Source organism: Ornithorhynchus anatinus, chromosome X1 (assembly GCF_004115215.2).
Source record: "Ornithorhynchus anatinus isolate Pmale09 chromosome X1, mOrnAna1.pri.v4, whole genome shotgun sequence".
NCBI classification, from domain to species: Eukaryota; Metazoa; Chordata; class Mammalia; order Monotremata; family Ornithorhynchidae; genus Ornithorhynchus; species Ornithorhynchus anatinus.
Window position 1 is genome coordinate 81,445,490 of NC_041749.1, and position 50,585 is coordinate 81,496,074.

A 50,585-nucleotide genomic window follows, 5' to 3' on the forward strand; every position below is an offset into this window, starting at 1 on the left:
CTCATCTGCAAAATGGGGATGAAGACTGTGAGCCTCATGTGAGACAGCCTGATTACCCTGTATCTACCCCAGCTCTTAGAACAGTGCTCTGCACATAGTAAGCACTTAACAAATACCAACAATAATAATAACAAATAAGTGGCGGAGCCGGAATTAGAACCCACGTCCTCTGAGTCCCAAGCCACTAAGCCACGCTGCTTCTCAAATATTATATTAATTCGTTCATTCATTCATTCAATTGTATTTATTGAGCGCTTACTATGTGCAGAGCACTGTACTAAGCGCTTGGGAAAGACAATTCGGCAACAGAGACAATGCCTACCCAAGAACGGGCTCACAGTCTAAAAGGGGGAGACAGACAACAAAACAAAACAAGTAGTCAGGCATCAATACCATCAAGATAAATAGAATCATAGATATATATACATCATTAATAAAATGAATAGAGCAATAAATATGTACAAATATATACAAGTGCTGGGGGAAGGGAGGGGAATGGGGAGGGAGTAGGGGCAATGGGGAGGGGAGGAGGAATAGAGGGAAAGGGAGGGCTCATTTTAGTAGGGCTTTGAAGAGGGGAAGAGAGTTAGTTGGTGGATGTGAGGAGGGAGGGCGTTCCAGGTCAGTGGTAGGACGCGCAGGCCAGGTGTCGACGGCGGGACAGGAGAGAACGAGGCCCAGCGAGGAGGTTGGGGCAGAGGAGCGGAGTGTGCGGCCTGGGCTGTAGGAGGAGAGAAGGGAGGTGAGGTTGGGGGAGGCAAGGTGATGGAGACCTTTGAAGTCAAGAGTGAGGAGTTTTTGCTTCATGCGAAGGTTGATAGGCAACCACTGGAGATTTTTGAAGAGGGGAGTGACATGCCCAGAGTGTTTCAGCAGAAAGATAATCTGGGCAGCAGAGTGAAGTACAGACTGAAGCAGGGAGAGAGAGAGGAGGATGGGAGATCAGAAAGGAGGCTGATGCAGTAATCCAGTCTGGATATTATGAGAGATTGTACCAGCAAGATAGCAGTTTGGGTAGAGAGGAAAGGGCGGATCTTGGCGATGCTGTGAAGGTGAGACCGGCAGGTTTTGGTGACGGATTGGATGTGTGGGGTGAATGAGAGAGCAGAGTCAACGATGACACCAAGGTTGCAGGCCTGCGAGACGGGAAGGATGGTAGTGCTGTCCACAGTGATGGGGAAGTGAGGGAGAGGACAGGGTTTGGGAGGGAAGATAAAGAGCTCAGGCTTGGACATGTGCTCAGTCTTGGACATGTATGAGATTATACATGAGGTTATTGAGTATAATAATTTAATAATAATAGTGTAATAATAAATTGTATGATATTGGGGAAATTGTAAAATAAGTGACAATTGAAATGTCACTTCTACTGATTAGAGGAGTAAATCAGCAAGAGAAGTAGAGGTAAGGTTTGGAGATAGGATAAAAGTTTTTTCTGGAATAGCTCCTAAAACCCATAAGGAAAGATAATATACTGGATTTAATTCTGCAATATTGGAGTGGTATTTATTGAACACCTACTGAGTATTAAGCCCTTGGAAAAGAACAATAAACACACAAGACACATTCTCTGTCTATGAGGAACTTGCACTCTTATGGGGGAGATAGACAAAAATATTCACAAGCATTGGAATTAGAATAAATACTTTTTAAATGGTGTTTGTTAAATGCTTACTATGTGCCAGGCACTGTACTAAGTGCTGGGGTAGATACACGTTAATCAAGTTGAACACAGTCCCTGCCCCACGTACGGTTCACAGTCTTTATCCCCATTTTACAGATGAGGTAACTGAGGCACAGAGAAGTTAAGTGACTTGCCCAAGGTCACAGAGCAGACAAATGACTGATTCAGTGCCTTGATTACTGTATCAGCCTTCTTGTTCACTTCCTGCCTCCTGTCTCTCCCCACTCCAGTCTATACTTCACTCTGCTGCCTGGATAATTTTTCTACAAAGAACGTTTAGTCCACGTTTCCCCACTCCTCAAGAACCTCCAGTGGTTGCCCATCCACTTCCACATCAAACAGAAACTCCTCACCATTGGCTTATATAGCACTCAATCACCTTGAGGTTAAGAGGGATCCCCTCCTACCTCACCTCACTACTCTACTACTACAACCCAGCCCAGGCACTTCGCTCCTCTAATGCTAACCTTCTCACTGTGCCTCCATCTAGTCTATCTCGCTGCCAACCCCTCGCCCACATCTTCATTCATTCAATAGTATTTATTGAGCGCTTACTATGTGCAGAGCACTGTACTAAGCGCTTGGAATTAACAAGTCGGCAACAGATAGAGACAGTCCCTGCCGTTTGACGGGCTTACAGTCTAATCGGGGGAGATGGACAGACAAGAACAATGGCAATAAATAGAGTCAAGGGGAAGAACATCTCGTAAAAACAATGGGAACTAAATAGAATCAAGGCGATGTACATTTCATTAACAAAATAAATAGGGTAATGGAAATTTATACAGTTGAGCGGACGAGTACAGTGCTGAGGGGATGGGAAGGGAGAGGGGGAGGAGCAGAGGGAAAGGGGGAAAAGAGGGTTTAGCTGCGGAGAGGTGAAGTGGGGGGGTAGAGGGAGTAGAGGGAGAAGAGGAGCTCAGTCTGGGAAGGCCTCTTGGAGGAGGTGAGTTTTAAGTAGGGTTTTGAAGAGGGGAAGAGAATCAGTTTGGCGGAGGTGAGGAGGGAGGGCGTTCCAGGACCGCGGGAGGACGTGGCCCAGGGGTCGACGGCGGGACAGGCGAGACCGAGGGACGGTGAGGAGGTGGGCGGCGGAGGAGCGGAGCGTGCGGGGTAGGCGGTAGAAAGAGAGAAGGGAGGAGAGGTAGGAAGGGGCAAGGTGATGTAGGGCCTTGAAGCCTAGAGTGAGAAGTTTTTGTTTGGAGCGGAGGTTGATAGGCAGCCACTGGAGTTGTTTAAGAAGGGGAGTGACATGCCCAGATCGTTTCTGCAGGAAGATGAGCCGGGCAGCAGAGTGAAGAATAGACTGGAGCGGGACAAGAGAGGAGGAAGGGAGGTCAGAGATAAGGCTGACACAGTAGTCTAGCCGGGATATAACGAGAGCCCGTAGCAGTAAGGTAGCCATTTGGGTGGAGAGGAAAGGGTGGATCTTGGCGATATCGTATTGCCTCTGGCCTGGAGAGCCCTCGCTCCTCAAATTCGAGAGATGATTACTCTTCCCAACTTCAAAGCCTTACTGAAGGCACATCTTCTCCAAGAGGCCTTCCCTGACTAAGCCCTCTTTTCCTTCTCTTCCACTCCCTTCTGCATCACCCTGACTTGCTTCCTTTATTCATTCATTCATTCCTTCCTTCATTCAATAGTATTTATTGAGCACTTACTATGTGCAGAGCACTGTACTAACCGCTTGGAATGTACAATTCGGCAATGGATAGAGACAATCCCTGCCCAATGACAGGCTCACAGACTAAACCGGGGAGACAGACAGCAAAGCAAAACAGAACAAAACAAAAGAAGACAACATCATCAAGATAAATAGGATCAAGGAGATATACACCTCATTAACAAAATAAATAGGGTAGTAAATAATATATACAAATGAGCACAGTGCTGAGGGGAAGGGAATGGGGAAGACCGGGGGGGAGAAGAGGGGGAGCAGAGGGAAAGGGGGGGCTCAGTCTGGGAAGGCCTCCTGGAGGAGGTCTCTCAGTAGGGCTTTGAGGAGGGGAAGAGAGTTAGTTTGGCGGATGGGAGGAGAGAGGGCATTCCAGGACAGTGGTAGGACATGGGCCAGGGGTCGATGGTGGGATAGGCTGAATGGGGGACAGTGAGGAGGTAGGTGAGCGGTAGAGGAGCGGAATGTACGGGGTGGGCAGTAGAAAGAGAGAAGGGAGATGAGGTAGGAGGGGGCAAGGTGATGGAGAGCTTTGAAGCCAAGGGTCCAACCCCCTTCTGCCCCAAATCACTTTATGTACATATCCATAATTCATTTATTTATATTAATATCTATCTCCCCCACTAGACTGTAAGCTGGTTGTGGGCAGGGAATGTGTCTGTTATATTGCTATATGGTACCCTCCCAAGTGCTTAGTACAGTTCTCTGCAACCAGTAAGCACTCAATAAATACGACTTACGGATTGATTGATTGATTGAAGTGGCAGAGGCAGTATAAGAACCCAGGTCCTTCTGACTCACAGGGGCATGCTCTATCCACCAGGCAAATATACATATATACAGAAGTGCTAATGATGAGTGTAACTATGTGGGTGCTAAAAGTGGCTTTTATGATTCAGGGTCATGATAAATTAGCAGGAGAAGGCTTGTCAAAAGAGTTGGGATTTTAGAAGGGCTTAGAAAACTTTTTTAGTATAGTGCTTTTATTTCAAAGTGCTCTTGCAGTACTTATCTCTTTTTTTTTCTTCACAATAACCCTGTTAGGAAGGTAGGTCAGGTATTATTACCCCATTTTACAGATAAGGAAACTGAGGTCCAGAGAGGTTAAGTGATTTGCTCAAGGTCACATAGCCAGCCGGTGGCAAAGCCCAGACTCAATCCCAGGTCCTTGGGCTTCCAGACTGGCACTCTTCCAACTACACCATGCTGCCTCTCCTAGAAGATATAATCCATACTTACTTTGCTGCCCAGATCATTTTTCTAAAAAAATTGTTCTGAGCATGTCTCTCCACCCCTTAAAATCCTCTGATCTAAAATGGGGGCAGGAGGGGCACATGGAGAAAAAAATAGCAGGCTTAAAACTAAACAAAATAAAAAATGAAAAACAACAGTAGTGAAAGATAGTAAACTGCAGGACTTGAACATTCTAGTCCAGGTTGATGTCCAAACTGTCACAGTCTTTTTTTTTTAATGGTACGTATTAAGCGCTTACTATGTGCTGGGCACTGTTCTAAGCACTGGGGAAGACACAAGACAGTCAGGTCAGACACAGTCCCTTTTGTACTTGAGTAAAAGAGAGAGCAGGTATTTAATCCCCCTTTTACGGATGAGGGAACTAAGGCACAGAGAAATGGAATGACTTGTCCAAGGTCACACAGTGTACAGTGCCCGCTCCAGATTGACTTCTCCCTATGGCTAGCAGGAACTCATATTTTAGTAATAGTAGTAGTAGTAATAATAGTGGTAGTAAAGATCATTCATTCATTCCATCGTATTTATTGAGCACTTACCGCGTGCAGAGTACAGAGTACAGTATAACAAAAAAACAGACACATTTCCTGCCCACAACGAGCTTACAGTCTAGTCTAGTTCAGGGAAGCAGCGTGGCTCAATGGAAAGAGCCCGGGCTTGGGAGTCAGAGGTCATGGGTTCGACTCCCGGCTCTGCCGCTTGTCAGCTGTGTGACTGTGGGCAAGTCACTTAACTTCTCTGTGCCTCAGTTACCTCATCTGTCAAATGGGGATTAGGACTGTGAGCCTCATGTAGGACAATCTGATTACCCTATATCTACCCCAGCGCTTAGAACAGTGCTCTGCACATAGTAAGCGCTTAACAAATACCAACATCATTATTATTATTATTATTATTGAGTGTCTACTGAATGCAGCACATTATACCAAACACTTGGGAAAGTAGTAATAATAATAATGATAATCATGGGATTTAAGAGCTTACTAAGTGACAAGCACTGAGGTAGATATAAGATAATCAAATCAGATGCAGTCCTTGTCCCACATGGGGGCTCACAGGCTATGAAAAAGCGAAAACAGATATTGAATCCCCATTCTACACATTGAGGAGAGTGAGACACAAAGAAGTGAAGTGATTTGCCTAAGGTCACACAGCAGGCCAGCTGCAGAACTAGAATTAGAACCCAGGTCCGTGCACTTCCACTAGGCCCCGCTGCTTGTTTTATGTTCTCCCAAGTGCTTAGTACAGTGCTCTGTAAGGGCAAGCACTCAGTAAATACCGTTGATTGATTCTGTGTTCTCTGCCATCTGTAAACACAAAGGTCTAGCACTTCCAGCCAGTGTCCTGGGAGGCAGAGCCTAGGGGGAAGAAAATACCCAGGAGTAAAGGGACAAAAGGTGACTTTGGAATTCACGTATTCATTCATTCAATTGTATTTATTGAGCGCTTGCTGTGTGCAGAGCACTGTACTAAACTCTTGGAATGTACAATTCGGCAACAGATAGAGACAATGCCTACCCAAGAACGGGCTCACAGTCTAAAAGGGGGAGACAGACAACAAAACAAAACAAGTAGTCAGGCATCAATACCATCAAGATAAATAGAATCATAGATATATACACAGCATTAATAAAATAAGTAGAGTAATAAATAATATATACAAACATGCACAAGTGCTGAGGGGAGGAGGAGGGGGTAGAGCAGAGGGAGGGAGGAGGGGGAATGGGGAGGGGAGGAGGGGTAGAGGAAAAGGGAGGGCTCAGTCTGGGAAGGCCTGCTGGAGAAGGTGAGCTCTCAGTAGGGCTTTGGAGAGGGGAAGAGAGTTAGTTTGATGGATGTGAGGAGGGAGGGCATTCTCAATCTCCTTTATGGGCTCCTCCTCCGCCTCCCACCCTCTAACTGTGGGGGAAACCTCAAAGTTCAGTTCTGGGTCCCCTTCTATTCTCCATTTATACCCACTCCCGTGGAGAACTCATTTGTTCTCATGGCTTCAACTACCACCTCTACGCAGATGATACCCAAATCTACATCTGCAGCCCTGATCTCTCTCCCTCTCTCCAGTCTCGCATCCCTTCCTGCCTTCAAGACATTTCTACTTGGATGTCCTCCCATCACCTCAAACCTAGACATGTCCAGAACAGAGCTCCTTATCTTCCCATCCAAACCATGTCCTCCCCCTGACTTTCCCATCACTGTAGACAGCACCTCTATCCTTCCTGTCTCACAAGCCCTTAACCTTGGCGTTATCCTTAATAATAATAATAATAATGTTGGTATTTGTTAAGCGCTTACTATGTGCCGAGCACTGTTCTAAACGCTGGGGTAGACATAGGGGAATCAGGTTGTCCCACGTGGGGCTCACAGTCTTAATCCCCATTTTACAGATGAGGGAACTGAGGCACAGAGAAGTTAAGTGACTTGCCCACAGTCACACAGCCGACAAGTGGCAGAGCTGGGATTCGAACTCATGAGCCCTGACTCCAAAGCCCGTGCTCTTTCCACTGCGCCACGCTGCTTCTCATCCTTGACTCCTACATTTCCTCCCCTGTTCTCTCTCCCTCCCTCCAGGCTTGTATCTCCTCCTGCCTTCAGGACATCTCCACCTGGATGTCTGCCCGCCACCTAAAACTCAACGTGTCCAAGACTGAGCTCCTTACCTTCCCTCCCAAACCCCGTCCTCTCCCTGACTTTCCCGTCACTGTGGACGGCACTGCCATCCTTCCTGTCTCACAGGCCCACAGCCTCGGTGTCATCCTTCACTCTGCTCTCTCATTCACCCCACACATCCAATCCATCACCAAAACCTGCCAGTCTCACCTTCGCAACATCGCCAAGATCCTCCCTTTCCTCTCCATCCAAACTGCTACCTTGCTAGTACAAGTTCTCATAATATCCTGACTGGATTATTGCATCAGCCTCCTCTCTGATCTCCCATCCTCCTGTCTCTCCCTGCTCCAGTTTATACTTCATTCTGCTGCCCAGATTATCTTTCTACAGAAATACTCTGGACATGTCACTCACCTTCTCAAAAACCTCCAGTGGTTATCTATCAACCTTCGCATGAAACAAAAACTCCTCACTCTTGGCTTCGAAGTTCTCTATCACCTGGCCCCCTCCTACCTCACCTAATAATAATAATGTTGGTATTTAAGTGCTTACTATGTGCCCAGCACTGTTCTAAGTGCTGGGGTAGATACAGGGTAATCAGGTTGTCCCACGTGAGGCTCACAGTCTTAATCTCTATTTTACAAAAGAGGTAACTGAGGTACCGAGAAGTTAAGTGACTTGCCCAAAGCACAGCTGACAGGTGGCAGAGCTAGGATTAGAACCCCTGACCTCTGACTCCTAAACCCGGGATCTTTCCATTGAGCCACGCTGCTTCTCTCCTTCTCCAGCCCACCCCATACACTCCGCTCCTCTGCCGCTAACCTCCTCACCGTGCCTCGTTCTCGCCTGTCCCGCCTCGACCTCTGGCCCAAGTCCTACCACTATCCTGGAATGAATGGCTAGAGAGATAAGAAGAGAACCAGGAGAGGACAGAGTCAGTGAAGCCAAGGTTGGATAACATTTCCAGAAGAAGGGGGTGGTCTACAGTGTCAAAGGCTGATGAGAAGACAAGGAGGATTAGGGTGGAGTAGAGGCCGTTGGATCTGGCAAGAGAGAAATCTGAGAATCCGGCAAGAAGGATCTGGCAAGAAGGAAATTTGAAAGGGCAGTTTCTGTGGAGTGAAGGGAATGGAAACCAGATTGGACAGGGTCAAGGAGAGAATTGGAGGAGAGGAATTTGAGACAGTGGGGGTAGACATCTAGCTCAAGGAATTTGAGAGGAACGATAGGAGGGAGATGATGCCATAACTGGAGGGAACGGCGGGGGTAAAGGGAGGGTTTTTTAAGATAGGGGAGAGGTAGGTATGTTTGACAAAAGTGGGGAAGAAGACATAGGAGAACGAATGGTTGATGATGGATGTTAGGGAGGGAAGAGGAAGGGGGTGAGAGTTTTGATAAGATGAGGAGGAATGGGGTCCGAAGCACATGTGGAGGGGGTGGCTTTTGAGAGGAGGCAGGAGATCTCCTCTAGAGATACTGCTGGGAAGGATAGGAGAGTTGAAGAGGGGGCTGGAAGGGGGAGGGACTGAGGAGGGGCAGAGGCGATTTTAGGGAGCTCACACCTGATGGTGTCAGTTTTCTTAATAAATTAGGTGGCTAGGTCAGTGGGGACAAAGGAGGGGGGAAGCGGTGGGGACAGGGGGCCTGAGAAGGGAGTTGAATGTCTGGGACAACTGATGAGGGCAATGGGCATGGATGTCAATATGGGTAGAGAAGTAGTTTTGCCCTGCAGAGGAGGCAGATTTAAAGCATGCAAGGATAAACTTGAAGTGGACAAAGTCAGCCTGATATTTAGATTTCCTCCAGCAGCACTCTGCTGCTCCAGCACAAGAGCGAAGGAGGCAGACTGCAGGTGATCCAGGGCTATGGGTTAGTGGTACGTGATTGATGAAGGGATAGGGGAGCGAGTGAGTTGAGTCGAGTAGAAAGGTTGGTGCTGAGAACATCTATTTGGCCATCTAGGGCGGGTAGTTTGGGTATGGAGGCTAAATGGGACATGATAAGTTGAGAAAATTGGATGGGGTCCAGAGATCGGAGGTCTCTGTGGGGGAATAGTACAGATTTACAGGGAGGAGGTGTGTGGGAGAGGAGGCAAGTGAAGAGGTTGTGGTCAGATAGATTTCAGAGTTGGTGAGGGTAGAGATGTGCAGTGGTTAGAGATGATGAGATCCATCTGACCTGCTCAAACTCCAGAGAGACATAGTTTCTTCCTCTCGTCTCAGTTTCCTGTTGAACAGCATGGCCAGCATTTATTTTTCTATGTATATTCCCAATAACAGCATAGCACACATTGTAGCTGCTCAATAATTGTTAGTGATGATGATGACGATGATGATTATGGTGATAGGGAGAAATAGGGTGTTCCCCTCACTCTGATGTGGGATACAGAGCGTGATCCCCAGTTTCTGGAGGAAAATCAGCAAACTCAGACTGGGGTCTCTTTTGTATTTCTATTTGTAATTGAGACAAGGGGTGTGGAGATGTGTGTGTTTCTGTACGGGAGCAGCATTGCCTAGTGGAAAGAGCACAGACCAGGGAGTCAGGGGACCTGGGTTCTAATCCCATTTCCACCACTTATCCGCTCGTGACCTTGAACAAGTCACTTAACTTCTTTTCAATGCCTCAGTTTCCTCATCTGTAAAATGGGGATCCAGTAGCTGTTCTCCCTCCTACTTAGACTGTGAGCTCTGTGTGGGGCAGGAACTGTGTCTGACCTGATTATCTTGCATTTTTCCCAGCGGTTAGTACAGTGCTTGACAGGTAGTTAGTGCTAAACAAATACCACAATTATTATTGTTTTCTTTTGCAATGGTGGGAGCCCTTGATTGGGTGACTCCTCCCCACCTCTTTCCCCAAGATGCCTTGTGTGGAGGCACAGTGGAAAGATGAAGGAGTCAAGTATATGACAAGAATGGGGCTTACTGACTCCTGCCTGACTCCTGCTGCTGATTCCTGGTGTGACCCTGGGGCTGGGCATTCACCTGTCTGTTGTGGGCACCCCCAACCAACACGGGGTGGGGGGGTGGGAGTAATTTTACCCTAAGAACTTAATTCTCTGCACGATATCAACTTGCAATCTTCCTTTTTTTTTTGGAAATCGTATTAAGCACTTACTATGAGAAGCAGCACAGTCTAGTCGATAGAGCATGGACCTTGGTGTCAGAAGGTCATGGGTTCTAATCCCAGCTCCGCCACTTGTCTGCTGTGCAACCTGCATTTTGCAGATAAGGTAAATGAGGCATAGAGCAGTGAAGTGACTTGCTCAAGGTCACATAGTAGACAAGTGGCAGAACCAGGATTAGAACCCAGGTCCTTCTGACACCAAGGTCCATGCTCTATCGACTAGACTATGCTGCTTCTTCCTGTGGGATCAGTGACATGGGCCCCACAGATTTCCAGAGGGTCTCCACGCTGAGGTAGACCAGAGGGGCTACTGAGGTACTCGGAGGGTGGGCTTGGAAGGTCTGGCCCCTATCTATTTTCCTCCTTCGGAAATCATGGTTCCTCACAGTGGCAATTCCCGGTCCAATATTTCAGTAGTAAAGGTGGACCCAGAGAGACCTCCACAGAGCCAACCCTCCCTTCAGGCAAGCCCAGCACCTCCCTCTTGGCCCCGAAGCCACCAGCAGGGTGACTTCAAGGCCCCTGGCAGAGCCTGGCTCCGTGTAGTCATTTAAAATATCTTCATATCAGAAAAAAATTATTCTGGGTGGTTGGCAGAGGGCCTCTGGGCACATTAATGAGAAAACATGCACCCGCATGATATGACTTGAATTTCCAATTCTCATTTTCATTCTCATTGGTAGCTCACTGCCAAACCTGGGATAATAACACATGCAGCTCACATAATGAGTCATCAACTAGTGCTGGTGAATGCACAGACATGCACACAGCTGGGATTCTATGTTTTCCAAATTAGTCACATCTGCCAAATTTAGTTGCAAAGCCTGCGTGCAGGTGACGTGCGTGTCCAGAACAGTCCTCCTTCCCAGTGTTGTTTGTCGGAAAATATGGAAGATTTGCATTATACACGTGATTCATATCTGGAGTAAAAAGTGTGGCTTGGCTGTGCATTACTAGCAAACCCAGAGAAATGGCCGCTGGGTCCCGGAGATGGGAGGGTGAGGCTGAAATTCTAAGGCCCTTGATTTCTGGGGAGTGGCTCATGCCTGGAACCCCTAGGGCAGATTGTCAGAGCCCAACCCTGGGAGGGGCAGAAAGATGGCCCCAGAGCCCCACCTGGCCCGTTCTCTGAGCAGAAATTTTGGGCTCTCAGCCCCAGAGCAACAGGAACTCAATATGACTCAATGGGCCCAGCAGTCACCTGGGGCTTTGAGTCCCTGAGACCCCGGTGGAGCTCAGCTTTTCACTTGTATGAAAGGAGAGAAGGTTAGCACTCCCCTTGAGAAGGAAGAGGTCCTAGTGGTCTTTACAACCCATACATGGTTAAGGAATTGCCACCTACTTTGTGGCATCTAACCAAGTTTTTAGAGAAGCACCATGGCTTAGTGAAAAGAGCATGAGTTTAGGAGTCAGAGGACATGGGTTCTAATCCTGGCTCCGCCACTTATAATAATAAGAATGTTGGTATTTGTTAAGCGCTTACTATGTGCAGAGCACTGTTCTAAGCGCTGGGGTAGATACAGGGTAATCAGTTTGTCCCACTTTAGGCTCACAGTCTTAATCCCCATTTTACAGATGAGGTAACTGAGGCACAGAGAAGTGACGTGACTTGCCCACAGTCACACAGCTGCCAAGTGGCAGAGCCAGGATTCGAATCCATGACCTCTGACTCCCAAGCCCGGGCTCTTTCCACTGAGCCACGCTGCATGACTTTGGGCAAGTCACTTAACTTCTCTGTGCCTCAGTCACCTTATCTGTAAAATAGGAATTAAGTCTGTGAGCCCACATGGGACAACCTGATTACCTTGCATCTACCCCAGAGCTTAGAACAGTGCTTGGTTCATAGTAAGCGCTTAATTAATACCGTCATAGTGAAGAGGCATGGCCTTGTGGCAAGAGCACGGGTTTGGGAATCAGAGGATGTAAGTTCTAATCCTGGCTCCACCACTTGTCTGTTGTGTGACCTTGGGCAAGTCACTTAACTTCTCTGTGCCTCAGTTACCTCATCTGGAAAATGGGGCTTAAGACTGTGAGCCCCACGTGGGACAACCTGATTACCTTGTATCTACCTCAGCGCTTAGAACAGTGCTTGGCACATAGTAAGCACTAAACAAATATTATAATTATTATGGGAGAAGCACAATGGCAAAGGGATAGAGCAAGAGCCTGGGAGTCAGAAGGTGATGGGTTCTAATCTCGGCTCCACTTGTCTGCTGTGTGACCTTGGGCAAATCATTTAACTTCTCTGTGCCTCAGTTACCTCAACTGTAAAACGGGGATTGATTGTCCCCATATGAGACAGGGACTGTGTCCAACTAGATTTGCCTGTATCTACCTCAGGGCTTAATACAGTGCTTGGCACATAGCATTTAATAATTATTATAGAAGCAGCATGGTGTATGGGATAGAGCACTGGCCTGGGAATCAAAAGGTCATGGGTTCTAGTCCTGGCTCCACCACTTGTCTGCTGTGTGACCTTGGGCAAGCCACTTCACTTCTCTGTGCCTCAGTTGCTTCATCTGTAAAATGGGGATTAAGACTGTGAGCCCCATGCGGAACAGGAACTGTGTCCAACCCGATTTCCTTGTATCCACCCCAGCGCGTAGTATAGTGCCTGGCACATAGTAAGCAATTAACAAATACTGCGATTATTATTATTATTATTATTATTATTATTAATAAAAAATTTTCCTCCTTCAAAGATCAAGGCTCCTCCTAGAGGCAATTCCTGGTCCAAATTTTTGGTAATGCAGGACCGCAAGAAATCTCCACTGAGCCAGACCCACCTCACTGTGGATGAGGGTGATCATTTGTCTGATTTTCCAATGGACAGTCTACTTTCCATTGGATTGTCCCATGGCCAGTTCCACTTTGGCCCTTAGATGCTTTTATCCTTTAATACCCAGTATACCTTCAGCGCACAGCATCCCTCCACTGCAGCCTTTGCCACAGAGTTCCCTGGCCCCTGGAGCTCAGGACGCTTTGGGCAGGGAACTGGATGTCTGTGGAACAAGTCAGGAGAGGGACAGAAATCAGGACCTTCCAGAGGGAAGCTCTAGTTTTGAGTTGTTTCTGGCCAAATCGGGTGGATGTCTACAAAAAACTGTGGCTGTGTGATATAATATTAATGATAGTTATGGTACTTGTTAAGCACTTACTATGTGCCAAGCACTGGTCTAAGCACAGGGTTAAATACAAGTTAATCAGGTTGGACACAGTCCCTGTCCCAAATGAGGCTCACAGTCTAAGTAGGAGGGAGTAGGATTTAATCCCCATTTTACAGATGAGGTAATTAAGGCACAGAAAAGTTAAGTGACCTGCTCAAGGTCCCACAGCAGACAAATGGCAGAGCAGGGATTAGAACCCAAATTCTTTGACTCCCACGTCTGTGCTGTTTCCACGACGACATGCTGCTTTCCATTATGACACATGTACAAAGAGAAGAGGTCTGGGTTCCAGAGGACCTGGGTTTTAATCCCTGCTCTTGCTTGGGCAAATCACTTAACTTCTCTGTGCCTCAGTTCTCCCTCCTAATTAGACTGTGAGCCCCATGCTGTGCGGGAACAGTCTCTAACCTAATTAATTTGTATCTACCCCAGCATTTAGAAAAGTGCTTGACACATTGTAAGTGCTTAACAATTACCATAAAAAAATACATATCCATAATCTATTCTATTGTCTGTCTCCTCCTCTAGACTGTAAGCACCTTGTGAATAGAGAATGTGCCTACCAACTCTGTTCTATTCTACTTTCCCAAGAGTTTAGTAAAGTGCCCTGCTCAAAGTTAGCCCTCAGTAAATAAGATTGACTGATTGCTGGTGTGGTGTGTGACATCATGTTCCTCTTGAGATTGGTTTTTTTTCAGGTACCATCACTGACCATTCATTCATTCATTCAATAGTATTTATTGAGCGCTTACTATGTGCAGAGCACTGTACTAGTCGCTTGGAATGTACAAATCGGCAACAGATAGAGACAGCCCCTGCCCTTTGACGGGCTTACAGTCTAATCGGGGGAGACAGGCAGACAAGAACAATGGCAATAAATAGAGTCAAGGGGAAGAACATCTCATAAAAACAATGGCAAATACATAGAGTCAGGGAGATGTACATCTCATTAAACAAAATAAACAAAATAAATAGGGTGATGAAGATATATACAGTTGAGCGGACGAGTACAGTGCCGAGGGGGTGGGACGGGAGAGGGGGAGGAGAGGGAAAGCGAGGAGAAGAGGGTTTAGCTGCGGAGAGGTGAAGGGGGGGTAGAGGGAGCAGAGGGAAAAAGGAGGGAACTCAGTCTGGGAAGGCCTCTTGGAGGAGGTGAGGACAGTATGAAATTTCTGTTGATCGTCCAGACCATTTGTTCCCTTCCTGTACTTCTCCCGCCCAGAGACAGCTCAACTCCCAGGCCGCTCATACCCAGGACCAGGCAGGATACAGGAGTAGGGTCTGCCCACCACTGAACTCCAGAAAGCCCATCCTCCTGGGAATAATCCTGCCACTAATCCACGCTGCTTCCCTATCATTACAATTATTATTATTATTTGGGCAAGTCCCTCGAGCATCTCTTGGGCCTCCGATAGAGGTAGTGAAGACACATCCTCTTTGCTTGTAGCTCTGCTCTCACCTCCCACCCCACCACCTGCCAGTTCAGAAGTGACATCGGCCTGGAAAAGGTGGGCAGACCCTACTCCTGTGTCCTGCCTGGTCCTGGGTATGAGCAGCCTGGGCGTTGAGCTGTCTCTGGGCGGGAGAAGTACAGGAAGGGAACAACTGGTCTGGTCGATCAACAGAAATTTCATACTGTCCTAGATGGGGAGTGGGGAAATGGAGAAGATGTCCCCAGCCCTCAATTCTCCTGTGGGACATTCCATGCTTGTATAGAGATCTCCCATGCCAAACTTTCTGCAGATTGACTCTGGAGTGCTGACTTGCTGTAGTCGTAGCGGAATCGCCATCTGCTGCCCGCCTGCAAATACTGCAACCCCTGGAGCTCTTACCCTCCAAAAAATGAATTCCTGGAGATGTTCTCTTTTTTGTTTTTGCTTTTGTTTTGTCACCCTACCTGACTTGGACCAACAGAGGCAGAGGGAGAAAGAGGGCACCAGGTGGTACCGCCCCCCCAGCCCCACTTCCAGCCTCCCATCTAACATTCTTCTAGATTGCAAGATCTTTGAGACCAGGGATCTTGTACACTAATTCTAAAGTAGTCTCCCATTTAATACACTGCTCTACCCAGAATAAGCGTTCAGAAAATGCTGATTGATTGAAATCAATCATCAGTGAGACACATTCTTCTTTGTTTGTTGGAACGATACTCCTCCTAAGGGGGCAGAAGTAGTTACGCTCCCAAGGTAGGACACCAAAGGGTTCCTTGTAATTTATTGTGGGCAGGGAATGTATCTGTTTATTGTTATATTGAACTCTCCCAAGCGCTTAGTACAATGCTCTGCATACAGTAAGCGCTCAATAAATATGATTGATTGAATGAATGAATGAATGAATGAAGAATAAAGCTTCCAAGGAAAGTCAAATCATGTGATCTTCCTTGAAGAGAGGCCCAAATGGGTATGGGTGCCAACTTGTCATATTAAACGCTAAAAGTATATTCAGAGTACAGGCGGGTCCACCGCTGTGCCTCTTTAAACCCTCTTCTCCATCAGCCAAGTGAAACATCTGGTAAATGCAGCCTCGCTTCCCTGCATGTCCTCAGTCCCCCAGCACCACTGGAGCTGGGGAACTCTCTGCCTGTTCCTGGCACAACCTGTGCTCCAACCATGATGGGGACCAGCCCACTCTCCCCTCCACATCAGCGAGGAAACTCCACCCCATCCTGCTTTCCACTGGCTCTGCAGGAAAGAGAACGACACCTGTTGCATGAGGCCTCCACAGAACCTCCGGAATCCTGGAGCCATGGTAGCCATTGCTGTGGTTTTGGGTATGTCATGGACTCTGAATCACGAGAAGCCTGAAAATCTGCTCCTCTAGCCACAGCTCCTTACTGGTTTTGGTTTTTATTTGGTCTTTTGGGTATTTGACCTTATTTCTTGTTCCATTTTAACATTTTATTGTTTCAGTGCTCAAAACGTGTCTGTCTCAAGTCCTCTTCAATCAATCAATCAATCAATCAATCAATCACATTTATTGAGGGGTTACTGTGTGCAGAGCACGGTACTAAGCACTTGAGAGAGTAAACTATAACAATATAACGGACACATTCCCTGCCCACAACGATCTTACAGTCTAGAGGGGGAGACAGACATTAATATAAATAGATTAAATTATGGATGTGTACTTAAGTGTGGTGAGGTTGGTGGGGGGGGATGTGTGAATTACGGGAGTAAATCAGGGTGACATAGAAGGTCAGAAGGGAGTGGAAGTAAAGGAAAAGAGGGCTCTTTCCTAGCTATATTCATAGATTGTGACCTCCTTGAGGGACAGAGTCAGTGTCTAATTCCCACTTGTATACTCTCTGCCAGGGTTAAGAACAGCGTTCTGCACATAGAAAGCACTTGATAAATGGTATTACTACTTCTAATTCAGATGGTTAACAAAGGCAGGCCAACAGTGGTAGAAAATTAGAAAAATTTACAACTCTGGAGGCCTTTCTACTCGGAACTTTTGATGTAAGGTGATTTTGAGATAATTGTAAGATTAAAATTGTTAGTAGATTGTATTTATCATGCTTTTACTTTTACTCTTAATTACTCTTCTACTCTTGACACTTGGATGTGATATTCTTAATCTGTCAGATTTATATTTTCCCTTTCAGTGCCCAGCAGTAGTGAAAGTTAACCAGAAGGCAACGAAACAGCTGGGAATGAGATTTCCCAGATCTGGGTGGGGAACGTGTGTAGGAGCAGCATGGTGCCCATAAGCAGGACAGGTGGATGGCAGCACTCCCTGTTTCCATAGTCACCCTTATAGGGCTCCAGGTGCGGAGGCGAGGGCGGGGGCACGTCTGCCTGCACTGCCAGGGGAAATTTGTAAGGAGCGAGCACTGCCTGGGGAGGTGGGCTGGTGCTAACGTTAGGAATGTAGGGAACCTCTTCTGCTGGGTTCAGTTCAGCCCCCCACCTCACCATCTGCCCAGGTACCCAGTTAATTTTCATTCCTCACCCCACCCAAACTCAGTTTCTGGGGCAAAGGAGGCAAAGGTGAGATGGGTAATCTGGAAGACCATTAAAAGAAGATCCAGGAGGCTCCCATTCTTAGCTAGACTCAGTTAGGCCCCCCATATCTAGCTAAACCAAGTCCACAGCTACATATCCATGATATTGCTGCTAAACATTTGTGACTTTGTAGCCAAGACTATGTAGCTTGTGATTTTGAGAAAATAGATACTTAGATTAGGAGATAGAAAACCAGCTGTTACAAAGTCGAGACGCCCCCACATGGCCACAGGCCACAAGATTTGGCAGTCAATGCCCAGAAGTTAGCTCAGCTTCCATCTGCCGTCATCCAGAGAAAGAACACGGTGATGTTGTAACCCCGGTAAGCTGGTCTAGTAGGGTTTGGGTTGGGACTATTGTTTCCTGTGGGATGTTATTGCCATGCCTGCTGGACCCCTTCCAGTAATAATAATAATAACTGTGGTATTTGTTAAGCACTTACTATGTGCCAAGGTCTGTTCTATACGTTGGGGCAGATACAAGGTAATCAGGTCCCTCATGGGGCACACAATCTTGATCCCCATTTTACAGATGAGGTAACTGAGGCCCAGAGAAGTGAAGTGACTTGCCCAAGGTCACACAACAGACATGTGTCAGAGTCAGCTGTAGAACCCATGACTTCTGACTTCCAGGCCCATGCTCTTTCCACTAGGCCATGCTGCAATAACAAAGAGCTGTTAGAGAAGGAGCATGGCCTAGTGGATAGAGCACCAACCTTGGAGTAAGAAGGACCTGGGTTCTAATCTTGGTTCTGCCACTTGTCTGCTTTGTGACCTTGGGTAAGTCATTTACCTTCTCTGGACCTCGGTTACCTCATCTGTAAAAGAGGAATTAAGATTGTAAGCCCCATGTGGGACAGGGACTGTCTCCAATCCAATTTGCCCATATCCACCCCAGCGCTTAATACAGTGTCTGACACGAGGTAAGTGCTTAACTAATACCATTATTATTAATAATATTTATACTAACCCCATAAATAAATCCTGCTAACTCATACTGGAGCACCTTAATTCCTTGCATTTAAGTGACCCAAGATCTCCCGGATCTAGTTCGAAACATGGTGGACCACTCACTTGCCCCATCTACTGCCACATGGGTGTTTGTGGTAAGAGCCAAGGGGTTGTTTCATGGAGGAGGTGATTGTACAAGCAGATGGAGGTGGCAGGAGACTTGGGATCAGAGCAGGAGGGGCCAGCCCAGCCCTAGAACCTTTGGGTGACCCAAACTGCAGACCCTGACTCCCACCGGACTGCAGGGAGAGCTGCTCTGGGTTTGGGGAGGAAAGGTGGGAAGGACAAGGGGCCCCTTCCAGGGGGTTTCTGCCCCTGCCAAAGAGGTAGTGGCCAGGGATGGGGGTGGGGTGCTTGGCCTCCAACCCGGCCAGTGACATCATCATATTATGCTGTGGGTCCAGCATCATCAGACTTCATGGGTGTACGGTCTGGGAGACAATCACTGAACAGGAATATTCCAAATGGATGGTGACTTTCAAAGAATATGAGGCCAAGGAGCTGGGAATGTCAGCTAGTGATGACCACACATACTGACAGTTTGGCTTTGTAACAGAATCTCCTTACTCTCCAGGTGATACCCACTGACCAAACACCACTGTTTTGGCTGATCAAGAAACCTGACAAATGAATTCATGGCTTGTCAGAAAAAAAAATCATATCCCAAAATATCTTCACCTGCAATCCCTAAACAAATGGTGGTATTGTGAATACTTGACCTTGACACATGAAGAATGACTGTGTACTCGCATCAGGTTTATGGTTAATGTCATATTATGTGTCCTTAGGGATCAGCAGATGCCAAGAGAGCCCTTGCTGTTGCCCAATGTGTGGAAGTTCTTCCCAAACAGGCGGAGTTTTACTCTTAGCCCATTGAAGGTCAATGATGGGCCATTTGCAATTTGTTGCACATACAGACCCAAACCAAAAGGATCAAATTCCTTTCATACAGGCATGGTTGAATAATTTGGTGGCTAAGACCCACTGGAAATTAGTCTGGAAATTAGTTTGGTTTTCAAATACAGAAGCAGTGTGGCCTAGTGGAAAGAGGTTCTCATATGGGCTCTGCCACTTAATATTTCTGGTATTTGTTAAACACTTACCATATGCCCAGCACTGTTCTAAGTGATTGATGCAATGCAATCAGATCAGTCCATGTCCCTTTTGGGGCTCGCAATCACTTAACTACTCTACACCTCAGTTTCCTCATCTGTAAAATGGTGATAAATGCCCATTCTCCTTTTTAAACTGTGAGCCCCATGTGGAACAGGGGCTGTCTGATCTCATTATCTCATACATGTCTCTGCACTGGCTAAATACCCACATCATTATTATTCAACCCACACACAAAAGTCATTTTATAAAGAATGTAGGCAGGGTACATGCTTTAGGGAAGCAGCGTGGTCTAGTAGAAAGAGCACAGGCTTGGAAGTGAGAGGACCTGGGTTCTAATCCCAGCTCCACCACTTTCCCGTTGTGTGACCTTGGGCATGTCACTTCACTTCTCTGTGCCTGTTTCCTCAACTATAAAATAATAATAATTATTATATTTGTTAAGCACTTACTATGTGCCAGACACTGTACTAAGATCTGAGGTGGACAGAAGCAAATCAGGTTGGACACAGTCCCTGTCTCATGTGGGGTTCACAGTCTCAATCCCAATTTTACAGATGAGGAAACTGAGGCCCAGAGAAGTGAAGTGACTTGCCCAAGGTCACACAGCAGACAGGTGATGGAGCTGGGATTAGAACCCATGACCTTCTGATTCCCAGGCCCGTGCTCTATCCACTATGTCATGCTGCTTCTCAATGGGGATGGGGATTCAGTATTTGTTCCCCCTCCTCCTCAGACCATGGACTCCTTGTCGGATAGGGACTGTGTCCAACCTGATTGATTTGTATCTACCCCAGCTCTTAGAACAGTGTTTGACACACAATAAGCACTTAAATACCATTAAAAAAAAACCACCAAAAAAACTTTGAGAGAGGCTGTTGTCCTCTGGGATAATCTGTGAATGGTCTTTTGGAGAGTGAAAGAGGCAGCGATATTCAATATTTTCTCCTACTGGTGGCCTGCAAGACCTCAGTGCAATTGCAGCTAATTCAATTTCTTGAAATCTGGCAATAGCCACACCATTTGCAGATTTCCACGGCACCTTGTCAGTACAGTATACAAATCTGCCCACAGTCCCAATTCTACTACAACAGGCACAGAGCAGCCAAGGTCCCCTGCCAAAGACTTGGAGATAATAATAATAATAATGATAATAATGATGGTATTTAAGTGCTTACTATGTGCCAGGCACTGTATTAAGTGCTGGGGTAGCTACAAGCAAATCATGTTGGACGCAGTCCCTTGTCCCATGTGAGGCTCACGGTCTCAGTCCTCATTTTACAGATGAGGTAACTGAGGGACAGAGAGAGAAGTGAAGTGACTTGCTCAAGGTCACAGAGTAGAGAAGCGGTGGAGCTGGGATTAGAACCCATGACCTTCCGACTCCCAGGCCCGTGTTCCATCCGCTACGCCATGCTGCTTCTCTAATCTTTTTTAACATTTGTAACACAGCTAGGACACGATCCTCAGTTTTATTTGACTTTGGTCATTAGAGTGCTATGGCCCATTTTAGTAGCAACATCTTCAGAGGGTATGTAGAAAAATTGTCCCCTGAGGACTCAGCCTAGGCAGTCGGGAGCTTAATGAGAGGGAGATAGAATGCCCTCCCAATTAGGGAAGCTGGGAAAAATTAGAGGGCCTTTACCATCTAAGAAGAGACCAGGAGATAAATCAGTGGGGAAATGCACCTCTCCCAAAAGGCAGGAGCCAAGCTCTCTGCCCAGGGGATCATAACTTAATATGATAGGAGCAGGAATGTCATGAGTGCACCCCCAATGTGGGTGAGCATTGCTTTCAGGATAAATGAATTGCTGCTAGAGTACACAGTTAATATATCTTCCTTCTCTGTGCGGCACGGATTCTTCACCTCCTCAACTGGAATTTCTGCCTCATTGGGGGTTTCAGCCACGCTCTCCCTCCGAACCTAAAAGAATTCACATTTGTTAATCAATCAATCAATCAATCAAGTAGTATTTACTGAGTACTTACCATGTACAGAACACTATGCTAAGCACATGCCATTACCAGTTGGAGGCCTTGGAGGCCTCTTGGCCTGGGGGAATGGACCAAGTCAGCCCATATTAGAATAATAATGACAATAGTAATAACGACAACAAGGTCACAGTCATGGTCACCCAGCCATATACATGCTGTGTCCAGTGCAATCCTTTTCCTGGAAGACCAGTGAGTTCTCCCCAGTTCCACCTCATATACTGCTTTTGAGCCTTGGCCTCACATCAGCTGATTCTTGTTGTTTAGCTGGGAGTTGAATGCAAAGATCTGAAGAACCTTCAACAGTCCAGCCCAGTTTATAGTTTGTCCAAACCTTCTGTACTCTAATTGAAATTGGTCTAGCCTGGGGGTCTTCAGGCAGTGGACTTTGGGGGTCTATACTAAGCTAACAAGACCCTTAGGAGATTGGTTGATTCTGGGCCTCTCTGGGGAGTCTGCCTTGCATGGCTCTACTCCATTCTAATCCTCCTTGACCTCTCTGCTGCCTTTGACACTGTCGACCATCCCCTCCTCCTCCATACCTTATCTCACCTTGGCTTCACGGACTCCGTCCTCTCCCGGTTCTCCTCTTACCTCTCTGGCCGGTCATTCTCGGTCTCCTTCGCTGGCACCTCCTCCCCCTCCTATCCTTTAACTGTTGGAGTTCCTCAAGGCTCAGTTCTTGGCCCTGTTCTGTTCTCCATTTACACTCACTCCCTCGGTGAACTCATTCGCTCTCACGGCTTTGACTACCATCTCTACGCAGATGACACGCAGATCTACATCTCCGCCCCGTCCTCTCCCCCTCCCTTCAGGCTCACATCTCCTCCTGCCTCCAGGACGTCTCCACCTGGATGTCGGCCCGCCACCTAAAACTCAACATGAGCAAGACTGAGCTCCTCATCTTCCCTCCCAAACCCGGTCCTCTCCCAGACTTCTCTATCACCGTGGATGGCACGACCATCCTTCCCGTCTCTCAGGCCCGCAATCTCGGTGTCATCCTTGACTCGTCTCTCTCGTTCACCCCACACATCCTATCCGTTACCGAGACCTGCCGATTTCACCTTTACAGTATCGCCGAGATCCGCCCTTTCCTCTCCACCCAAACGGCTACCTTACTGCTACGGGCTCTCGTTATATCCCGGCTAGACTACTGTGTCAGCCTTCTCTCTGATCGCCCTTCCTCCTCTCTCACCCCGCTCCAGTCTATTCTTCACTCCACTGCCCGGCTCATCTTCCTGCAGAAACGATCTGGGCATGTCACTCCCCTTCTTAAACAACTCCAGTGGTTGCCTATCAACCTCTGCTCCAAACAAAAACTCCTCACTCTAGGCTTCAAGGCTCTACATCACCTTGCCCCTTCCTACCTCTCCTCCCTTCTCTCTTTCTACCGCCCACCCTGCACGCTCCGATCCTCTGCCGCCCACCTCCTCACCGTCCCTCGGTCTCGCCTATCCCGCCGTCGACCCCTGGGCCACGTCCTCCCGCGGTCCTGGAACGCCCTCCCTCCTCACCTCCGCCAAACTGATTCTCTTCCCCTCTTCAAAACCCTACTTAAAACTCACCTCCTCCAAGAGGCCTTCCCAGACTGAGCTCCTCTTCTCCCTCTACTCCCTCTGCCACCCCCCCTTTACCTCTCCACAGCTTAACCCTCTTTTCCCCCCATTTCCCTCTGCTCCTCCCCCTCTCCCTTCCCTTCCCCACAGCACTGTACTCGTCCACTCAACTGTATATATTTCCATTGCCCTATTTATTTTGTTAATGAATTGTACATCGCCTTGATTTTATTTAGTTGCCATTGTTTTTATGAGATGTTCTTCCCCTTGACTCTATTTATTGCCATTGTTCTCGTCTGTCCGTCTCCCCCCATTAGACTGTAAGCCCGTCAAACGCAGGGACTGTCTCTATCTGTTGCCAACTTGTTCATCCCAAGCGCTTAGTACAGTGCCCTGCACATAGTAAGCGCTCAATAAATACTATTGAATGAATTTGGGGTATGGGGTGCACCCTGGTTTTGTGGGGCTAGCCCAAAGCCCTCTGCCTTTAGGGTTCAGCGATGATAGGCTCCCTTTATCCCAATCCCTGCTATTGCTCCCCCTCATCTCCGATCTGTCAAGGCATCAGAAAGAAAGGCCGTTTGGGGTGGACTCTTGTTTAGGCCTTACCTGTTCCACTCTCTTGAACACCCGCAGGAGGTTGTTCCGCAGCACTCCCTTCAACTCTTCTTCACTCCAGCCCCGCCTCAGGAGCTCTGCGATCAAATCAGGGTATTTGGAGACATCTTCCAGGCCTGTTGGGAGCCTGTGAACGAAAAACATCCAACTGCTCTCAGAGAGAGTCTACAGAGGGGCCTACATGGGCAGGGACCCAATTCCATGCCATCTACCTACTTGGCAGAGAGTACTTAAAGCCTCTGTGTATTGCTTGATGGTATTTACTGAGTGCTTACTGTGTGCAGAGCACTCCAATCAGCTGGACAGAATGAGTGTCAATAGTCTTCAGGACAGGGAGGAGACAGATTTGTGATTAGGAGACAGGTTTGGTTAGGGGAGCACTTGAAATTGATTTTAAGGGCCTACTTCTTGATTTGGCTTTTTGACTTCTGCCCTGATGGTTGGGGGTGGGAGGTAGAGGGAAGATATTTAAGGTGGAACTTCTGTCCTTGAACCCTCCCACACCCTGACTGGTTGTCTCCTTTCTGCCTCCCCTCTGCCCCCCCCGGCCCCCCTCCGTGCACTCTCCCCCTCACCCCTCCACCTCCAGATGCCCCTGTCGTCTCCCTCATTTCCTAGTTCCTGTCAGTGTGAGAACTGGCCCACTCAAGTCTCCATTCACACAGATAGTAGAACTAGTCTAGCTCCAGTGAGGCGAGCAGAAGGAAATAGGGAAGGGAAAGCTGAGCAGAGAAGGCAAAGCAGCTCACTAGACTATTGTAAGCAGAAGCAAATCCACTGGGAACTCTGTTGCCTTTCCACCATGACCCCCAGGATCCCTGCTCCTGACATGCCCTATGCATTCTGGGCCATGGGGATTTAAGCCTCTCTCTCTCCCCTCTCCCTCTATCTGTCTCTCTTTCTCTCAAACAGCCAAGCAAATCCACCCTGAACCTTGTCTTTTTCCCACCATGATGTCCAGGGCCCTCGACGCCCTCCTCCACCAGACCACCTCCCGAGAACCCACACTGCCTCCCCTCCGTGTCACCCGGAAACCTCCATCCCCACCTGCCTTGTGCCGCCCTGGCAGGAAAGAGGAAAACAGCTGCAGCCTGGGACTGCCTCAAGCCCCCAGTAAGACTGTGGTGACTGCTGTGGTTGTGGTTTTAACTGTTAAAGACAAGGAGCCTGAAATTCTGCTCCTCTAGCCACAGTACCCTACTGATCTTTCTTCTTATTTTGTGTATCTGTCCATGTCTTTATGTTGTCTTTGTTTCATCTCTCCTTACATGTCTATCTCCAATCCCCTCTCATCCCTTATATTTTTAGATTGTAAGTCCCCGGGCGACAGGGACCATGTCAAATTCCCACCTGGGTATTCTTTCCCACTGTGTTCAGCACAAGTAAGCACTTAATAAGTACTCTGGCTATTACTACTTCTACTACAAAAAAAGTAAAGTTTACAAACCAAATAGAACACCCAGTTCTGCAATTTCTCCCCATTTCCTTCAGCATTGTTTCCAAAGGGAACTAGAGACAACTTGCATGATATGTGGGGCACACGCTGAACAGCAACAAAGGAAACAGGAGGAAGCACTAACTTAGCAACCCCGTCGTAGTCCCCTCCAATCCCGATCGATTCTGCTCCAGCCACTTTCTTCACATGGTCAAAATGATCTAGAAGGAAGGGAAAAGAAGACTCTTCAACTTCAGGAGGAAAGAAAATCCATGATCCTTAAAAAACTCTAGAGACCTATCTCCTTCTTAGAGTATTCTCAAATGAACTCTCCTGACTCTGGTTGTTTTAATCACTCCAGCTATCCTTCTGTATTTATGATATTTTTTAAATGGTATTTGTCAAGTGCTTACTATGTGCCTGGCACTCTACTAAATGCTGGGGTAAATACAAGATAATTGAGCCCCATGTGGGACATGGACTGCATCCAACTTGATTAGCTTGATTCTACCCCAGCGCTTAGTACAGTGCCTGGCACGTAGTAAGGTTTTTTCTACAAAAATGCTCAGGACATGTTTCCCCACTCCTCAAGAAACTTCAGTGGTTGCCCATGCACTTCCTCATCAAACAAAAACTCCCCACCATTGGCTTTAAAGCACTCAATCACTTTGCCCCCTTCTACCTCAGCTCATTAACTCTCCTACTACAACCCAGCTTGCACACTTCACTTCTCTAATGCTAACCTTCTCACTGTGCCTTGATCTTGTTTATCTCGCTGCTGACCCTTGGCCCACTTCCTGCCTCTGCTCTGGAACGCCCTTTCTCCTCAAATCTGACAGGCAACTACTCTCCCCCTCTTCAAAGTCTTTCGAGGGCACAGCTCCTCCAAGAGGCCTTTCCTGACTAAGCCCACCTTTCCTCTTCACCCACTCCCTTCTGCATCGCCTTGACTTGCTCCCTTTGTTCTTCCCCTCCTCCCAGCCCTACAGCACTTACAAACATCTGGAATTTATTTATATTAATGTCTGCCTCCCCCTCTAGACTGCAAGCTCATTGTGAGCAGGGAATGCATCTGTTTATGGTTGTATAAGTATGACTGACTGACTGAATGAATGAATGAATGAACAAATACCATTAAAAAATATATTTACTTGTCTCATTAGATTGTAAGCTCTCTGATGGCAGGGACTGAACTTTAGGACATAAGAAATGTCATTACTGGACCAATCCAATGGTCTACTTAGGTTGGTATTCTTTCTCCAAAAGTGGCAGCAAGATCCCTGGAGGAACTGTGTGATGGTCGTCATTCTTGACATCCAACTTAATGAGATGATGATGATGATAAGGATGAGCGCTCAATAAATACGATTGAATGAATGAAAGAATGAAATTGTTAAGTGCTTACTCTGTGCCATGCACTGTAAAAAGCGCTGGGGTAAACTGTTACAGGCTTCTAGTCCATGTATGTATATTTACACCTTGCACGACTTCCTGTTATAAACCAATTCTAAATGCTCACCATCTGTTTGTGAGAAGATGTTTTTACTTTAGTTTGTTTTGAGACTACAGCTTCAATGAGTTTCCCCTCATCCTGGTGTTGTGATATTCACCCTGACCACATCCTCCATGCATGTGTAGGTTTAAGTGTGTAGTTAAGTTATTTCCTGTCAGGTTTTGTCTTTCCAGATTAAGAGTACTAATTCTTTCTAAGTCTCTCCTCATATAGAAGCAGCTCCAACCCATGATTAGCTATGGCCATTCTCTGTAGCATCTCTAGTTCAAGTATGTACTCTTAAAAGGAAGTGATCATAGTTGCATATAGTATTCCGGGCATATATGACAAAACTCTTGTGATCTAGCGGAAAGAGCACAAGTCTGGGAATCACAGGATCTGGGGTCTAATCCCAGTTCCTGCCACTTATTTTCTGTGTGACCTTGGGCAGGTCACTTAATTTCTCTGGGCCCCAGTTTCCTCATCTGTAAAGTGGGGATTAACTCCTGTTTAGACTGCACCCCATGTGGGACAGGGACTGTGTTTGACCTAATTAACGTGTATTAACCTTCTCATTGTGCCTCCGTCTCGGTCTCATCTGCCTCAATGAGGATGACCCCTGGCCCACATCCTTCCTCTGGCCCAGAACGCCCTCCCTCCTCAAATCCAACAGACGATTACTCTCCCCCGCTTCAAAGGTCTTATTGAAAGCACATCTCCTCCAAGATGCCTTCCCAGACAAGGTCCCCCCTTTCCTCTTCTCCCATGCCCTTCTGCATCACTCTGACTTGTTCCCTTTGTTCTCCCCCCCAATCAGCCCCACAGCACTTATGTACATATCTGTAATTTATTTATTCGTATCGATGTCTGTCTCCCCAGTCTATACCGTAAGCTCATCGTGAGCAGGGAATGTGTCAGTTTATTCTTGTATTGTACTTTCCCAAGCACTTAGTACAGTGGTCTGCACACAGTAATCACTTAATAAATACTATTGAATGAATGATTGACTCTACCCCAGCACTTAGTACAGTGCCTGGCATATAGTAAGGGCTTAACAAATACCACAATTATTAATATGTCTGTGTTTTGTTTTGTTTCCTACCCCCTTCCTGATGATGCTCAGCATTTCGTTGGCCTTTTTGGCTGCCAACACACACTGAACTGACAATTTGAAAGCAGCATAGCCTAGAGGAAAGAGCACAGGACTGAGAATCAGAAGACCCAAATTCTAATCTCAATTCAGCCACTGCTTTTGCCTGCTGTGTGACCTTGGGTAAGTAGTCACTGAGCCTCTCCGTGTCTCAGTTTCCTGAGAAAAGCCTCCCCCCACCCCCAACCCAGAATGAATTTAGAAGTTAACAGCTGATGGAATTGGTACAGAGACAAAGATAGAGCCAGAGACGAGTGGAGAGGAAGAAGCCCAGAGGACCTCCTACAGATCTGGTAGTTGGAAAGGCAGAGGACTGGCTTCAAACCTGCCACTGTGGAGATGTTGGCTGATTGATTGCACTGGATCACACCCATGGAGAAGGTCACCATCACAATGCCTCCATTCTGCTTCTGAAAAGGAAGAGGACACAGACAGTCCTGAAAATGCTCACATGCTTACAAGGCCCTGCTTGGGCTACACTGGTCTCTCCCAGAGGCTGGCTCCTGGTCTTCATGAATCTCTCTGCCTCTTAAGGCAGACATTCACTGGAACACAGGGAATACTGCCTTTCTGATTGAAGGGAAACCTGACTACAGATCAAAGCTGCCTGATTTCAATCAATCAATGGGTGGTATTTATTGAGCAGTTACTATGTGCAGAGCACTGAACAAACTGCTTGTGAGAGTACACTACAACAGAATTAGAAGACATGTTCCCTGCCCATAATGAGCTTACAGTAGTAGAGGGTTCAGGGCAGGGAATTAGGATTTCTCCTTGTTTCATTCTGGGGCCAACTGACTGGAGCGCTATAGTTTTCTTCTTTGTCTTTTCCACCCAGCTGCCCAGGCTGAGCCCCTTTAATGTTGTTATGGGGGAGGCCACGGATGTTAAAGACACTCATTCCCAACTTTTCCAAGGGAAGGGACATTTTGGTATTCCTTTCTTCCAGCTTTGCCTTGTAATCTACTTCTTCCACTCCCTTCCCCCCTTACTACCCTCTCATGCAAGGACAATTAATCGATCAGTGGTATTTATTGAGTGCTTCCTATACAGAGAACCATGCTAAGCACTTGGGAGAGTACAATAGAATAAGTGGACAGGATCCCTGCCCTCAAGGAGTTTACAAACTAGCAGAGGAGTCAAGGTCACACTCTGATTTTGACTATTAACTGGATGGTTCCTGAATAGGCTGACTGGATGGGAGAATTCTGGCCTGGTTCCAGTTGCCTTGAGTATTTCAGAGCGAGTGCTAGGGGTCTGCGTTAAGGCCTAGGTATATCTAGAGAACAACCTTGACAGAAAGTGAGTGGGTCACTCATGTTTATTCTTATCATTCAATCAATCATATTTATCGAGCACTTATTTGTGCAGAGCACTGTACTAAGTGCTTGGGAAGTACAATATAACAATGAAACAGACACATTCCCTGCCCACATTGAGTTTACAATCTAGAGGGGAGAAAGACATTAATATAAATAAATACATTAAGGATATGTACATAAGTGCTGTGGAACTGGGGGAGGGGGGAATGAATAAAGGGAGCAAGTCAGGGTGATGCAGCAGGAAGTGGGAGAAAAGGAAAGGAGAGGCAGGGAAGGCCTCTTGGAGGAGATGTGTATTCAATAAGACTTTGAAGGTGAGGAGAATAATTGTCTGTCAGATATGAAGAGGGAGGGCATTCCAGGCCAGAGGCACGATGTGGGTGAGAGGTTGGCAATGAGGTAGAGAAGATCTCAGTATAGTGAGAAGGTTGGCATTAGAGGAGCAAAGTGTGTGGGCTGGGTAGTAGTAGGAGAGTAGCGAGGTGAGGTAGGAGGGGGCAAGGTGATTGACTGCTTTAAAGCCAGTAGTGAGGATTTTTTGTTTGATGCGGAGGTGGATGGGCAGTGACTGGAGGTCCTTGAGGAGTGGGGAAACATGTCCTGAGCGTTTTTGCAGAAAAATGATCCAGGCAGCAGAGTGAAGTATGGATTGGAGGGGGAAGAGACAGGAGGCAGGGAGGTCAGCAAGGAGGCTGATACAGTAATCAAGGGGGGATAGGATAAGTGATTTGGATTAACATGGTATCAGTTTGTATGGAGAGGAAAGGATGGATTTTAGCGATATTATGGAGGTGGAATCAATGAGACTTAGTGATAGGTTGAATATGTGGGTTGAATGAGAGAGAGGAGTCAAAGATAATGCCAAGGAGATGGGCTTGTGAGACAGAAAGGATAGTGGTGCTGTCTACAACGATGGGAAAGTCAGGGAAAGGACAGGGTTTGGGTGGGAAGTTAAGGAGTTTTATTTAGGACATGTTAAATTTGAGGTGTTGGTGGGACATCCAAGAAGAAATGTCCTTAAGGCTGGAGGAAATGTAAGACTGCAGAGAGGGAGAGAAATCACAGCTGGAGATGTAGATTTAGGAATCATCCACATAGAGGTCGTAGTTGAAGCCATATGAGCTAATGAGTTCTCCAAGGGAGTGGGTGTAGATGGAGAATAGAAGGGGACATAGAACTGAACCTTGAGGGACTCCCACAGTTAGGGGGTGGGAGACAGAGGAGGAGCCCATGAAAGACAGAGGATGAGCATCCAGAGAGATAGGAGGAGAACCAGGAGAGGACAGTATCAGTGAAGCCGAGGTTAGAAAATGTTTCCAGGAGAAGTGGGTGGTTGACAGTGTCAAAGGCATCTGAGAGGTTGAGGAGTGTTAGGATGGAGTAACGGCCATTGGACTTGGCAAAAAAGGAGATCATTTATGACCTTTGAGAGGATGGTTTCTGTGGAGTGAAGGGGACAAAAGCCAGATTGGAGGGGAGTCAAGGAGAAAATTGGAGGAGAGGAACTTGAAACAGCAAGTGTAGATGACTCGCTCAAGGAGATTGGTGAGGAATGGTAGGAGGAAGATGGGGCAATAACTGGAGGGAGCTCTGGGGTCAAGGGAAGGTTTTTTTAGGATGGGGAGACATAAGCATGTTTGAAAGCAGTGAGGAAGAAGTCACTGGAGAGTGAACAAATGAAGATGGCAGTTAGAGAGGAAAAAGGGAGAGGGCAAGTGTTTTGATAAGGTGCGAAGGGATGGGGTCGGATGCGACGGTGAAGGGGCTGGATTCTGAGAGAAGACAGGCAATCTCTTCAAGATACTTCCGGGAAAGATGGGAGAGTTGAAGAAGTGGCAGGAGGCGGGAGGGACTAGGGAGTGACAGGGGAGATTTCAGGGAGATCAGGCCTGAGAGTTTTGATTTTCTCAATAAAGTAGGTGGCCAGGTCATTAGGGGCCAGAGATGGGGGAAAGGAGTTTGAGGAGGGAGGAACATCAGGAACAACTGGTGAGGGCAATGGGCATGGCTGTCAATAAGAATGGAGAAATAATTTTGCCGGGCAGAGGAGACAGCAGAGTTAAAGCACGTAAGGATAAACCCACATGCCTCCTCTGCACTCCTGGGAGAGTGGGGAGTAAGAGGTCTCGACAACCCTCCCAAAAAGCCCAACATTGCCACAGGGGCTGCAGGGTTGTGGGGACTCCTCACTTTCTCCCCAAACCTTCTCCTCTTCCTATCTTGCCCATCACTGTCAACAACACCACGATCCTCCGTGCCTCCCAAGCTTGAGTCGCCTCTGACTCCTTGCTCCTAAGTATCTCCCATGTTGTCTGTCTCTAAATTCTGCTGGTTCTTCTATAATATTTCCTCCCCTTTCTTTCCACCCTAATGGCCCCACCTTGGTTCAAGCCCCTCCTGGTTGGATTCCCGTAAGACTCCTTATTGATCTCCCTGTCTTGAGCCTCACCCGTTTCAGTCTATCCTTACATGTAGACTCACAGACAATAATCCTTTAAAACACTTATTAGAGCACATCCTCACCTCAAACATCTGTAATGACCCCGCTACTTCTCATATAAAATAAAACCTCCTGGCCATTGGCCCCCACCCTCAAAATGAAAATTTGGCACCCCTGCTCTGAATAGAGCAGATCCTTAATAAATATTGATAAAAACCACTGATAGTGATACTTATGCTAGGGGGAACACAGAAAGATGGGAAATCATACCCCCAGTCACCATGGATGCATGGAAAGGAAAAGGACCTGGAGATCACTCAACCCTAACTATTCTAAAGGCATATATATTGTCTCCTACAAACCCCCAAAATAACCAATCCCCCAGGACTTGTCCACAATTGATCTCAGCTCCATTGCCCATATAACCTGCCCAAAGGGTTCATGTTCCTGCTGAGGTGAATTGAGGAAGGTGGAAAATGTGATTAAAATATGATTAGAGAAGCATCTTAGCCTAGAAGAAAGAGCACAGGCCTGAGAGTCAGAGGACCTGGATTCTAATTCCGGCTCTGCCAATTGCTTGCTCTATGACCCTGGATAAGTCACTTCTCTGTTCCTCAGTTTACCCAACTGTAATATGAGGATTAAATACCTCTTCTCCCTCCTACTTAGGCTGTGAGACCTTTGTGGGATAGGGACTGTGTCCAACCTGATTGCCTTGAATACTCCTCAGCGCTTAGAACAGTGCCCAACACATAGTAAACACTTAACAAATACCATAATAATAATTCATTCAGTCACATTTATCGAGCGTTTACTATGTGCTGATACCTGGCAATGAATGACTGACCAATAGCAGCTTCAGAGAAGAAAACAACTGGGTAAATAACCCTTTTTCCCTCCTTCTTCCCAGCTCTTCCCAGGGCTTCCAAGATAAGCAGCCAGAACCCTGGATTCATTCATTCATTCAATCAGTCGTATTTATTGAACGCTTACTGTGTGTACAGCACTGTACTAAGTGCTTGGAAAGTACAATTTGGCAACAAATAGAGACAATCCCTACCCATCAGGAGACTGAGAGTGTAGTTCTGACTCTGCCGCTAACTTACTGCGTGACTTTGGGCAAGTCACTTGACCTCTCTGGGTCTCAGTTTTTCAATCTTTACAAGGGGCAGACTAATCCCGGCCAGCTAGGGGCAGTGGGAGAAAGCAAAAGCATAATGGGGAGGAGGGACAGTGGAGAGTGGAGTCCAGGAAGAAGAATCTTAGCGAAACCCAAGGGTTCACTGTTAATTACTGAGGGCTCACCAGCTGCAGCAGAAATTCATCTGGCACATTCCGAGGATGGTTGCACACTGAAAAGGCTGAGGAGTGAGTGAAGATGACTGGAGCCCGGGAGATGCGGAGGGCATGCTTCACAGTGGCATCAGATGTGTGGGATAAGTCAATCATCATGCCAAGGCGGTTCATTTCCTTCACCACTTCCTAAGATGGCAGGACAAGGAGAGAGGAGAGGAGGTCTATTCATTTCATCAAAAGATGTATTACACTCTATGAGTTCTCACATCAGCATGGAGATAGGTGAGAGAAGAGAAATAGCCTGCTAAACTTCTGCTAACCTCGCCAGCCCCTCAACCAGCATTCATTGTCCGTCATCTAGGCTGTACAACAAGTAGGAACCTCGCTAAGGTGGCCCATAGACTTTCATACTGCTAGCGTGCTGCATAACCTGCCTGGTGGGACCCTAGCAACACCCTCCACTTTAGGCTTTATGGAGCTGGAGGTGGTTAAGTCCATATGTGGAGAGCTCCCAACTTGCTTTGGCCTCATGGAGTCTTACCTTTGTAATTTTCTAGGGTAATTTACCAAAAATTATCTTTTTAAATGCACCTGGCCAGATGGGGTAAGAACCTGAGCTGTGCTGGTTAGTGGGGCTGGTCGGCTTTTGGGTTATCATTGCTTAGAGAAGCAGCATGGCGCAGTGGAAAGAGCACAGGCTTTGGAGTCAGGGCTCATGAGTTCGAATCCCAGCTCTGCCACTTGTCAGCTGTGTGACTGTGGGCAAGTCACTTAACTTCTCTGTGCCTCAGTTCCCTCATCTGTAAAATGGGGATTAAGACTGTGAGCCCCACGTGTGACAACCTGATTCCCCTGTGTTTACCCCAGCGCTTAGAACAGTGCTCTGCACATAGTAAGCGCTTAACAAATACCAACATTATTATTATTATTATTCTGGAAGATTATTTAAATATGCTACAAATCATCTTGATGGCTTGTTCCCTCAGACTTTAAGTGCACGGATAATTATATAAATTCAGTCAATCAATGGATTAGTCACCGACTGGCCCTTCTATGGCAGGGAGCCTTCACGGAACCCCCTCTGAAGACAACTGGTGATATGTTATCAGAGGATCCCACCAGTCTGACTTTTGCTTGCAGGCCTTTCCCTCAGACGGCCTCCTCCCCTTCGATAACGTCTCCCTTTCACCTTCCCCCCCCCCGCCTTCTCTCCCCACTTGGGCCATGCCTCTGGAGCAGGGCTCTCCCAGGGCTCCTTACTAGCCTCAGTGGGCATTTGGAACCAAACCCATTCTCTTCAGAGGTAGCAGAGCAGTCAGGATCCTCACCTCACCAAAGCTGCTCAGCCCGGTCACGTTCAGGTAGAAGTGGTGAGTTTCCTTGGATGAAGTTTCCACCCTTAGTGGAGCAAAAGAGAAGAAATGCAGAATTGCTCTCTGGCCTCTCTTAAACTTCTCTCAAATGTTTAAGAGTACAGTGCTCTGCACACAGTAGAGACTCAATAAATACTACTTATTGACTGAGGGATCAGCCAGATCCAGCTACTGATCAATCAGCCAATCAATGGTATTTTCTGAATACTTACTGTATACAGAACATTGTACTAAGTGCTTGGGAAAGGACAATACAGGAGAGTTGGTTGATAGGATTCCTGCCCAAAAGGAGCTTACCATTTACATGGGGGGATAGACATTAAAATTGATTACAAATATGGGAAATAGCAGAGTATGGGAGTATTTACATAAGTGCTGTGAGGTTGGGATGAGTATCAAAGTGCTGAAGGGTTCACAGCCAAGTGCATAGGTGATGCAGAAGGGAGGACGGATAGGGGAAATAAAGGGCTTAGAGGAGGAGATGTGATTTTAGGAGGGTTTTGAATCTGCCTTCTAACCCCTAGATTCCCCTTTGTGGAAGAGACAAAATATGCCTCTCAAAGAGAAGCTTCCAACTTTCTTGGTCTCGCCCTATAAGCACTGAGCCTGCCAACTGCAACAATTGCTTGGTCAGCTTTATGGCCCATTTCAAGCAAGAACCAGTGCCTGGGACCTGACTGACTCAAGAAAGAGAACACCAAGTGCTGAGAAAGCAAGGACAGTACAGTCATTTCTATTACAAAGTGATAGTCTAAGAACCTTGTGTTTTGGGAAACCGCATTACCATAACCATCTCATCACCGAAGCATCTCACGCTGCTTTGAGAAACAGTGTTGTCTAGAGGATAGAGCATGGGCCTGGGAGTCAGAAGGACCTGGCTGCTAATCCCGGCTCTGCCGCTTTTATTTTTGCTATTTTGGTCTGTCTGTCTCTCCTGCCTAGACTGTAAGCCTGTCACTGGGCAGGGATTGTCTCTATCTGCTGCCGAATTGTACATTCCAAGCACTTAGTACAGTGCTCTGTACATAGTAAGTGCTCAATAAATACTATTGAATGAATTAATGTGACCTTGGGCAAGTCACTTAACTTCTCTGTGGCACTGTTGTCTCATCTGTAAAATGAGGTACCTCATCTCTAAAATGGGGATTGACTGTAAGCCCCATGTGGGACATGGACTGTGTCCAATCTGATTAGCTTGTACCTACCCCAGTACTTAGTATCATGCTTGGCTCATAGTAAGAGCTTAACAAATACCATTCAACAAAACAAAAGACCACTGGTGATGGGAATTAATAAGTTAGAGAGTAGATGGTTTGAAGATACCACCATGACTGACATTTTTTGAAACAAATAATAATAATACTAATTATGGTATTTGTTAAGCACTTAACTATGTGCCAGGCACTGTACTAAGCACTGGGGAGGATTCAAGCAGATCGGATTGGACACAGTCTGTGTCCCACTTGGGGCTCACAGTCTCAATCCTCATTTTACAGATGAGGTAACTGAGGCCCAGAGAAGTTAAGTGACTTGCCCAAAGTCACACAGCTGACAAGTGGTAGAGTAGGGATTAGAACCCATGACCTCTGACTCCTAAGCCCGGACTCTTTCCACTGAGCCACACTGCTTCTCGCCATGCCTGTACTGTTGCTCTGTCCCCAGCTATGTCTCCTGACCACTCACTGCTGTTTTATTGAAATAAATACTGAAAAGTTGCAGAAACACGAATTCCTACACCGTCCAGTACAGTGAGGGGGAGACAGAGTTGGGAAAGGGGAACAGCATCATACCTTGAACGCTGTCATGCACCAAGCCATTTTTTCCTACACCTGTTGTCCTTGTACCAATTTATATATTGACGTATACCACCTACAACAGACATGTGTTGTGGATGGGCTGTTCTCTAATACTTCCATCGTGTCCAGGGTGGAGTTCAGACATTTAGCTCCTTCTTGTTCCTTATAAAGTTCACTTTATGGAAGGTCTCCTGAACCACAGAACCTATTGTGTTGCTCCAGGAAGTCTCCTGATTACCCCCCCCCCCCACCCCTCCAGCTTGTTCCAGAGTCATTGCAGACTATAAATTAATTATGGGCAGGGGACATGTCTGCTAATTTTGTTGTACTGTACTCTCCCAAGTACTTAATACAGTGCTCTGCACATAGTGAGGACTCAGGAAATACCATTGATTGATTGATTACATTCTCCTCCCAGATCCCTGTTAACCCAGGTGTCACTACCGATGAGGGTGGTGGGAAGCTGGGTGCCTTCAAATTTTCAGCTGTGGCCACCCACTCTAATCCCGAAGCTGCTGTGTCTCTCTGTCACTATCTGAAGCCAGCCCTGATCATGTTATATCTGAATGGGGTAAGGAAACGAACACAATGTAGCTGAACTGACTGTATTCTTAATGGCAAAATCATTTACCCTCCTCTGATCACACATTTATTTTTCAGAACAATTACAAGCACTGTGGACCCCATTACCAAGGTGTGTTGCAGGTGTGTGATAGCGTCAGGTAGCGCACCCCCAGCTCGTAGAATGTCCGCAGGACCGGCAGGCTGCTGTCAATGGAGTGGCCACCCTCCACTCCAATCAGGCAGGCGATCTTCTTGCTTTGGCTGAGGGCTGGAGTTGGAAGAGAGAGGGAGGTCAGGAGAGGTTACTGAGTCTGCTTTCAGCTCCCACCCTCTCTATTCTCCAATTTCCACCTTCCTTTTTCTGCCCGGGGTGTGGGGGAGGGAAGGAGTGTCATCTGAACAGTGCCAGGCAATGCCACCCATGATTTCCAGGGCTCTAGGTCTGCAGAGTGGGCTGGGGGATAGAAGAGTTCACTGACTTGCCTCAACACTTCACAGCACAGTCAATTGTTTGGCTAGGGTCCATTCTAAACCCAAATTAAGAACAGTTTGGATGCTTATGAAAAGGCCTGCCTCACAGACAGTTTTAATCGTGATCCTGCAAAAGACAGAATTCCCACTCACATCTTGTTCCATTTCTCTGTCATTTGGAGCCAATCGAGTATTTGAATGACCACTAGGTCTTTAGGAAATAGCATCCCCATTAGGCCCACACTGTCTCATAAAGCTACTTTTAAGTTTTTATATAATTAATGCCTGACGGGTGGATCAGTCAGAGAGTAGGATGCTCAGCCCCCCCAAAAGTGCAAATTGCCTTTTGCAGAAGTCAAGGGAGTCCATTTAGCCCAGGGACCTGGCTAAAGGGACTCAGTTTCCCAGAGACAGGTTAGCTATACTTTCCCATTTCCTTCCAGAAACTTCTTTAGAAGCAGCTATCTCCAGAAGATTCACCTTCGGCAGAGCTCACAAACTCCAGCTCATTGTATTTGTCACACATGCGCTTGATGACATCGATTTGCTCCAGAGTCAGGCGCAAGGCATCCTTATTCTGGGTGCCGCATGGGACATAGGCTGACCAGAACTGAAAAAAGAACCAGAAAGCCAGAAATCAGACACGGAGGACTCTAGCAGGGACACATACCCACCCATGTGCTCAGGCAACTGGTCTCTTTGCAAATGCCATATGTAGGTTCAAGTGGGGTCCTGCTTTAGGTGACTTAACACAACATAGTATTTACTAAGAGAAAAACACAAGACTTCTTCCTCCAGCCTCAGGACTTCAAGTTCTTTAGCCCATAGTTCCAGACCCTTCCAAATCTGGTTGCATCTTAGGGAGGTAGAAGCTGTCATTCACTCATCAGTCAATCTGTCAATCGATGGGTATTTACTGAGCACTTACTGTGTGCAAACCACTGTGCTAAGCACTTGGGAGAGTACAGTAGAGCAGAGCTATATACCATCAGTTGACCAGTTCCTTCCCCGTGGTTTTGAAATTGGTCCATTTCCACCCAAACCCCTGGGATTTAACTCCTTACTGAATGCTTTTCGATTCCCTGAGAAGGAATTAGAAACCAACAGTTTTGCCAGCTATTTCCTGCTCCATATTTCATCTCTCTCCTTCTCCCTTTTCTCCTCTACCCATTGGTCCCAATTAGAGAGAAGCTCATCTTTTAAGTGTTAACCAGAAGTCTACTTTAAAGCTGAACCACTTGCAGTGCAGGGCAAGGACTGGGCCTGAAATTTACCAGCTTGTCTGACAGCTCCCTTTCCTGACTCCAAGGAGGAATGTGCCACAGCAGCAGCACACTATCAAGTCCAGCAGATGTTGAGTCAGTGCTAATCGCAACTGTTACTTTTGGTGCTATGGTCCCCTAGATAACACCAAAACCCACATGAGGTTGTTTTTTGTTGTTTTTTCTTTTAACAGGGAATTCAGAACTGCTCTGAAAAAAGCAGGGACTATCCAATGTGAAGCCCACATTTCGGCTAAACAGAGGTATTTCCATAAGCTAAGTGACTAACTGGATTACCTGCTAGGAAAAAGGTAAATATGACTACATATTAAGATGGAAGCCAGAATCAGAAAGAGACATGACTAAGAAGTTCTGAAATGTTTGGTGGAGTCTGGTCTCGAGGTGGTTTAATTTGAACTCACAAGATTCTCTTCAAGAGAATTCCCCACAAAGGCCAATATCCTTGGAGGTTTCCAAGATCAGAGGAGGTTGGGGACCAGGCTTGATTGCATTCAACCACATCCCCCCAGTTGGTCCAACAGCATCCTCCCTTTGTGAGGGCATGGAGGGAAAAGACTGAGGTGAGAAACAGCATGGCTTAGTGGAAAGAGCATGGGCTTGGGAGTCAGAGGATGTGGGTTCTAATCCTGGCTCCACCACTTGTCGGCTGTGTGACCTTGGGCAAGCCACTTAACTTCTTTGGGCCTCAGTTCCCTCATCTGCAAAATGGGGATTAAAATTGTGAGCCCCATGTGGGATAGCCTGATTACCTTATATCTACCCCAGGGCTTAAAACAGTGCTTGGCACATAGTAAGTGCTTAACAAATGCCATAATTATTATTATTAGGTGAGGGTGTGTATTTGTGCACATGCTTTGGAGAGAAGGAGGAGGGAAAGGAATTGATCAATTAGTAGTATGTTCTGTGTGCATACTTTGTGTAGATCGCTGTATTCAGCTCTTGGGAGAGTACCACACAGTTGGTAGACATGATCCCTGTGCTCAAAGAAATTATAGTGTAGTTAAGGAGACATTAAAATAAATTACAGATAGGGGAAGCAATTGAGAGTAATGATATATACATAAGTGTTGTGGTGGTGCCGGGGGGAAGGGAGTATCTAAGTGCTTAGGGAATGGGACTAAGTGTATGGGAGAGGCAGTAGAGAGGGAAAATACAGTCAGAGGATGAGAGCTGGGGCAGGGAAGACTTCCTGAAGGAAATGAGATTTTAGTAAGGCTTTGAAGATGGGAGAGTGGTGGTCTATCGGATATGAAGGGGTAGGGAGTTCCAGGCAGGAGGGAGGGTGAAAGCAAGGGATAGATGGTGGGTGAGGCAAGAGTGAGGGACAGTGAGAGACAAAGGGAGAAGGGGGAAAGGGGGAGGGAGAGATGGGGTGGGAAGGAGATTATTTTCTTTTTTTTTTGTCATTGGTACTTGTTAAGTGTTTACTATATATCAACCACTGTTCCAAGTGCTGGAGTAGATACGAGTTAATCAAGTCGGACACAGTACCTGTCCCACATGTGGCTCACATCTAAGTAGGATGGAGAACAGGCATTGAATTCTCATTTTACAGTTGAGGAAACTGAGGCACAGAGAAGTTAAGTGTGGTCAAAGTCACACAGCGGGCAAATGGTGGAGCCTGGATGAGAACCCAGGTTCTCTGACTCCCAGACCCATCCTTTTTTCACTAGGTTACACTGCTTCTCTGCTTTTTTGAACTGTTAATGCCCTGGTCAGGATAGTAAAGGAATAAAATGGCCTAGATCTGGGATCAGGCTTGGATCCTGTTTCCTCAAGTGGAAACTGGTACTAACAAACCAGCCATGCAGCCAGAGAGAACCTATGTGAACTCAACCTGGGGAAGGCAGTGAGGAGGAGAATGCTGTGGGAGTGGCAGGAGATAGTCTGAGAACATACCTGAGCTCCCACCAGCCCGGCTTGCAACTTCATGATGTTGGTGTGGCTTCGTTCATACGTGTGTAAATCAGTGCCATTCAGTTTGTTCTGAAGATGCCACTTCAGAATTAGTGGGAAGTCATTGTGACTAAACAAGGGAAAGCTGAGATTAAGAAACTGAGCAGTAAATGTTACTCCCCCAGATTCTTTGCCCCTCTTTGGGAAGGCAGCAAAATGCTGAAACAAATTTCTTGAAAACAGTGCCTGTGGGGGAGAAAAATAGCAAGAAGATTTCCTTTCCTTAAAGCAAATGCTGATCTTTTCATTTCCCCTTCACCCTTCCTCCCTGCTTCTGAGTTTTGTTTATTAAAGTCACCCCCCCCCCCACCAGTTCTATAGTCACCCCCCTTTTCCAAGAAGTCTGGCTCATTCCAATCTCTCTCCCCCACTCCCTTTTCCTACTCCTCCTTCCCCCTCCTCATTCTCTCTCTCTCCACCTTCCCTTCTTTCTCCTTATAAATATTTCCTCTTCTGGTTGGTCTTTTGGAGAGACTGGAGCTTCTTTTGCAGTCCCCTGCTGCTCCAAAGATTTCTTGGAGTATGGAGACAAAAATCCAGGAGAGCTGGGACCAGAAACTCAAAATGAGCCCTGTCTCTCACTCTGGTCAGGCCCAGTGAAGCTTCTTGTGGCTGGAGAAGGGAAATAAAGGTTCTGGAGCCTGGGTGAAAAATACCAGAATCTGTGTCACATCAGCATTCAGGGCCCAGGGATCTCCTCTGAGGTAGTGTCTTCTTTATAGAATATGATGAGGCACTTTCTAAATTGGACTACGGACCTGAAAATATGCCGTTTGAACCATGGCAAATTCAGTAAATGAGCCCCCTTCCCTTAATTTAGGAAGGCTAATCTCACTTAGTCTCCAGATGTTAGCTCTATTTAAAGGGTTCAATACAGGGCTCTTCCTGGGTTTCATTGGTCTGCTGGTCTGACCCATTATTTCCAGATTTTTGTGTAGATTTTGAAAATAGGCCTGGCTATCAGTCTGTCTTGTCTGAAGAGGTGGGCAGGGGATCCCAACTTTGATCTGGCTGTAGGGAATATCTACAGGAAACTTGGAACTTGGTCTCTGTTCTCCACCCTACACCAGAACTCACTTTGCCTATGCAAGGTTCACTTTCTTCAGTTTCTGCCACAGGGAATGTATCAGGCTGATGTCAGAAAGAATCTGTGGGCAACCCGAGTAGTGAAGTCAGGGTCAAAGCCAATCAGATGAGGTGGGCTAGGTTAATGGCCAGTATCCTGAGCTCCAGACTTACCTTGCAGTTCTGGATTGATACCCATTATTTTCTGCTTTCCAATATTTCTGGCTTTAGGATGGGGCTAATGATCCCATCCCTTCCTAGCTCCAGAGGAGGAGATAGTCGCATCAGACTGGAAACATGCTGGAGAAAAGGGCTAGTCTTTAAAACTCTCAAATTCTGCAATATCTGATGCTTCTGCCACTTCTCCTCAAAGCAAGTAACCATTCCTGGTGTGATGGGGCCTAGCTTACTGCCACAGCATATTAAGAAAGAGCCAACTGCACATACCCGTCTATCAAAGGGGAGGCCTTCATCAAGTCCTCAGCTCTTTTTCTCAAGTTGACTGCTTGCTCAGGATCGCTGCTTGAAGCCACAGCAGCAGGGAGCAACAGCAGCAGGAGAACCTGCCCTGCCAACTGCTTTTTGGTTTCCAGAAAGGTGCCCATAGGAGCAGACGGTTGCCAGCACTGCATGCTGGGAACTAGAAGACCTGTTAACGGCCTAAGTGGTTAGGCGAGTTCCGTGGACCTTAGGCTGACGTCTTTAAAGCTGGAAAGATTAGGAAGGAAAAGCAGAGAGACATCCCATCAGAACAGGTAGTAGGGCTGGGCCTGAGCCAATCGGCATTGGTCCAGGAAGTTTGGGATCTGGGGAGAGGCAGGACCATCCCCAGCACATGGTGGAGGGAGGCAGGAGCTAAGGAATTCTATGTCCAACCCATCGCATGACCACGAGTTGGTTAAGCAAGTTTCCCTGGCTGTAAAATGAGGCTTAGCCACAATGAGGGCTCTTGTGAGAAAGAATTCCTTTGCCCCGATAGACCCATTGCCCAGGGTCAACCTGGCAACTGTGGCTTCAAAAGCTTCATCTCAGTGCAGCCACCAGCCAGAGGCTCCTGCAGGCCAAGGTTCTCGTCAAAGAGCACCAAGCACTTTGTTGAAGTCTCCTCTACAGTAAATTCATGCTGTGCTCTATGAGGAAGAGTCTGGACTTGGGTCTAGTACATGGAACCTGTGGAAAAAGTTTCTGGAAAGCTGCAACTGTTTTCCCTGCTGCTGCTTGTCTGGCCTCCAGTCTCGTTTCATTCTTACCACTCTGAAACAATTTTCGTCCAGGTCCCCAGAGACCTTAAGAACAAGTTCAAAGACTTTTTTTCTCTTTCCTCATTCTTTCTATTTCTTCTTCTATCACCTTTTTATACATACCTCCCTTCCTGGAATCAATCTCATTGATGTCACAAATTTCTGTGACGAACTCAAACTCTGTCCGAGAAAGGAAATTAGTGGTTTTCGGAGCTTGAGACCTTCCATTTACCATGATGGTCATCAAGTTCAAATCTCAAGAGCATTTATCATCAGAAGTCTGCTTCCTACAAAATTAGTGGCTTTCCTCCCAGTCAGAGAAACAAGCTGAGTACTTCAAAATAGAGATTGGGTGATTTGAGTATATGACTGGATCTGAAAGCATGCCCCTGCCACCCCAAGATTTCCTAAAGAAGCAGGATAGTCCCATGACTCTATCCATCAATCAATCAATCATATTTATTGAGCACTTACTGTGTGCAGAGCACTGTACTAACCTCTTGGGAGAATATAATATAGCAATAAAACAGAGTTGGTAGACACAGTCCCTGGCCACAATGAGCAGTGGATAGAGCACGGACCTGGAAGTCAGGAGGTCATGGGTTCTGATCCCGGCTCCACGACTTGTCTGCTGTGTGACCTTGGGCAAGTCACTTAATTTCTTTGTGCCTCAGTTACCTCATCTGCAAAATGGGGATTGAGACTGTGAGCCCCATGTGGGACCAGGGGTTGTGTCTAATTCTATTTGCTTGTATCCACCCCAGTGCTTAGTACAGTGCCTGGCACATAGTAAATACATGCTTAACAAATGCCATCATCCAAGGGTAATCTCTTTCCACCAGTATCCAGAGATATTGGAAGACCCACCAACCAGATCAGCCTTCTCTCAGATTAAATGAAAGCATTGGAGAATTTTGGGACCCCCTCAGAGTCAATGGCACTCTCAGAATTCCATTTGTCTCTGTTTTTTTTAAAGGGACACACCCTTCCTTGTTTTGTGATGCAGGAGTCTTTTAAAACACCGCCAAAGGCTATCTCAAAATCAGAACACATCCAACTTTCGGATGAAATATGCCTAGAGGCCAACGAATCAGACGGGAAAATGTACTGTATTCTCCCACCAGCTTAGTCCAGTGCTCTGCACACAGTAAGTGTTCGGTAAATACCATTGATTGATTGAATTTAAAGGAAGGAGCAGATGTTTTCTCCCTGTCTGATTCATTGAGCCTGCAGAGTCCCCCACCTCATCTCAGATCTGCCTGCCCCCTTCAGGAAGGCTTCCCTCCCACTACTCTTTTCCACAAAGAGGAGAAGGATAGAGTTTGTAATTCTGGAACCACTGAAACACTAGGGCAGGGCCCAGTCCAGAAAAGAGATTCAGCAATATAAAATGATGAAGATGATTGTGGTGAAAAGGAGGAAGAGGAGAAAAAGCCCTATTTCTTGACCTTTAGAACCCAGATCTTCTGATCAAGCCCCTAGCGATGATGAGACAATGAAGGGGAATAATCAAGGTCTTTTATCTAGTTGCCATCTGAATAAAGGGATTTGGTTCAAGAAGCAGTCAGAACAGCCCGTGATCTGAGTGGAAGTAATATGTGGGGCTCCTCTCTGCTCTTCTGACCCTAGGACATAACTCAACTTCAGTCACCAGATTCCACTGTGCCTGGCCTGGAGTGAGTTGTGCCAGGGACTTCATGCACCAGATTCATTCCTGACACTTAGATAAACTCCTGACAGCATCTTAGCCTTTGCTTTCAGGTCAAATTAATGCAGCATCATTTGGTCACAGTTGCACCTAAGTCAAGAGCCCCTCGACTTGGACTCCCAGATCCTAGTTTATTTGGCATGGATTTCCAAATCTACCTCTCCATCTCTAACTCTCTCTTCCTCTGCAGTCTCACATTTCCTTGTGCCCTCGGAACATCTCTACTTGGATGTCCTGCCAACACCTTAAGTTTAACATGGCCAAAACAGAACTCCTTATCTTCCCAACTGACCTTCCCATCGCTGTCGACAACATCACCGTCCTCTCCGTCTCACAAGCCCGTGACCTTGGCATTATCCTGGACTCATCTCTCTCATTCAACCCACATATTCAGTCTGTCACCAAATCCTGTGGGTTCTACCTTCACAACATCTCTAGAATCCAACCCTTCCTCTCCATCCAAACTGTTAGCATGCTGGTTCAAGTACTTATCATATCTTGCTTCAAGTACAGCATCAGCTTCCTTGCGGACCTTCCTGCCTCCCATCTTTCCCAACTCCTGTTCATACTTTGCTCTCCTGCCTGTATCATATTTCTAAACTAATGTCCTGCACATATCTCCCCACTTCTCAAAAACCTCCAATGGTTGCTCATCCATCTCCCCATCAAACAAAAATTCCTTACCATTGGCTTTAAAGCACTCAATCACCTCACTCCCTCATATCTTACCTCACTGATTTCCTACTACAACTCAGCACACACACTTCACTCTTCTAACACCAGCTTACTCACTGTACCTCAAACTCATCTATCTTGATGCCGAACCCTTGCCCATGACCTCTCTCTGGCCTGGAATTCCTTCCCCTTCATATCTGATAGACCACCACTCTCCCCACCTTCATAGCCCTACTAAAAGCATACCTCCTACAAGAAGCCTTCCTTGACTAACCTCTCTTTACCCTTTCCTAGTCACCCTCCCTTCTGCGTCACCTATGCGCTTGGGTCTGTACCTCTTAAGCACTTTGATACTCACCCCAGACCCTGCCCTAGAGCACATATACATGTCCTTACACTCTGTAATTTATTTTACTGCCTTTCTTCCTTGCTAGATTGTAAGGAATTACAATTACAAGGATTACAATTCCTAGGAGATTGTAAACTCCTTGATGGGAGGGAACATGCCTAGAAACTCTATTGTAATATATTTTTCCAAGCGCTTAGTACAGTGCTCTACCCACAGTAAGTGCTCAATAAATATCATTGATTTATTACAGTATTAATATCATTGATTGATTACAGTATCCCACCCCCATAAGTGACCAAGCTCTAATTAAGTAAGCAAGCAGTCAGATTTCGAATGCTCCCACAGATCACTTTCCCAACATTGTCTCTCTCCTTCCTTATATACCAGGAGGAAGGAGGCAGCAGATGTTCTTTCTCATCGAGAGATGAAGATACTGTGCCCCAGGAGGTATAGAGCTGCGTGCAGCCAGTCTGCCCCTTTCTCTGCCCAGACACGGTCTCAGTGCTCTCGTCTGCTGTAACTACCATGCCTGGGTGATTCAGTTCTCTCTAGACAGGGCATTCATTCCCACAGCTTTGGAAAGAAAATCCTTTCCTTAAGATCATAGAGTTGGCAGTCGAACCCTTACACCCCAACAACTTTATCCTCCTCACCTTGCCAGCAAGCCGCCTTGCCTTTTCTGTCCCCTCCAATGGAGCAACACTAATGGAAAGTGGCTGAGACTGGCTGAGGAGCAGATGTGAGGGGCTATGCCACAGTCCAATCCAGGAGCGATAATCCAGCCATACCAAGCTAAAGATCAGCCCCAAGGCCAACTGGGAGGTGTTCCCCATCACTTACCTTATATAGCTTCTTTATGGCAGGAAACCTAAGTTCCTAAGGTTCTTTGCTCAAACCAAGTCAGAAAAAAGTCTTTCCTAACCCAGATCTCAACATCTCACCCTTTCTCCAAATCCTCCATAGACCACCCTGGTTACTACCCTTGGAGCCAAGTTCTAAACTGCTAATTCATAAGTCCTTGCTCTCTTTTTCCTTCCCTCAACCCCCACCCCCTCTCTCTGCACCTGTTAGAGAGTCAGTTGTTGATGCCCTGTAACCCTTAAAATGGGTTTGATATTTACCAAGTAGCTGAAGTGTCCAGGCAGGCAAAAGGAGTGAAGGAATTTAGGAGAGTGTTCTCACAGGAGAGGCAGGAGGTTATTAAACCTTGCCTGGGAGACATCAGAAGGCTCCTCCTTCCTTCCAGTGTTGCCTGGTGTTCCAATTTGTCATAGTACAGTGGATGCAGAGGTAGGCGTCCTGTTCAAAGCCAGAGAGCTGTTTGTGTAGATATGGATTACTGGAGCTATTCTCCACATGTGCTCAATGAATCAGCAAGCCTCTAGGCATAAGGTCCACAAGAAAGTTCAGAAAGGGCCAAGTCTCTCTCTCTTTCTTTCTCTCTCTCTCTCTTTCCTTCCCTCCCTGCCTCTACCTCACTCTCCACCCAGTAATCTTACACTAGGGAAATACTGTCTTTCCTCATCTCCAAATGAGGAGCCTGTGAGCTAGAGAGGTGAACGTTGGTTTGCTGGGAGCCACCCCCTTCCACTCTATCTCTAGCCAATGACACTCACCAAAGATCTAGTCTCACCTCAGTCACTGGTATCTCCCTTCTGTTTCCTCCTCCTGTGGAGCCTGGTGAGCAACACCCCATGCAGTGAAGCAGGTCTTCCATGACCATCTCTTTGTGATCTCTCTAGGCCTCAGTTTGCTCAACTGAAGCATGGAAGGTACAATTCTTTCCTTCCTTCCCATCTCCTTATTTCCTGTGGTTTGACAATACCTGAAGGGTAAAAACTATCAATTTGTAAATCCCCTTGTGTCTAGCTTGGTCCTTACAGCAAATCTAGAACTTTCTCCTTTCAGCAATAAGAGCTTGGGAGCTCAGCCACTGAAGACAAGTGCAAAGATTAAAAAACCAATGACCTCAGTTATCCCCCACATAGAGGCCAATTCAGACCCAGATGGTCTGAGGGGAAGGCAAGAACTACAGTGAATAAGCAGCAGAGCAATTGAGGAGGCACAGGACTGTCACTGAGATCGCCCTCCTCTCTCTCCCGCCCCCCCCACCCAGTCACAGTAAAGGAGAAATAGCCAGGGGTGGCTGGCCAGACTTACTTCCTTAGAGCATTAGTCCACAGCTGGAAGCTACTTGGGAATTTCAATGTTTGCACCACTGACAGTTTTTGAATATCAAGAGAATATCCCACAAAAAGAGGAAGACTGGGGTCTAATCTATGCGCAAGCACAGTGTGCCGTGGTTGGGGGGGGGAGGGGAGAGAAGAGAGATGGAAGTCCATGTAGGGAGAATAATTTTCAAGGCTCTTTCCTGTTGGCCTGACACACTGCAGTTCTCTGACCGAGATAGTCATCCCAGAAATATGCTCTTAAAATTGATAATTGTCTGACAAAGCAGAGTGCTGTTGACCTGTGTTTGTGTTACGTAATAATTCTTTCTAATGAAATCTGTTAGAGAACTGATTATCTTTGGAAACAGGGCTGATTGAATTCCTCTGTCTCTCTCCATCCCAGAGCCAGATCCCACTAACTTGGCCCCAAGGTAACCATGGTGAATAACAAGTAGAAGACACAGGTTCAGCCTCTCAAAATGGCTTTATCTATTGAAGCTGGCAGATTTGAATGTACACTGCCCCCCGCTATTTCCCAGCGGTGGAGGATGGGCCACAGCCTTGGGGTTCTCCTCAACTCCATGTATTCAATGAATAATTGTAGGAGGCATATTGGGCACTAGAAGAGTGATTGAGTCGATATTAGGTTTAGTCACTGTTCTCAAAAACTCGCAGTATAGTGAGCAAACTCTACAACCAGGCAAACACAGAAAGATTGTGACTGTAGAGCAGTAGTCGGGGGCCACAACCACAATAAAAGAGGAATCATCAACCAGAAATCTAACCTTCTCATTAAAACAACAACAATGAAGATATACTATTTCCAGGCAAAATTAAATGTCAAATCTTGTCAAAATCTTCCTTTCCTCTTCTTCTTCCTCTTCCTCTTCCCCTTCTCCTCCTCTTCCTCCTGCTCCTCCTCTTTCTCCTACTCTTCCTCCTCCTCCTCCTTCTCCTCCTCATTTTTGGGCCTCGCTGGACCCATGAGACTTCAGATTGCACCAAGTTGGAGAACCTTTTGGGCCACTCTGGATTCCTCTAGGTCCCTTTATTTCACACTGTGAGACTGGCAGATGTCCCAAGCTAAGCAAGGTCAGACATTTGGGAGACCATGGAGAAACTCTCAGGTGCTGGACGATGTTGTGTTCTTTCTGTGATGGCATTCTCTCTTCTAAGCCAGTACTGTACCAATGTCTCTGAGGGTTGCATGTGAAACATCATACTGCAGGTAGTCCCGCCCTGTGCCAGATTCTGCACATCTTCTAAAGAATATGGAACCAGAAATTTGCAGAAGTACCCTTTTTTTCTGGTTCCTTAATTCAAATCATTTGCAATTTTGAAATTTCTTATTCTGCCTCGTAATGATGTGGTAGAGATAGGCTTTCAAGTGGTAGAGATAGGCTTTCTGAGGGTGGGGGATTTTAAATTTGTTCTTTAAAGTGAAGCGTTCTGTAATGTAAACTTGGAAAAACAAGAATGCTGCACACTGTCTTCACCTTAGGCAGAAACTAAGGCACAAAGAAACTGTGGGTTTTGTGCCGGTCTCGGGACTGAGGTCACTGTGGCCACTGTATACTCTGAAACTGTAGGTCCTGATGTTATTGATTGTGCCCATGACATTCCATTTCCTAATTTACTCTTCCTATCATCCAACCCAAGCCCGGCTGCCAGGACAAAAGACAAGAAGAAACTTTTCAGTTCAGCCAGCCCCATTCTTATTGTTAACATTATATAATGAACACTAAGTAAGACTTAAAGTTCAATTTCAAAGGCACTTTCTCCCCAAAGTCTACTCAAGTCCTTATTGCTGAAATTCCCCAGAGGTGCCTCTTTCTGCAAATGACTCACCATACACAATGTCCCAATACTGACCACTAAGACTAAAGCTCGGTTTCAAAGGGAGGTTTGGAAGCTTTTTCCGCATAGCCTACCCTGTTTTTTGTTGTTGAATTTCCTTGTATCTGTCTCTCCCTGCAAATTACTCACCGTGCAGTTTGTCAATATTTTCTTGCCCCAGTGGCAAGGACCTCCAGAGGTCATCGTATCCAGTCCACTGCCTTAAAGCAGGGCTACACTTCATTAAATTCCACTTCTTCAGAGAGCTACCCTAAGAGGTTACTATTCACCATACAGCTACAAAAGTTCTTCCTCAGTCTTCACCTAAATCTCTCTGGATGCACCTGAAACCCATTTTCTCACTGCCCTCACTCATCTGAGCTCCCCAGCTTGGCACTGAACACTAAAATGGAGCAGCCCTTATCTTCCCAGAGACATGTCCATATATTAAACAGGCTCTACTCAATTCCTTGCCCAGACCAGGTCTTCTCTTTTGCAGGATGGACCCAGAGCTGGAGTTGGGCAAGGCTCACCTACTGCATTAATTCCCAGATGAGCAATCTCCCTTGGGCCTGGAAATCCACTTCCAATGTGGTCTTGAGATCACCAGCCAGATGCTGCTTGCTTACAGCCTTCTAGCAGTCAGGGCCTCTTTCCCTGCTCCTCCTCAGACTTGCCACATCGCCAGCATCCCCACCAAGTCTGAACGTTGAGAAGGACTTTCTCCGGGTCTGTGTCTCTGGTCCAGCAGCCAGGTCAGGTTTGGACTCTCAGGAACAACTGACCTCTTTCTAAGCACTGGTTCCCTCTTCAGAGGTTCTGTTTTCAGTTTCTGCTACGTGGTCTCCTTGGTAGCCACAGAAGGCTGGAAGAGGCTCTGTGCTTAATGATCACTATCTTAGTGGTAAGTGGTTTTGCCCCATTTTTTCTCCTCTGCCCTTTTTCTGCAGTACAGATCAACAGAAAGTTAATCAGTCGGTCAGTCAAATGTATTTATTGAGCGCTGACTGTGTGCAAAGTGCTGTATTAAGCACTTGGGAGACTACAGTATAATAATATAACGGGTACATTCCCTGCCCGTAACAAGCTTACTGTCTAGAGGGGAAAGGGCATGAGGCTAGGACTCAGAAATCCCACCTATGTCATCAAAGTACTGTGTAAC

General features: G+C 46.7%; 1 protein-coding gene and 1 non-coding gene across 3 annotated transcripts; one reads left to right on the plus strand and one right to left on the minus strand.

Annotated features, from left to right (window-relative positions):
• The first annotated feature begins 11,584 nt into the window (after positions 1 to 11,584).
• Positions 11,585 to 11,708, plus strand: LOC114806800. The gene has a single exon (XR_003754862.1). It is a non-coding gene; the product is annotated as a U6atac minor spliceosomal RNA (small nuclear RNA).
• Positions 11,709 to 21,087: 9,379 nt separating this feature from the next.
• LOC100081640 (dipeptidase 2-like) lies at positions 21,088 to 50,164 on the minus strand. Of its 2 annotated transcripts, none has more exons than XM_029049985.1 (11): positions 49,957 to 50,164; positions 41,891 to 42,151; positions 40,322 to 40,448; positions 37,620 to 37,749; positions 36,795 to 36,936; positions 34,264 to 34,333; positions 32,945 to 33,121; positions 28,203 to 28,287; positions 25,381 to 25,456; positions 23,792 to 23,927; positions 21,088 to 21,558 (listed from the first exon to the last, which is right to left on the minus strand). In XM_029049985.1, the coding sequence occupies exons 2-11, from the start codon at positions 42,073 to 42,075 to the stop codon at positions 21,370 to 21,372; spliced, it is 1,317 nt and encodes a 438-aa protein (XP_028905818.1). In that variant the 5' UTR covers positions 42,076 to 42,151; positions 49,957 to 50,164; the 3' UTR covers positions 21,088 to 21,369. The 2 variants fall into 2 exon arrangements, with proteins under 2 accessions (XP_028905818.1, XP_028905817.1); XM_029049984.2 differs by lacking the exon at positions 49,957 to 50,164 and adding an exon at positions 46,538 to 46,860.
• Between the last annotated feature and the right edge of the window lie 421 nt (positions 50,165 to 50,585).

What these genes read in the sequence shown, in the direction of transcription:
- LOC100081640 (XM_029049985.1), bottom strand. Translation starts at nt 42,075, where the DNA reads ATGCAGTGCTGGCAACCGTCTGCTCCTATGGGCACCTTTCTGGAAACC. An exon ending in GCCTCCCCTTTGATAGACGG is followed by an intron (nt 40,449 to 41,890) that starts GTATGTGCAGTT and finishes TCCCTTGTTTAG; the next exon opens with TCACAATGACTTCCCACTAA. An exon ending in GTTTGTGAGCTCTGCCGAAG is followed by an intron (nt 36,937 to 37,619) that starts GTGAATCTTCTG and finishes TTCCAACTCCAG; the next exon opens with CCCTCAGCCAAAGCAAGAAG.